The sequence below is a fragment of the Aythya ferina genome (assembly GCF_964211825.1).
Source record: "Aythya ferina genome assembly, chromosome: 1".
Classification (NCBI taxonomy): Eukaryota; Metazoa; Chordata; class Aves; order Anseriformes; family Anatidae; genus Aythya; species Aythya ferina.
In genome coordinates, this window is record NC_140296.1 from 359,917 (window position 1) to 429,742 (window position 69,826).

At 50.1% G+C, this 69,826-nt stretch overlaps 3 protein-coding genes and 2 pseudogenes across 8 annotated transcripts; 3 read left to right on the top strand and 2 right to left on the bottom strand.

The window, feature by feature from the left end:
* Positions 1–11,387: 11,387 nt before the first annotated feature.
* On the top strand, positions 11,388–22,007 carry LOC311426571 (olfactory receptor 52B2-like; the record flags this gene model as incomplete). Its single annotated transcript, XM_084503009.1, has 3 exons — positions 11,388–12,348; positions 19,235–19,911; positions 21,876–22,007. The coding sequence occupies 3 exons, from the start codon at positions 11,388–11,390 to the stop codon at positions 22,005–22,007; spliced, it is 1,770 nt and encodes a 589-aa protein (XP_084359135.1).
* Positions 22,008–24,695: 2,688 nt separating this feature from the next.
* LOC311426578 (ubiquilin-1 pseudogene) lies at positions 24,696–26,456 on the top strand (annotated as a pseudogene). The gene has a single exon. The product of its transcript is annotated as a ubiquilin-1 pseudogene (transcript).
* Positions 26,457–28,479: 2,023 nt separating this feature from the next.
* Positions 28,480–34,328, top strand: LOC311421512 (olfactory receptor 52B2-like). Of its 4 annotated transcripts, none has more exons than XM_084493452.1 (4): positions 28,480–28,832; positions 32,180–32,289; positions 32,759–32,847; positions 33,149–34,328. In XM_084493452.1, the coding sequence occupies exons 3-4, from the start codon at positions 32,803–32,805 to the stop codon at positions 34,115–34,117; spliced, it is 1,014 nt and encodes a 337-aa protein (XP_084349578.1). In that variant the 5' UTR covers positions 28,480–28,832; positions 32,180–32,289; positions 32,759–32,802; the 3' UTR covers positions 34,118–34,328. The 4 variants fall into 4 exon arrangements, with proteins under 4 accessions (XP_084349578.1, XP_084349577.1, XP_084349580.1 ...); XM_084493451.1 differs by having other exon boundaries at positions 32,180–32,270; XM_084493454.1 differs by lacking the exons at positions 28,480–28,832; positions 32,180–32,289; positions 32,759–32,847 and adding an exon at positions 32,869–32,974.
* A 14,133-nt stretch (positions 34,329–48,461) lies between these two features.
* On the bottom strand, positions 48,462–49,169 carry LOC311426580 (olfactory receptor 51Q1-like; annotated as a pseudogene). The gene has a single exon. The product of its transcript is annotated as an olfactory receptor 51Q1-like (transcript).
* A 6,466-nt stretch (positions 49,170–55,635) lies between these two features.
* LOC311421525 (olfactory receptor 52B2-like) lies at positions 55,636–60,359 on the bottom strand. Its single transcript, XM_084493495.1, has 3 exons — positions 60,263–60,359; positions 58,300–58,420; positions 55,636–57,425 (listed from the first exon to the last, which is right to left on the bottom strand). Exons 2-3 carry the CDS (start codon positions 58,333–58,335, stop codon positions 56,457–56,459), a joined length of 1,005 nt encoding a protein of 334 aa, XP_084349621.1. The 5' UTR covers positions 58,336–58,420; positions 60,263–60,359; the 3' UTR covers positions 55,636–56,456.
* Between the last annotated feature and the right edge of the window lie 9,467 nt (positions 60,360–69,826).

Consider the following 69,826-nt stretch of genomic DNA (forward strand, 5'->3'; position numbering starts at 1 on the left):
CTAAGCATCCTCCAGGGATAGGCAGGAAGGGATGGCAGCCATGCTCAGGTCTAAGACATTGCTGCTGCAGAGCCCCCAGCATCACCTGCAGCAGCTCCTCCTTCCCCTCCTGGGTTTATGTCACCTTGCTGAGGCCTCAGCTGTGGAGCTGCCCCGTTTGTCCCAGCACAAGGGCTCTGAGCCCTGAGCATCCCAGCGTGACGCAGACGCTGTGGTGCAGGACGGGCGCTGGGCTCTGGTGGAGGAGGCCGGGCTGGGAGCTCACGCTGTGTTCTGGCAGCAGGAAGGTGCAGACGTGTTTTAGGTGGGTCCCAGCCCCTGCGGTGGATGTGACATGGTCTGCATCCACCTGGCTAACTGCAGGTCTCAGGGGGTGGGCATGCGGCCAAGAGGGACCTGGAGCCTGATGAAATGTCCCCATCCGTATAGTGGCCCCATGGCTCGCTCACAGCCTGCCCCGTGGCGAGCTGCAATTTGAGCATCCCTGTGTCTCTCCTGTATTTCTCCTCTTTTTTCTCTCCTCTTTCCTCTGCCCAGGCTTGACCAGACCTGGCTCAAGTTCTCTCTGCTCCCTGCCCCATCTGGCCTTGGTCCTTTGGTGCCCTGGGACCTGGGGGTGGGTGCTGGCCCCTGCAGCCTGGTCCTTCCCCACTGCACTTATCCTGGCATTAATCCACTTGGTCAAACAGGAAGCCCGACCCTCAGATTTTTTGTCTTCTCCCACCAGTGACCTGGAATGGATCTGGCAGCTTTCAGCCTCCTTTGCCCTCCTCCATATGGGGACCGTGGGGCAGCAAATCTGTTGTATGGAGTCAGCCCAGGGTCCAGCCAGCTCTGCACAGGCTCTCTTGACATTTACATCATGCTGGGTTTCTGCTGTGAATGCTAAAAATCAAGTTCAGCGGAGACAGGGACTCACCCCAGCGAGTGCTAAGTCCTGCTGGGATCTGTTGTTTCTCTTATGCTGTGCTTTATTTTCTTAGGTGTTTTAAAACAGAAGATCAAAGACCCCCGTGGCAGCTGCCAGTCACACAGGCTCCAGACCAGGGATGCTCGTCCTTGTTGGAGTCCCAGGCATGGAGCCGTCTCATCTCTATTTCTGTCCCTTTTGGCTGCAGGTGTATCATTGCACTTCCTGGTAACCTGTTATTTGTCATGCCTTCATACCCTTAGCCTCCCCACTCCAGTGAGCACCTCTTCCCTCCTGTGCCTGCTCTCAGGGTCCCCCAGTCCCCTGGGTGCCCATCTCCAGGTAATTTTCTCCTCTTTCACCCAGTGCTTTGCTGGGCACAGCATTCACACATGTTCTTCTGGCCATTGCCCATGTAGTTTTTTCCCCTGTGCTCTTACAGAGTTAAAAACACACAGATTGGTCAAACAGTGATGTGTACACCCTGCACAACACGCAACCTATGACCCTTGTATGTGGGCTGACTGTTTGGGTAACATTTGGGTGATGCAGGAGCTGGAAGTGACTGCACCAACAGCCCTGGCTGGAGGTGCAGTGTTCCAGAGCCTTGGTCACACTGAGGGACCTGACCAAAGCTGTGACCACATCCAAGCTGCAAGGCTGAGCCTGCGTGGGTGCTGCATGGCACGGGCAAGGCTCTAGCCTAGAGAGTGAGTGGGGCATGCACCCAGCATCAGGGGGGCTCCAGAACATCATTGCTGAGGGATGTTTGTGCTGTTGTGCTGGAATCAGCTCAGGCAATGACAATGGAAAATGGGTTGCTAAAATTAACTGTGTGGCAGGGACATTTTTTTCCCTAACAAAGGACTCAAACCACTGTACTACCAGATAAGATGACAACGAGTGAGAGACAGAGACAAAGCCATGAACCACAGCCAGAGATTTCAGCTGCTGATGTCATGGAGGCAAGTAAATTCCCGCTGCTTCTGAAGATGTCAGTGCCTGTGTGCTTTTACTGAGTTTCAGCGCTGCTGTGGGATAGATCAGCAGTGATAAAGATGCTGCTAAAAATAATGGCTTCCTAACCTGGGATACATATTTGGTCGTTATTAAGTTTGTATCATTTGGTGAGAAAATAAAACCTTAATATTATAATGTGGGAGCTACTCATGATGGAATGCACCACAAACCAGGACATGGGAAGCCTCTCCCAGACCCTTGCTTCTGCAGAGACCTGCTGTGCTGCCGTCCTGGTGTCACACCGACTGCCTTCCTGTGGTGCTGGGGCCAGGGCTGTGCTGGTGGCTTTGGGAAGGGGAATTCATGCATCAGGACTGCCAGCCTGGGCATGGCCACCCCCTGCCTCCTGCTGCTCTGCAGGGCCCTGTGTCTGCTGGAAGGTCCTGGTGCTCGCCTTGACTCCACAGCTTCGCTGTGACTCAGGGCAAGGTTGATCCTACTGCTCCTGTGCAAAGCTCCCGGCTTGATGCAACACAAACCCTTCCACCAAGGCTATCAGGGCCCTTGCAGCACCTTTCCCCTTTGTGCCCTGTCTCTGCTGGTGCCCTCCTGAGGACCTTGGGCTTGATGGTTTTACTCTGGGGGATATTGCTGGCAGTGGTTTGGGTAGTGGAAGCCAGGGTTGGTGAGTAGTGCCCTCTCTGCTCCTGCAGCATGCCAGGTGTCTGTGCCGCAGCTGATACCCAGTGGCTTTGGTGCTGCCACCACTGAATGGCAAGGTCCGTTCAGGTCCCGGGAGCCGCCCATCCGCCTTTGGGCTTGTGCTGCTTTGTGCTGAGCTGCTTGCAGCCCGAGATGTCCTCTGTCAGGTTTGTGCTTCAGCAAGTGGCCTGGCTGCTTGTCACCACGGCAGGCACCGTGTAGCACCACTCCCAGTGCAGCGCTGCTTTCCAGCTGGGTCCTCCTCAGCTTCTTGTGTCCCTGACAGTGGAAATGCCTTGAAGTGGAACAGGATCAGCAAGCAGATGATTTCCGATGCCCATCTTCTTTCCAGTATTTCCTACCCAAGCAGCCATCTGGGCTGTGTTATCTGAGCATCATTAGTTATTGCTCAGGTCTGAGATACAATCAGGTTTGTCCTGCGTGAGGGTGATCCATTAGGAGCCTTTCTTGGTAGTGTTCAGAAATGATTCCCAGGCCGTGTTTACCCTGCTTGTTTCATGCAACACTGGACAAACATTGGCACTGTGAACACAGCATGCTGCTTGCAGTGCTCCGGAAGGCAGTTTCTCCCTCCTCTGTGCTTTTGTCCCCATCCAGTCACTGGAGGGGAAAGGAATCATCCAGGTGGCTTGGGACGTGTACCCAGTGCCCTCCAGTCTCAGTGTGATGCAAGCTGTCACCATTCACCTGGAGCTACCTGGGTTACCTGTGTCCTCGTGGCACATTATGAATGGCCACCACCGCACCCTGGCTCTGCAGGCACAGCTATGCTGCTGTAGCCTGTGGTGGAACACCGGTGTGTGGGATGGCACAGGGACACAGCAACACTGACGTACATGGCAACAGCATGCCCCAGCACGACTCTTACTGTGACACCCCATTTTCAGTGCTGTGACTTTCCTTGTGGGGCATGGGAGTGCTGGGGTCTGATTCCCAGGCTCAAGAGCCCCGTGGGATGATGTCTGTGGTAACAGCCCTGTCCTCTACGTGTCCACTGACAGAAAGAAACCACCAAGGAGGCAAGCAAGGGAATGCAGCAGGTTGGGATGGGCTTGGATGGGAAAGGAACAGGCTGAGCACTGCTTGCCTTTCATGTATGTGAAGAAAAAGCTGTGACTGTGCCTGCCGGGGACTTGGAGGCTGGACAGGAGCCCAGCAGGGCCCTGAGGTGTGGGAGGGCCTGGAGCACCTCTGCCGTGAGGAGAGGCTGCGAGAGCTGGGGCTGCTCGGCCTGCAGGGGAGGAGGCTCCGGGGGAGGCTCTCGCCAGGGGTGCCCAGGGCCAGGAGCAGAGGCCCCGGGCCCAGCCTGGAGCCCGGGAGGTGCCCTCTGGGCCCCAGGCAGCACTGCTGTGCCGGGCGGGTGCCCAGAGAGGGGCTGGGGGCTCCTCCGCGGGGGCTCCAGCAGCCGCCGGGATGTGGGGCTGGGCGAGCGGCTCCATGGGGCCCTGCTGGGGCAGGGAGCGAGCGGCAGCACCCAGGGGTGCCTCCAAGCACTCTGGGATCCTCTGGGGCTGCTCCTGGGACAATGCTCCCTGTCCCAGAATCCAGCACTGTGGGGACAGGGGATGGGGCAAGGGCAAGGGCAAGGGCCCAGGATTAGGGTGAGTGAGGGGTTTCTGCAGGCTGTCCTCCAGCTCCATGCCCAGCCTTGTCATTGCTAACAAACCACGCTTCTGCAACGCGCTGAGCTTGGGGAGCTCACGGTGCCGAGCCCCTGCGGGCATGAGCATGGGTGTGCTCCCCTTCTGCTGGCCCCAGGCTGGGGTTTGGGCAGGGCTGCAGCTCTGACAGCCGCAGGGCAGTTTGGTGCCTGCCACCACAGGGGACCCCTGCAGAGCTGTTCTGCTCTGATCCCCTGCCCGGGGGCTGCTCGCACAGTGGCTGCCAGTAAAGCCTGCAGGAGGCAAGCCTTGGAGCTGCCTGGGGACGGGGTCCAGCAGCTCAGCCTTGCCCCCGGCTCTCTGTGGCTCCTGGCTGGGTTGAGCCCCGCTGGGAGGAGGACAGAGTTATCTGCAGGCATGGGCAAGAGTGAGACTAATGGCAGGAGGAGAGGAAGAGGCAGATGCAGCCATGGCCACAGCACCCATGCAGGTGAGGGACGGTGCCGCTGCGCGATGCTTTGCTGGTGCTGCATGAATAAAAGCTCCATGTCATCAGCTGGCTGCTTTCGATAGTGCACAACTGCTGTTTTGTACCTTTGCAGCTCGTGGTAAGGGTGGTGATAAATGTGCCATGGCAGTTTGTGAGTGCCGAGGTCAGAACAGACTGAACTTCTGCCGGTTACAGCCCTGCCCTCCAACCCAGCATCCACTCGCTCTCGCTGCGTGCTCTCCACCTCGTGCAGGCAAAGCTCTCATCGGGAAGATGATCCTGAAAGCAAAAATAGCATCTCTGGAGCACCGGTGCTGTTGTTTCTCTGCATCTTTGTTCTCTTGACCTCAAGGATGTGCAGTGTTTGCTGCTGAGCTATTATGAGCTGTGAGCATCATGTTCTGCCTCCCCTTGCTTACTGTGCTCTTCTTCCATGGAGAAAACACTTAAAGGTTAAATACATACTAGTGGTCACTCAGGGAGTTTCTGTAGCTGAAAAGACAAACATAAAACAAACACCGTGCGTTTGGGCAAGCACTGAGTGAGGATTTCAGTGTTGCTCCCCAGAGCAGTAAAGCCCAGCTTTGGTGTTGGAGCAGGAGACAGGGCTCCTCCTGAGCATCTTTTCTGGTGTGAATGGTTCCCCTCCCTATAGAGAAAATGTGTAAAAGAAACATCAAAAGCACCAGCATCAGCCCAGTGGGGTTCTCCTTAGCTGGGTCTGTGCCACAGCAGAGGGACCAAGTCTCATCCAGGGCAGTGTCGTGGTTTCTGTGCTCCTGGCGCACCGTGGAGTGGGAAGGAAAGCGTCACACGCCTGCTGTCCCTGCCTTGTGAGCTGCAGGTGCTGGGATGAAAAAAGACTGTGCAGTAAATAGTAATAATTAAAAATCCTTCCAAACAATGGGCTGTGTTAGTGTAGCTGGTGGGAACCAGCTGAGCCCTGCCTGGGAAAGTGAGCAGGTGAGGCTGCTGAGCGCGGGCAGGGAACATGGACTGTGCCGAGCCTGTCTGTCCTCCTCATCCTCCTTCCTCTCAAGCTGCCAGACTTGCTCCTGTCCCCACAGCCCAGCTGCGGGGCAAAGCTGCACTGAAGGTGGGGGGATGTGAAGTGGGGGGCTTGGAGCAGTAGACCGGGGCCTCCTGGTAGGTGCTGTGCCCCTGGGCTGTCCACGGTCCAGGGTGCAGCCCGGGGGGCTGCAGAGATGCTCTGGTGCATCACAGGCAGCCCCCAGGTGAGGTCTGAACCCTCTGGGGACCAAGCCACGTGCAGATCTTCACTGGTCAACGTGCCTGTGTGTGAGGTTGTGCCATGCCATCGGGGAGCAGGATAGAGCAGCCAGGCTGGAAGCCGAGGAGCTGTGGCAGTGCTCGCAGGCTGCTTCCCGAGTCTGACGGGTCAGAGCTCGCTGCAACGTGTTCTGCACACCGGAGGTACCCCAGAGAGCAGTACGAGGGTCCAAGCAGGGGCTGCGCCAGGATGCATGTGCCTTGGAAACCCATCATGTCCTGGGGGCTGGTGTCCCCAAGTCATGGCAGGCTGTGGAGCCCCCTCACCCCCATTTCTTGTCCCCCACCTCAGCACTGCATCGTGGCTGGAGCCTCCGCTGCCACGGTCCCACTGCAGCAGGGTCTGTCCCTGAGCGTGGGCCTTGGGTCTCCATGGGCTGCTGCCTCTGCAGCATTTCTTACCTCGCAGAGACCTCTAGAGTCCACTCTCCTGAGCACTCAGCGTTTCTCCAGACTCGTACACACGGTGCTGGCTCCAGAGGCTGCAGCACTCACAGAGCAGCTCTTCAGCCCCGCTCTCGGCCAAGCCCCTTGTGGCCCAGACCCAGGGGGCCCCACAGATGTCCCTGTGCATGATCCATGCAGGGACAGCAGGGGACACGGAACCTCCCCTGTGTGCTCACCCTCAGGGCTCCAGGGCCCTGACCCTGTTCCTGGGCCCTTGCCCCATCCCCTGTCCCCACAGTGCTGGATTCTGGGACAGGGAACATTGTCCCAGGAGCAGCCCCAGAGGATCCCAGACTGCTTGGAGGCACCCCTGGGTGCTGCCGCTTGCCCCCTGCCCCAGCAGGGCCCCGTGGAGCTGCTCGCCCAGCCCCACGTCCCGGCGGCTGCTGGAGCCCCCGCGGAGGAGCCCCCAGCCCCTCTCTGGGCAGCCTGTGCCAGGGCTCCGGCACCCGCCCGGCACAGCAGTGCTGCCTGGGGCCCAGAGGGCACCTCCCGGGCTCCAGGCTGGGCCCGGGGCCCCCTGTCCTGGTGCTGGGCACGTTTCCAGTGCCCACAAGGGAGTGGGATGCATCGCGGCTGGGCAGGTGGGGGCTGTTCCAGGGCTCCTGGCCACTTGCTCTGCTGCAGCTGCTGGCACTGAGCATGGGGAAGCAGCATCGGCAGAGCAAGTAGCTGGTGAATGGACGTGTCTGGGGGCAGGAGAGGCAGAGCTTGCCTGTTCATGGTGCAGCAACAGCACGTCTCTCTGACTGTGGCACCCTGGTGCTCGCTCTCCACTGGGAAACAGCAGCTCAGGAAGGGCAGCCGTTGTTCCTGGCTGTAGAAGAGACTGATACCCACCCTGGAGGAAACCCAACTTGTGGCATGGTTAGCTTGGCGTAATGCAGATTCCTTCCTAAAATGAGGAGTGAGGGGAATCTGAGTGATGCATGTTGAAATGCACAGTGCATACGAAGAGAGACAAAAGCATTTTTTCTCATTCTGGGCATGTCTCCCTTTGAAAATTTCCATGAGTACTGTGTTTGTTGTGACCTGCTACTGCCCTCCCAGGAGCCCAGGGCCTCCCCTCCACCCCAAAGCCATAGGGAGGCATTACCTGGCTGGGGAGGAGAGGTGCCTGGAGGGGGCAAAGGGTCCTGAAGGGATGGGGTGGGTCAATGTCTGTGCAGGGATCTGCTCAAGTGTTGTCTTCTCTGGCAATAAAGCCTTTCAGACGAAGTGTGATAAGCAGGATATATTCATTTCCTGCTCTGGAAGATCCCACCAAAGATAAAGGGCTTTTAAGGTGAAACTTACTTTGTGATGACAAGGTCTTGGGAAGGAAGCTGGGCACACAGCCCTGCTCTGCTCAGCCCTGGCAAGGCTGGAAGGGCGTTGACTCCCCCAGCATGATGCCAGCTGATGGCCTCTGCAAAGCTCTGTGCACCAGAGGAGCTGCAGAGGCTCCGATGTTACCTCCATCCCCACGTCTGCAAGCTCTGCAGGGTTTCAGGCTGCCCAGGCTCCATCCGCAGGGAAGCGGTAAGCAGGGACATTGCCTGGACCCGGGCACGGGAGGGATGAGGGGAAATCCCAGACTGGCACATCCCAGAGAGGCAGCAGCATCACCTGTGCTCTGTGTAGCATTGTCCCTAGACCGTGCACCTCACCAGCTGCTTGTTGCTCCTTGGTAAGATGAACCTGCCACGTGTGCTCGGAAGACCTCCTGCACGTGCAGGTGCCAAGGTGCAAAGCATGGTCTGATGGGAGAGTGATCAGCGTTACCAGGGCAGCCAGCGGGAATGGGCACATTGCTGGCACAAGCCCTCCCGGACACTGAGCTGTTCAGGAGCCTTGGAGCATTCTGCAGAAATGGGGTCTCCTTGGGGCATCCTCAGGCACTGCACTCTGTGGTCCTACACAGAGCAGGGCAGCAGCTGGGACGTGGCAGGAGGTGCTCGGTGCCCCCGTCCCTACACCCAGGGGCCAGCAGAAGCCGGCGGCAGCACAGCCCTGCCTGGCGGGGCCGATCCCTCCTAGCCCTGGTGGTCCTGGAAGCCCCTGCCCAAACTGGGAATTGCTGCAATGCTCCAGGAGCAGACCCCTCTTCCTGAGCAAACGCCAGCAGCAACTCGGCAGGACTGAGCGTGGCGTTACTGACGGCGTGCACAGCGCTCAGAGCTTGCCGGGTGTTCTCCGGGCGGATGAGGCACGCAGCTCCTGCCCAGTTACCTTTTGTTCTGAGCCTGAGACACCACAGCAGTGAAACGGAGCAAGACACCGCTAAATGATGGATGCTCCACTGCAGGCCAAGAATTCACACTCCTTGGTCTCATCCAAAAAAATACAATTACTCTGAATCATTTTGCTTTGGTTCTAGGTGGAAAGAAATAATCAATTCATAGAGTCCTATGAGTTCAGGCCCATTTTTCTGCAGCATTGATGGATCTTGGACATGTTGGTTGCTTGCAATATCTGACTTTCAAATAATATTTTATTATTATTATTATTTTGCATCCTTTGAACAGAACTGTTGTTCCAGCTCCTTCTTTGCAACCATCACGTACTTAAAAATGACTTTGCAGTAACAGTGCATTATAAATGATGCAGTCCTGGTGTTTCTGGGTTTCCAGCTGGTGCCAGTTCAGTCCAGCAGTTCAAGCTGGGCAGAAAGCTCTGCATCCTTTGCTGTTTTGCAATGCAATCAAGCCAGCTTGGTGCTTGCGGCCACTCTCAGGCTTTGTAGATCATTGACCAAGGGCTGCAGCCTGAGGGAGGAACCCCTCCCACAGAGGCACGGGGCATGGGAAGCAGAGCTCAGAGCCTATTTTGGGAGGTTTCACCAGCACAACAAGACGGTGGCTGCTCCATGGGGGACACAACGTGACCTGGGCACCAGCACCCTGGCTGCAGGCACGCGGCTGGCTCTGCTGTCAGCCTGCAACGCAGCCTATGCCTGAGCAGGGAGAGCACGGAAACACTCGCAATGCAAATGATGGAGAAGCAGGAAATGTCTTGACTCACCTCAAGAGCGTTACCTGTGGTTAATCTTTAATGCACTTGCAGTTTAAATGCCCACAAGCTGCCAGGCTGATGCTTCTGCTGCGGCTCAGGATGGGGAAGGTCCCTGCTGCCCCGTGCCTGTCAGGGCTGAGCTCCCCAGTTGTGCTGGGGCTGCTGGGGTGAGTCGCTTTGTGCTCACATTGGCACGTGGGGCACCGCATCCCTGTTTGGCAAGAACCAGAGGCAGTAAATTGGCAGGTGAGAGAAATCTGTTTCCATACCACTGAAAGGGGAGGCGTAAGGGCTTGATGAACTGCTTTGACCATATGCATTCGTGCACCAGCAGGCTTTGGTGCCCAGGAATGTTCCCAGGCTCATTTAATTTACTATTCTAGATCTATCCTACCTTTATCTGTCTCTGTTGAGTTATTATTGTGTTCAGTTCTGGGGCCCACTGCATTAGAAGGACATAGATGTATTAGAACGAGTCCAGAGGAGGCCACAAAGATGATCAAGGGGCTGGAGCACTTCTCCTACAAGGATAGGCTGAGGGAGTTGGGGTTGTTCTGCCTGGAGAAGAGAAGGCTCCAGGGAGACCTTTTAACAACTTTCTAACACCTAAAGGGAGCTACCGGAAAGCTGGGGTGGGACTTTTTGTCAGGGAGCGTAGTGATAAGACAAGGGGGGTTAGTTTAAACTAAACTAAAAAAGGGTAGGTTTAGATTAGACTTAAGGAAGAAACTCTTTGCCGTGAGACTGGTGAGGCACTGGAGCAGGTTGCCCAGAGAAGCTGTGGATGCCTCATCCCTAGAAGTGCTCAAGGCCAGGTTGGATGAGGATTTGAGCAACCTGATCTAGTGGGAAGTGTCCCTGTCCATGGCAGGGGGTTGGAATTAGATGATCTTTAAGATCCTTTCCAATCCAAACCATTATATGATTCTATGATTCTACATGACTTTAGTAATGGAAGAAGTATTTGTCTAAATATTCATGATGTGTTGGAGGTCTCTACTGACTGATGTTTTCATTGGACTTCTGGCTCAGAGGACAACTTCCCTTCTTCATGAAAATGCTGAGAAACACCAACATGTCATGCACTCAGATACCCACAGTTGGAATAAAAACAAAGCCCTCTGCAAGTGTGTCTGAAGATGGAAGGTTTAGCTTTGGTCCAAATCAAATTAGTTTTCATAGAATCACAGCATGGTTTGGGTTGGAAGGGACCTTAACAATCATCTAGTTCCAACCTGCCTGCCATGGGCAGGGATGCTATTCTTTAGATCAGGTTGCCCAGGGCCTCATCTGCAGTTTTTGGCTCTGTAATTCCTGTGGGATGAACAGAAGGTACCCTTGTTAAAAACAAAGCACTTTGCATCATTTGCAAATAGACAAACGTGCTTCTATGTTGGAAATTCAGGAAGAAACAAGTCCAGCAGAAGTTTGAGAGGTGATAGCTGTATGTCAGTCACACCCAAGACACGTAACCATGTTGGAGCGAGCACGGTTTTTATTCCAGTTTTAACATTTTCTACAAGGAGTTCTCAGAAATGAACTAGTCACTGATCTGAACATATCAAGGCACTATTATTTTGTCTGCCTGAAGGAACACACACTACAACAAATCTGAGCATAGCCCACAGGCTGTGACTGGGCAAATAACAGCAACTTTACAAGTCTTTTTGTAATAGTGCATAAAACAGAGATAGATAGGACCTGGCCTGTTGCACAGTGCAAGAGGAGGGACAGAGATGTTTTTCTTGCAGACACAGTTCATGAGGTTGATGGGGAAGAATGAATAGATCCCTCCATACAGCAAAATGCACCAAGCGAGGCCCTGGCCTCATGAACAGCTCAGTTGCAATTAGGACATTGCATGCAGTTTTTAACATGTCTGGAGGTGGGCATGTGCTGGCTTGCCAGGCATTTATCCTGTTGTCTTTCTTGTAGATAGCAGAATCATACTGACAGTGGGCACAGCAGCACCATGTATGAGCTCAACGAAAGCAGCTTTGATCCCATCACCTTCGTCCTGACAGGCATCCCAGGCATGGAGGAGTCCCACATCTGGATCTCTGTCCCCTTCTGTCTGATGTACATCACTGCAGTGTTCAGCAACTCCGTCCTCCTCTTCGTCATCATCACGGAGAGGAGCCTCCACGAGCCCATGTACCTATTCCTCGCGATGCTGGCTGTTTCTGACCTCATGCTTTCGACCACAACAGTGCCCAAGATGCTGGCAATCTTCTGGTTCAGTGCCAGAGAAATTTCGTTCGATGCCTGCATTACTCAGATGTTCTTCACCCACTTCAGCTTCATTGTGGAGTCGTCTGTCCTGCTGGCTATGGCATTCGACCGCTACGTTGCTGTCTGCGACCCCCTGCGGTACTCGTCCACGTTAACGCCCTCAGTGATTGGGAAGATAGCGGTGACTGCCGTGGTCCGGGGCTTCTGCATCATGTTCCCACCCATCTTCCTGCTGAAGCGGCTGCCCTACTGCGGGCACAACATCATGCCCCACACCTACTGCGAGCACATGGGCATCGCCCGCCTGGCCTGCGCCGACATAAGAGCCAACGTCTGGTACGGGCTGACGACGGCGCTTCTCTCCTCCGGCCTGGATGTCGTGCTCATCGCTGTCTCGTACGTGCTCATCCTCAGGGCTATTTTCCGTCTACCATCCCCAGAGGCCCGTCTCAAAACCCTGAGCACCTGCGGCTCCCACCTCTGCGTGATCCTCATGTTCTACATGCCCGCCTTCTTCTCCTTCCTCACGCACCGCTTCGGCCACCACATCCCGGGTCACGTCCACATCCTCCTGGCCAACCTCTACGTGGTGGTCCCACCGATGCTCAACCCCATCGTGTATGGGGTGAGGACGCGGCCGATCCGGGAGCGTGTTGTCCGCCTCCTGTGCCCCGCTGGGCAGTGCCCCTGCCCCTGCCCCAGCCGGGGGGGCCTCTGCTGAGCATGGCAGAGGGAAGGGGGGTGCAGGATGGGGCCTGGACTGCAGGGCCAGGAGCGGCTGCTCTTCTCACCCTGGAGGAACAGACTTGCCTAAGAGGTTCTGGAGAAGCGGAGGGTGATGGGGATTCTGGAAACACGAGCTTGGCTCATCAGGCTGTTCATTGCTATTGGTTTCTCCTAAAGAAGCTGTCCCTGAGTGCTTCATCTGGCAGAGACTGGGGCAAACAGATCAGGCAAGGAGCATCAAGACTTGTGCTTGCTCATTTACTGTTGCCTTATTTTGTTTGCTGTCCTACAGATTCATTTCTGTTTGCTCCTTCACTTGTTAGTGCCTAGACCGTGAGCACCTCGCTGCTCATCAGAGCAGAGCCTGGGAAGCCACCCAGCACAGGGTGGTCACAGTGCTGCTTGCCGTGGCAGGTAACGATCTGCCCTCCTGTCCTCACAGGCACAGCTTGCATTGCAGAGGGACCCCAGGACCTCCCACTGCTGAACGTGTTTACATGCTGAGAGCCCTGAGAGGTCTGGATGGGCTCTATTGCCCTGTGTTTAAAGGAAACATCCATTAAACCACAATGTCCAAAACTGAATTCAAGGCTCTAGTATGGACTGCAGAGAGACAGTGGTCTCCCACACCCCACACATCCCATAGGAGCATTTCTCTCTTTACAAAAACATTGCACTGCTGCAGAGCCCAGTGTGAGGTACAGCACACTTTGAGATCCTTTCCTGCCCATCCTGCAGTCTGATGACCCACCACGTTGTTGCTGTACGTTCAATTTATCCTTGAACACCAAAAGAGCTTTGCTGAACTTTTTGTTCCTCACATTGGTGTATGTACCAGTTGTATCAATAATGCCTTGTTACCCAAGGTCTACCTAAGGCTGTCAGTAATACCTTGTTTTACCTGAAGCCAGTGGCGATCTGCCTTGATGCAAAGACACAGAGTGAGCACCAGATATTGCTGGAGGAGCAGCAGGGCAGTTCTGTACACGTCTACAATCAGAGTGTAGTTTCATTATCAATCTGATCAGCAAGGAGAGCCCTTTTCCCTACCTCTTCCTTCCTCAGCAAAGACAATGCAGGCTTTCAGGGTAATCTCATCCGCTACTTCCCCTGCGGTGAATCTAATGTGGCAGCATCAGAGGAGAAGCTCTCGTCCCGGTGCAGTGAGCATGGGCACTGCTGAAGGTCCCATGGGCAGAAGGGAGCGGAGGCAGCACAGCAGACCTCGGGGGGAAGCTTGCTGGAATTTCAGATCTCCTGCTGAAAGGTCAGCGTGCTCTGCACCACTTTCAGGGTGGGCTTTTGTCGTGTTGTGATGAAGTGCAGGACCATGGTGACTCCGACAGCAGCACCATAACGGCTCAGCCGTTAAATGCCAAAACTGCTGTAACACATTAGCATCGCTGGGGTGAGAAGGAGGAGGAGGAGATGCACCAGAGCTTGGAGACCTTTCCTTCATGCTTTCCTTTGTGTTTTACCGGGTGGGAAGTTGAGATAAACACTTGGTTCTCCTTTCCACATTGCACCTATCTTCTACTCCATGTCTCATACACATCACTCAGAGGCAGTGGAGTCTGGGCACTTTTTAGTGCTGTTGTTGAGCTCAGGGGCTTCCTGAGTCTGGCCAGGGACAGCCTTCCCCTGCTGGGAAGCTGCCAAAGTCTTTTAAATGCAGTAATTGGGTAATTCGGTAATGTCTGAAGGCTCACACTCTGCAGTCCGGCTCCCACAGCAGTGCCAGGATCCAGCATGCTCTGGCCCTGTGTCAGCTGTAGGACCTGAAGAATTGTCTGGTGTACTCGTGTCAGTGGACCAGACCATCCCATGTTTCTGCAGAACATCCTTTTATCCCTGACCAAAAGGGCAGTGGGCACATCCCAAGCCCACAGCCTGACCGTGCTGCAAAGCCACTCCAGACCTGGGGAAGCTGCCCCGAAGGTGGATGCATGCCTGGACGCTGGAGGCATCTCTCTTGGAGAGCTCACCTTGTCTATGTGCCCCACAAAATCTTGTGCCCCACACAAGGGGCCAGGAGCCAGTGGCTGGGGCTGGCCTGGCACAAGCCAGCACCCAGGGCTGAGAGCAGGAGCAAGAAAGCTCTGCAGGACCTGGCTGGCTCATGGCTGAAGGATGTAGGAGATGGCAGGGCTGCAGCCACCCAAACCCTGCTCTGCTCTGGGCATCCCAGTAGCACTACTGGAGCTCCAAAAGAGAGGGAAAGAATCAAAATTTCAGAGTTTAAAACGAAAAAAAAAGGTGTTTTACTCTGTCAGCATTATTTTTTTTGGGTATTCTCTGATTTCATCAAATTGGGGAACCCTCTGACAGGCAAAATTGATTTAATCAAACTGGGGAACCCTGTGACAGGCACAATGGAAATGAAAGCGTTCACTAAGAGCTGTTTGCTCTCAGTGATGATAACGGAGCTGGTTAAACAGCTGCTTGTATTGCTGGGCTTCTTTAATGTCCTCAAAATACGTCTGTGCCTCTCTCAGCAAAAAGAAAGAATATTTGCACAGAGCAGCCCACATGATTTCTAATAGGAGACAGGGCTGTCTCAAAGGCAATGTGTCAGGAGAGCAAACTGGTATAGGCAGAACATGAATATATTTGGGCTGAAATGAGATGCTTTAGGGTCTTTGGGGCAGTCACAAGGGTTACAGCAGACTGGAGGCTGTGGTGAACTGCTGGAAAGCTCATGACAGCAAGAGATGTGTTTGCTGAATCAGGGGTTTCCTCCAGCTCTGCTTTCCTACCTGGAAACAAGAACTGGTTGACAAAGCAACCCTCTGCTGCAGTTTTCTCCTGAAACCTTTCTAAGCAGCTCAAGTAGCAGTTGATCTGCCACCCAAATTTGTCAATATTAAAAGACAATTCTGTACCTTGGTGTCTTGGTTATGTGGTTCAACTCATGTGGTTATTTCTGCTGCCTTCTTCACTGCTTCCCTTTTCTTGCCTTCCATCATTGAGGAACTTAAGCACACGCTAAGCACAACAAATGTACATGCTAAGCACAACAAGCGTGCATGCTCAGAGCATACCAGGCAGTGGTGCTGTGAAGGACCCCTTTATAAATGCCCAGGAGGAGCCTCATTTCACAGATTTCATAGATTTCACAGAATTTCTAGGTTGGAAGAGACCTCAAGATCATCGAGTATCAAGATCATGCCATCACCAACAGCCTGGAGTTAGGGAGGAGGTGGCACTGCCTTGGGCAGGTGCTGCACAGGTGAGACGCAAAGCGATAGACCTGCTTCAAAGAGCTTCCAAACCAAGTATGACTAACAGAAAATGCATAGGGATCCACAGCAATGGGTGACTGCTGGCCCACATGCTGGGTCTCGGCACCCCAGTGACCAGAACATCACCGATTTCAGGACCTGTTGACACTTGGACCGCTCCAGTACGTGGTCCTGCAGCGCTCAGGGGAACCTCTCAGGGCAGGCATTCCTGCAGGTACCTGCATTTTCACCTGGATTTACTAGTCAGCTAGGTAGAGGTGGGCTTTGTGTGTACCAGGCGAGTTCACTCCTTGTACCCTTCTGCTTCTCTGGCTTTCCAGGAACAGCTTAATGTGAGTGAGGACCCAGTTTGGAGCTCCCAGCCCTGGCACTGCTCTGCGCCCTGGATGGATGTGGTGGCTGGGTCAGGGAGCAGCCTGCATGGGAAAATGTCCCTGAGTCAATGAATCACCAGCTCAGCAATTAATGTCCAAAGGGCATGCATAATGGGATATTAGCCCGTTGATCAGGAAGATTTATATTCCTAACATGGTTAAAATGTTAGCTTAATAACTCACAGGAACTGTGAAGCCAGAACTTCTGCACTTTGAATTTAATTTCTCTCGACAGACCTATTTTGTTGTTGTTTTGGTTTGTTTTGTTATTTAGCTCAGTTGATGTGGGCTGTTTGTAGGCATGTTGGGACTGCAAGGACCCTTTCCTGGGGAGGAGATTTTGGAGGGATTTTGGCTGAAGTTGTTCGTAGTTGTAGCACATGTACAATGTAAATGGAATCTCAAAAACTTCGGGACATCAGGGGAAGTCAACGGAGAGACTCAGTCCGCAGTGAGTGTGTGGGCAGGCTTACCACGCTTCCATGCTCGGGGGAATCAAGCACAGCCCGAAGTGGGACCAGGCTTCAGGTCTGTGCTGAGTCAAGCCCTAAGCATACGCTTTTATGGCGAATGCTCTTCAGCTGCATTTGAGTGCTTCACCAAACTGAGGCCGAGATGAGCACGGCATTCAGCGCGAACAAAGCCTTAAGTGTTCTCTGTTTAAGTACTGCATTTCCATTCCTTTTGCTGCCTCCTACAATGGTGCTTTATTAATTGTTCTTCATCTGCAGACTGCTGTGGGTAATAAATTATGGTGGCAAAGCTTAACGGTTTTACTGCACCTCTCCTCCATCATCATAATGTTAATTAATAAAAATCCCCAGAACACTTCATAACTGGCAGGCAATACATGGCACATCCTTGTAAGCTGTCCTGCCTTCACTGGCTTGCTCTGATGTATGGGAAGCCCCTGCTGGTCCCCAGGGGTCCTGGGCAGCGTGAGGCGGCTGTTCCTCTGACCCCAGTGCCCAGTCTGCTCAGGGTCTCTCTGCAGGTTTCTGGAGCAGAAACATCAGTCCAGTAAGCCCATTGCTCTTCTTGGAAGTGAGGAAACACTGGAAATGAGGACAAAATCAGATAAAAAAGTTTGCAGCAGCAATGTTTGCTGATCTCCACCTCTGAGGTCCCAAATTCTCCATTCTGTCCCACAAAAAGCTGAAACAGGACCTGCTCACCAAGCACTTTCAGTCCAGGTGTGGCGATGACTTCCAAACTCACACCTGATGGACAGGGCCTGGTTTGCCCCTGCTGGCACCTCCGTGGCCAGTGAGGTCTCAGCCTGTCCTCGCTGCCGGGGAGGGTGATGGAACAGGTCATCTTGGGTGGAATCGCACAGCATGCACAAAGAGGAGAAGAGGAGGCTCAGGGCAGAGCTTATTGCTCTCTGCAACTGCCTGAAAGGAAGGGGTGGGGAGCTGGGGGGCGGCCTCTGCTCACAGGGAACCAGGGCCAGGAGCAGAGGGAACGGCCTCGAGTTGTGCCAGGGGAGGCTCAGGTTGTCAATGAGGAGACATTTCTGCTCAGCAAGAGCGGTCAGGCCTTGGGACGGGTTGCCCAGGGAGGTGGGGGAGTCCCCGTCCCTGGGGGTGTTCAAGGAGAGGTTGGACATGGTGCTTGGGGACAGGGTTTAGTGGGTGATACGGGTGCTTGGGGGACAGTTGGACCAATCATAATGATTCTATGTTTCTGTGATCCTATGGCCCTGGGAAGCCTTCAGGAGCTAGGAGCAGGCAGTGATTTTGCACAAGCTGCCATGGTTGGGGGGGGGGGGGGAGGGCAGTGATGCTTCATCTGATTCACCAAGGCTGCTTTGGGGATAATCCAGAGGTCTGCAGGGCTTGTGCAGTCCCCATACAATTAGCACTACTTGGGGATAACGAGTTGGTGACAACCCCAGTGCTTTTGGGATGGAGCTAGGAGCACAACTTCCATTGCAGGACGCAGTATAACCACTGCAGGACTGCGTGGGGTCTGACTGGTGACCACCTAACACCTGAAGAGCACTGGCTTGGAGCTACTGCAGAAGTTCACCTGTAAATTTTCCATAGCCTCTAAAATAGCAGTCCCCAGTGCCAGGTGGTTCATCACTCTTTGTTCATGGTGCTGGCTCAACAGCACCCTGCAAACCAACAGCCACTCAGAGCCCTGGTTTGTGCTCTGTGGGCATAAGACAAGATGTAGAAGCCCCTGACACACAGCTCCGTACTCCTCGTGATGCTGTAAAATCCTTTCAAACCCTGGGCACTTTGATAATGCCCTGCTGCTGGTGGCTTTTAATTGCATCTCTGTTTATTGGATGAGGATTTCTCCAGATACCTGGCTGAGCAGGCACTGCAGTCTGGGGCTCTCCCATAAAGCAGAGAATTTGGGATGGAAAGGGGTCTCCCCTGCCTTTCATGTGCCTTGCATGCAGAGGATGCATTACAGACAGCTTTTGTACAGGCAGCCAAGGACAGGACTGATCCAGGTTCCTTGTGTCTCAATTTCATCCGTAGGTTCCAAGCTGCTCTGACTCCCTGAAGCTGGGTGCTCTTCAACCAGGATCCCTGAGCAGGATGGACACTGCACATGCCTTGTTTGTGGCAGTCATAGGAGAGTAGGGAATTCTCCTAAAAATATTTCCAACCCTGAAGATTTTTCAGTTACAACATAAATTATGGTCATATCCAAAAATGTCTCCCAGAGAGGCATCCCTGTGACTGATGACTCAGGAACAGATCTTCTGCTTATTTTGCTCTAGTTCCCAGCAGCTGCAGGCAGTTGGAGGCAGAAGACTCCTAACTTCAAAGGCTCAAAGAGCAGAAATGAGGCTGCCAAGCTCCAGTGAGGGGACTTGGACAATGGAGGGAAACCCTGGTGGACCAAACTGCCCAGCATTTAGCACTTCTAGACAAAATATGGTTCAGAAGGTAAGTGTCTGAGCCCTGAGCAGTGATAATCACGAGCTCTGCTCCTGTTTGTATCCTGGGCACTGCTTAGCTGCTCTCAGAGCCTTTACTCCTATAATTACACAGCAATGACAGGCAGTGAAGCATTGCACTGAGTCATGCTGGTGACGAACCTGTCAGGGTCCCACCCTGCATGCTTCATCTGGGGATACCCGGGATGGAGAAGTCTCACACCTGGATCTCCATCCTGGTCTGCTGGATGTACACCGCTGCCCTCCTGGGAACATCGTCCTGCTCATCACCATTGTGAAGGAGCACGGCCGCCACCAGTCCATGTACATGTTCCTGTGCATGCAGCGTGCGACCTGCTGCTGTCCCCTGCCACTGTACCCAAAACCCTCGGTGTCCTCTGGTCTCTCTCCACCTGTATCTCCTTCAATGGCTGCCTGGCACAGATGTTCTCCATCTATTTTGTTTTTGTGACAGAGTTGGCCGTCTTGCCGGTGATGGCCTTTGATCGCTACATCACCATCTGCGACCCACCGAGGTACCTGGCCATCCTGACACGCTCTGTGGTGGTGAAGGTCAGTGTGGCGGCCTTGGCCAGGAGCTTCTGCATCATGTCCCCTGCCGTCTTCCTCCTCAAGCGGCTGCCCTACTGCGGGCACAGCATCACACCGCACACCTACTGTGAGCACATCGGCGTGGCCCACCTGGCCTCCACCAACATCTCCGTCAACGTCTGGTACGGGGAGGCCGCCAGCTTCCTCTCGGCCAGCTTGGGTGCCGTCTCCATCGCCGCATCCTACACACTGATCCTCAGGGCACTCTGGGGGCCGCCTGCCCCATGTGCCTCCCCCAAGGCCCCGCACACCTGCGGCTCCCACCTCTGTGTCATCACCAGGTTTTACATGCCGGCCTTCTTCTCCTTCCTAGTGCACCGTTTCGGCCACCAGGTCCCCCGACACGTCCTCATCCTGCTGGCCAACCTCTACGTGGTGGTGCTGCCCATACTCAGTCCCATCGTGTATGGGGTGAGGACATGGTCGATCCAGGAGCGCGTGGCTCACCTCCTCAGCCTGGGGGTCTCATGCAGGGGGGGCGCAGCTGTTCACTGGCATCGCCAGCAACACCTCCACAGCTCCTCACGGTGCACTTTGCAAGGCAGGCTCTGCCTGTCACTATTTTAATTTTCAGCTGCACTCATCCTGTCCATGGCCTTTGGAAGCTGGGGTCAGGTCCAGGCAACATGTGGGCAGGCAGTCCAGAGGGGCTGGTGGAGGAGCCACCAGGCCTGCAAGGCTTCCTTGGCTGATGCCAGGCTCAGAAAAACAGAAGAAAAGCAACTCCTTCTGCCATGTTCCAGTACTAAAAAGGAGAAAAGGGATGATCGGAGGAATTTGACACTGCTCAGTTTGACATCAGCTCCAAATAAAGTAATGGAAAAGTGAATATGAGATTTGATCAATAAAGTGCAAAAAGGCAAGAATGCAATCAGTGGCAATCAGTACTTATTTCTTGTGCTTAGTTTCCATAGAATCATGTCATTTCATTTTCCAATGACTTCCGTATTTGGGTGATAAAGTTACCTCAGGGCTAAATAACACTGTATTTTTTTTCCCCACAACATTCAGATAAATAACTCATTATAACAAACAGATAGTCAAAGAAACAAATGATATGCCTACTTATAAATAAAGAAGTTGTTAATGGAGTTTGGCTAACTGCAAGGTCTTGATGCAGTGATAGTTCCTCACTGAGAGCTTGTTTTCCATATATTTCTGGGGAGATTCAGCAGGGATTTGACACCAGGTCTGATACTAGGTATGATTTTATCAGTTGTGTGGAAACAAGTATAAAATCATTGCTAATGAGGTTTTTAGATGATGCAAAGACCAACATAGCCATACTGATGACAAAGGAGAGGCTGTTACACAGCCAAGTCAATCGAGGTGGATGCAAAGTCATGCTCGGGAGGAGCCAGGTGCAGAGCAGGGGCTGCAGCCCCTTCCCCTCTGGGGAACCGCGGGGGGCTGAGGGAATGAGCGCTTTGGTGGGGGCTCTTTGGGTGATGCTTGGCCGACAGACTGAGTCCCAAGGTGCTCCCACAGCCATGTAGGGGTGATGGTGGCGATGAAGGCCCCTGTTCCTCTCAGCCTGTTCTCACGTCCTTCCGCCAGTTCCCAGCAGCTCGTTTATGAAACCAGTTGGGAGGCTGGGAAGGGCCGTGCATGCGTGCTGCAGCCCCCTCCTCGTGGTGGGGAGGGAACAGGGAGGCTGGGGCTGTGGGGGCATCCCAGAGGGACCCACTCCTTCCCAGCACACCCAGCACTGCCCAGTCCCCGTGCAACAGCTGCAGAGGAGCTCTGCGATAAAGATGGGGACAAAATGAGGCGGGGACCACTGGGAGAAAACAGCACTTTGAGCAGCTTTGCTCTGCAGCAGTAAAGTCTGAGAGTTGGTTCAGTGTCCCCTAAGGAGTATGAAAGCAGGGCATCTCACAGGGCTGTGTTGAGAAAGACAAGGTGGGGTGACCCCAGTGGAGTTACAGGCTGTGAGAAATAAACCTTCAGCCCTAGGAACTGCTGGGTGTCACAGCCAACTCATCTGAGCCCGCTGAGCAGACCCACGTGTGCCCACCTGTGCTAGCTGTGTAGGTGCTCAGTGCAGGCAAACCTGTGGGGAGACATTTGATCCCAAAACCCACAGGAGCCAAACTGCTGCCTGACCAATGCAGGAGAGCAGCCTCAGTGATGATCAGAGGCACAGCACTGATGGGGTGCAGAGCAGGGCAAGGGCTGGACCCAGAGCTCTGCTCTGATGGCTGGGGCGCTGCAGGGATGCTGCCTGCACAGCACAAGCTCAGGGAACAAAGCACTTCTGACTAGTGACAAGTTTACATGAATTTCCCCCCAAATCCCCATTGCTGGGCTTGGTGGAGGACAAGCAGGTGAATTCTAGCCTGGTTCACCTGCCTGTGGCTCACACGAACCCACAGGTTGCTTCAGCCTTGAATTGGCTGCCCGGGGAGGAGCAGGTGAAGGTGGGCTGCGCACTCAGTGAGGGGCTGGAGTGGTTTGTGGTGCGAGTGGTGCTGTGGTCCTGCCTGCTGCTGTGGGGTCACGACTAGAAAGACAGCAGAGATGTATGGAGGGCAGGGGGGCAAGCCAGGCATGTTGTGTGAGTGCTGGAGAAAATACTTGATCTGTAATGGGAGCAAAACATTAATTCCTGAAGAGATGTAGAGGCATCTTCATTGCAGAATGGCAGCCCCAGGAGAAAACATCTGATGCTGAGGATCACTGTAATGCCCTTGAGAATGATGAATTTGAATGAGTGGAAAATGAAGCCAGACATATTCTGATTAAAAGTAAGAGCATTATTTTGAATAGTGAGAATTATTAACTGCTGTGAGAAGCTCCTGAGAACAACAGTAGTCTTTCCAACAGTGACTATCCCAACCCAGATAATATGCCCATGTGGAGAACAGAAGTTATTTGGTACAAAGCTGCACTCCCCTGAGCCCCACCAGCCCCTGCACCAGCAGCAGCACCGTGGGCCCTGACGGAGGTGCCTGCAGCAGCACCGCTCACCCGCTGGGGCCAGGCTGCTGCTCAAGCACTGCCCTGGGCAGGAGCAGAGACGGCCGTGGCAGGAGGTTTCTGGAGTGTGTCCCACCAGGTCATGGTGTCCCCCCATGGCTACTCATCCTCACAAGGAGGGTGATGCCCTTGCTGCTGGGGGGGTCCCAGCAGGCGGCACCATCTGTGCTCTCAACCGAGGACGCACAGCAGCAAAAAATCACACAGAGGATGACATTTTTTTTTCTTTTTTCTTTTTTTTTTTTTTCCAGCAAACCTAGAACTCGGAAGGGCTGGCAACAGTCTCTAATGCAAAGACCTCTCAGGCTTGGTCACAGATAAACAAGGTCTGCAGCTCCCTATGGTGGAAGCAGCAGTCAGTTCCATGGTTCGTGCTGTCTGTGGGCCCTGGGGGGCACCAGAAGCTCTGCACAAGCTGCAAGCACCAATTCTGGGTCAAGAAAATACCCCCTCTTCTCCCCCCCACCCCCCATGAACAATGTCTGAGGAGGAGCAACAGCTTCTAACATGCTGTAAAACCACAGGCAGTTCCTGGGACAGCCTCCAAGCCCAGCAAGCTCCAGAAATCAAATTCCAGGAAGAACCAAAGCTGCTTAGGTTAATGGCCCTCCTTGATGGGGAAGGAAGTGCAAGAGTGGCTGGGAAAGTCCTTCCTTCTAAGTTCCATCCCAGATTTACTTATCTCCTGATTTATTAGCGGAGAGGCACTACGTAGGCACATTATTGGCATTTAGGATAAATCTGGGATGCGGGTAGGGAGGAATATCCCAGCTGTGAGACTGCCAGGCTGCTCCCGGGGGTGCAGCAGGGGTGGGCTGTGGGAGCCTTTCAGCACGGAGCTGCGCTGGTGGCAAACAGGAGGAAAAGGGTGCCATGGAGTGATAGAGCTGGTGCCAGCACAGTCTGGTCAAACAAATAACTGCAGAGGAGCTCTTTGTTACTGCAAGCAAGTGAGCTGGGGCTCTGGGCGTGCTCTTCACCTGGCACTCTGTCCAGAAGCAGAAACCACACCGCATCCTTCAGGGAGTTACCAGGTGACATGGTCAGTGTCCTTCAGGTGTGAAACAAGCTCTACAAATGGATGACTTTCAAATTTTTTATTTTTTGGTCAAAATAATACTTTTATAATTTATAAAATTGATAGCAACATCTAATAACATAAAGGCTACGAAAAAAAGACTGAACAAGTGAAGCTGTAGTTCTGATATGCACCTGGAGTTTTATATTGGCACCATGAAGTTTAGTCACTGAAGTTTGCTGATGAAGAAACTGAGCGGCAGCCTGGGAACAGTGAGAAGTTTTTCCAAGCACCACATAAGCAGGAAATAAAGAATGGGATGAAAGGAGAAATTTACCTCCTTTTGGCTTTGTTTTGAAGCAAGCATTGGCTTTCACAGCTGAGTGAAATGCACTTGGTGGTGGTGGCATTTCCTGGCTGAAGAGGGGAGGATGCCTTGGGCTTGGGCTGAGGAAAGGGGATGTGCCCTGCTCAGACAGCTGTACTCAGAGGGGTGGCTGGCACAGAGGTGGCACTACCAGGAGTCTGTGGGGGGACAGTGCTGGCCTGGGTGTGCATGCAGGGCTGGCAGCAAAGCCTCAAGGGGACCCAAAGGTTTGCAGGCACCAGTGTGTCCCTGGAGCAAAGCTGGTGGGAGGGGTGCTCAGCAGTCCTGGCAGCATCACAGCAGGGCTGGTGGGGTCAGCCTGCACCTGGCCGGTGCACTGAAGTGGTGGAACTGGTCCTGGAGTCCCCTCAGCCCAGATTTTCCCGTGTTGCAGTCTCCCTGTGTCGCTGAGACCTGGTTGTCTGTGCATGGCAGAGCCGAGGGTGCCCAAGCTCGTCTCCAGGGGAGGTGCCCCCTGCCCGTGCCCTGCTGGTCTCTCTGACACCAGCGTGATGTCACAACACGGGGCTGGCAGCGTGGCCGGGCTGCGTGGCCGAGGGGACGGGACAAGGAAGATGGGGCGACCCCTGGGGCACTGAGCAGGGGGAGCAGCTGTGCAACATCTGGCTGGTATGTGCACTCTGGGCGCACGGTGGGGAGAGGTGGTCCTTGTCCCCGTGTCACTGATCCCCCCTGGCAGCTGTCACCATAGCAGGCACCACTGCCACCCCTTGTTTCAGCTGGCAGCCATTGCCCCCCGTTGCTTCCCACCTTCTGCCAGTGCCTCTGCTTTCTGACAGACTGAAGCACAGCCCCGATCTCAAAGCCACCATGTCTGAAAGCAAAGGGGATAGTCAGCCTCTTGTCACCACGGATTACTCAGATATCATCAAAGTGACTGTAAAAACCCTCAAACAGAAGGAGCAGTTTGAGGTTGCTCAGAGCAGCACCATCCAGGAGTTTAAGGAAGACATTGGCCAGCGTTTTAAAACTCCCCCTGATCTCCTGGTGCTGATATTCGCTGGAAAAGTCCTCAAAGATCAAGATACTCTGAGCCAGTACGGAGTCCACAATGGGGTCAGCATCCACCTTGTCATCAGGTCCCAAAAGAGACCACAGGAGGGCCTGCCAGATCAAGGAGCTGCAACCACCCTGATGCAGCCTCCCAGCCGCAGTAATTCCAATTTGTTCTTCTTGGAAAACATAGTTGATCTGCAAAACCCAGGCCTGAGCTATCAGGATTTGTCTGAGCTGTTGATGTCTGGCCAGGAAATAGTGGTGCAGACCATGAAAGAACTCATGGCTAGGATCCTCAGTTCAGAGCTGGATATGAACACCATCAACCACAACACGTTTTTGCAGGGGTTCCTCCTTGGGGTGACAGGTGTAAATATCCTAGGCCTGGACTCAACAGATGTGTCGGACTTGGTGAGCAGCATTGAAGGACAAGATGTGTTTGTGAATGGCTTGATAAGCGAGGTGGCGCAGAGCACCTTTGTGCAGAACACCCTTCTCAATGCCAGCCTTGTCAGGGACATCATCATGTCCAACCCTCAGGTGCAGCAGCTGGCTGAGCAAAATCCCGAGATTGGTCACATTCTCACCAACCCACACACGATAAGGGAAATATTAGAGGCCCACAGCAGCCCTGCTGTAATGCAAGAGATGGTAAGGAACCACGATTTGGCCATGAACAACCTTGAAAGCATCCCTGGTGGGTACAATGCTCTGGAGCAGCTCTACAGGGAAGTTGAGGAGCCCATCCTGGATGCTGTGCAGGCACAGATAGGCAACAACTTGTTTGCTCCACCAGACAGTAACCTGTCCCTGAACGGAGCCCAGCTACCAGCCCGGACTGAAAACCGGAGGCCATTACCCAACCCATGGGCTCCGCAGTCCAACAGAGCCAGTGTATGTGACTGCAATGAACAACTGGCAAACGGCACAGACGAGAGTCTCATTGTGCTGAGTTTGGATCCTGCAGCAGGCGTGGTGGTCTCCAACTCAGGGGAGGCTGAGAGCATGGTGCAGCAGATAACAGGAAATGCAGAACTCATGCAAAACCTGGAGGATGCGTTAACAAACCCCAGCGGTCCAGCACAAATGCTGCTGAATAGCGATCATACATCAAGGGATGAAAACTCTCCACCTCAAGATCAAAGTGCACAGCAGCTACCGCCAGAGATGGAGAATGCTGAGATTTCGTCCTTGCTGAGAAACCCCAGGGCGCTGCAGGCATTGCTGCAGATCCAGCTGGGATTACAGATCCTCACCACAGAGGCACCAGATTTCATGTTGAGTTTGGGGGACTCACATGTGGAGCTGGATCTGGAAAGCATGGACGAGTCGACACAAAGCAATGAGTCTGAGAATGATGTAAGTTTGGTGTCAGAGCAGGGTGAAGAAGAAGACCAGATAGAGATGGACGAGCAAGCACCACAGATCAGATATGAGAGACAAATGCAGCAGCTCCATGCCATGGGCTTCCAGGACCAACGTGCAAACTTGCAGGCTCTGATGGATGCAGAAGGTGAGATCAATGCAGCAGCTGAGATACTGGCAAAAGCACCGTCATCAAACAAGATACCATAACTGCTTCGTCCAAATGATGAACCTTGTTTGTTGATGATTGTGTTTCAGTCTCATTGTACACTAAAGGTAGCAAGGTGCATAATAAGAAGTTGTGTGCTGTAGCATTCTTCAGTCTATGAGAATTAATTCCCTCTTAGCTGCAAGGATATCCTGCATTCAGAAATGAGGGGTTCTGTGCTGTGACACAGTGAAGACCCTGCCTGAATGTGGTGCTACCCATTTGCAGATAGAGTCCAGATGTATACGCAGATGAAAAACATGCCAGCAAAAGACACCAGGGAAAATATACATTTTTTACATGCTAGGAACTGAGCTCTGGGGATCATAGCATCGTAGAATCATTCAGGTTGGAAAAGACCTCTAAGACCATCAAGTCCAACCGTTAACCTAGCACTGCCAGGTTAACCACTAAACCATGTCCCTAAGCACCACATCTACGTGTCTTTCGAAGACCTCCAGGGATGGTGACTCAAACACTTCCCTGGGCAGCCTCTTCCACAACCCATGCAGTGAATATTTTTTTCCTAATATCCAGCCTAAAGGTCCCCTGGTGCAACTAGAGGCCATTTCCTCTTATCCTATTGCTTGCTGCTTGGGAGAAGAGACTGATCCCCACTCCACTACAACCTCCTTTGAGGTAGTTGTAGAGATTGATAAGGTCTCCCCTGAGCCTCCTTTTCTCTAGATGAAATAACCCCACTTCCCTCAGCCATTCCTCATAAGACTTGTTCTCTAGACCTTCCACCAGCTTTGTTGCACTAATGCTGAAGACCAGATGATAAATAAGCATGGATCTCATATGGACTCCAAAAGAAATGGTGGCACTTTGAAAGCTGTTTGTTTGTTTGTTCTTTTGCAAAGGCCCTAAAGGAGAGAGGCAGGGAGTATCTGAGCCACCCAGCCTCATTCCTGCCACTGTAGGCATCAGCTTTTCCTCTTCTGAGCAAACTGTTTTGAAAGTCAATCTGTCATTTCTGCCACTGCTTCTCCTCTGGGAGTGAAGTCCAAGGGTTATGGTGAGGGTTATGGCAACTATCCATGCTGGTTATAACCTGGCTTTTCATCCCGAATATGTTCACAGCTGGTTTCTACCCACCTATCATTGTAGTTTTTAGTTTCATGCACTAGATAAGAGTTGCTCTGATTAACAAATCCCAAACGCTTTGTGCTTTCCCCAGCGTCACCCACGGCACCAGGGATTAAGATATCTTCTGCAAACCATTCCTTGGGATCAGGGCTGTCTCTTTGTAAGTCTTGTCCCTTTTGCTTTGCTGTGTGTGAGCCTGAGGCAGCGCACAGGGCGGTGCCATATGCAGCCATAATGCTTGTTAAAGCCTTGTCTTTATAACACAAACCATGATAACTGATTGGGAGGTTTGAGGTTTGATGCTGCAGACCTGCCTATAATGACTCAGAACTGTGGTGTTAGGAGATGGAGCTGCTGGGGCTGTGCTCTTCTGGAGCTTCTTCCCTTCTCCCAGCCCTGTCTTGGGTGAGTAGGGTCAGGATCAGCCCAGACCCTGCCCTTCAGCACCTCTGCCCAGTTCTGCTCCAGTCCCATCCCTTCCCTACCCTCCTGCCCCTCCCTTCTCTGCCCTTACATCCAAGCACTTAGTCTTCTTCCTCTGGCTCCAGGTTTCCCACTCATTTCTTTTGCAAATGTTTCTCTCCCAGCACCCTTCCTTTACAAAATGTCCCATGAGGGGTTTTCTACCCGTTTCTTTTTCCTCCTCCTCCCCCTCCATGGCTCTGCAGCCAGTAACAAACTTAGACTTTGTGTTTTATCCCTGCTTGCTATTTTGCATCTTGTTACCCCTTTCTCCTCTCTTCACCTTTCTGGGGGTGGTTGGAAGATCGGTCTGGGGAGATGGGCTGGGTGCTTGATCAGCTGTGGCTGGAAAATGACCTCCCTGTGGCAGACCCCATGCTGATGGTGCCGGTGCCAGCAGCTGTGCCTCGTCTGACCTACCCTGATAAAGCCAATCCCCTGCAGCAGCAGCTGCCTCTGGTGGTGGCTGGCAGGCTGTGTGTCTGCTGGGCTTCAGCTCTTCCCTCCCTCAAGAAGCCAGTCTCAGCTTTGGCCACAGGGGTGTGATTGATGCCAGGGGCTGGTGGCCACTGGCTTGCTGGGGTCCCCGTGCAGCAGCTGTGGCCTGAGGTGTGCTGCTTAAAGAGGTCAAGAATCTGCAGATTTCCTTGGTGGTAAATGCTGCTGCTGCTGCTTTGGGACTGTGCTGCTGGGAAATGTCTCTGATTTGGGCCATGCTCATGGAGTCAGGTGGAACATCTGCTAAGGTCTTGTGAAGCTGAACACATACACACAGAGCTTGTGTGGCCTGTCCTGGGCTGTTCATCCATGGCCGATGATGGAGTGAGGTAGGTGCAGGTGGGGGAAATTGAAATGTGAAAGTTTGATGTGAAGTGTGCATCCAGCCTCCTCCTGCAGCCTGTAGAGATGTTGGCACAGCTCCGTGTTCAACTGGAGGAGCCCAACACCACCTGAGATGCCCTTGGGCATCTGAGACATGCACATGGGGCTGGTAGCTGTGACATGGGAATCACAAGACACCTGTGTGCCTCTGGATGAGTGATGGGAGATGAGGCAGGACAGAACAGAGCATCTCAGAAGGTGAATTAAGGATGGATAAACACTTATACACAAAAGGCTGTTGGAACAAGCATTTCATGAAAATGCTCATGTTTCAAATGCAAGCATTTTTAGGGTTTCAGTTACAATAAAGTGCTAATTTACAATTTCAAACACATTTTTTCTTTGTTTTCTTATAACTATTTTGGTAAACCTGGAAGGAACTCATGGCACATGAAGATGTCACCAAATGCAATGTTGTTTTTTGTTTTGTTTTCCCCAACAAAAATGTCCCCCTGGCTTTGCTCAGCTTCTGAGTGGGATGTCTGGTGTGAGCTGGGAGGTGCTGGAGGAGTGTGATCCCTTGTAGTCTGCGTGGCAGGGAGCATAGGAACCATCTGTGCTTGCAGGACAGCAAGGACTCCACCATTGCTTCTGCATCTCTCCTTGTTCTCAGAGGCAGCCAGGCTGATAAACATCAGCTCTCTGCCTTGTTAGCAAGCGGGTCCTCATCCCGAGACCTGGGTTTCTTTAAAGGAGCCTGGGCACCAGAAGATACGGGCGGTAGGGTTTGTGACACGAGGTGGCACCAGCACTGAAGGGGCTTCTGCAGCCCACTCCCAGATCTGCTCCTGTCCCCCCTGCAGTGATCGTGCTCTGGTTGCTGGCCCCTCTGGAGCCCTCGGGGTGCAGCAGTCCCAGTGCCTGCCTCCTGACCAAGCCTGAGCGCTGAGCACTTGTGTCTGGTGGGCTACGCACCTGGAATGCTGCACTCCACCGTTGCTCCTGTGGAATTATTATTACTTTTTTTACAATCAAAATCTAACTCCAGGTGTGGGTGTGCTGCTGGGTCTGTGACATTCACAGCTGCCCCTGCCTGTAGGCTACTTTGTACTGAAATGATTCATCCTGCAGAAAACAGTTCCTACAGACTAATGCAGTGCTCACTGTGTGTGTGGTGAAGTTCCTGAGGGTCTGCACTGACCTAGGAGATGGGGCAGAGTCCAGTCACTCGTGCAAGCCCACAGGAGTGCAGCCCACAACTGTCTCTCATTGCTTTATGGAACTTCTCCAAATTCCTTCATTGCCGTAACCAATGAGGGCATTACGTATCGTGCCCAATAAGCTATTCAAAAAGCAGGATGCTATTTATAAATAGATGTTGAACTATTTGCAGAAGCAACTGCCCCCACTTTGTATGTCTGGCTGCTTTGGAGAAGTTACAGCACTCTTTTGGAACTCCTCGTGCCTGCTTTTCCACAGACTGCGCCTTGCTGCTGCCTGCAGTGACATTGTGAGTCCAGCCAGGGCCCTGGGGACAGGCTGTGCAAATGGCACAGGTATAATTGTGCAGGTGCCGGTCTGGGCGCTGGGGACCTGTCTGCACTGAGCGATGTGCTCGTAATGCGCGTGGTGCATGAGGGACCTGGGGAAGATCCCTGTGCTGCTGGTGGCTGCAGTGCACCTTTGGCGTGACGCAGTGGGTGCAGTGCCTCCACCCGGGCCCCGTGCAGCTGGTACAAGGGCTCCACGCTGCAGCCCTGCCTGGCCGCTGCCACGGACCCGCGCTGCTGTGGGGTCGAGGATCTGGTGAGCTGCTTGCGCTGCATGCTTGGGGCCGGGGGATCGCTAGGACAGAGGAGCCACATCCCCAGTTTGCAGTAAGCTGGTGAAGCACCTTCCAGCATTTGGCCAGACAGATCGGCTGCTCTTCAGCTGAGATAACACGATTTTGGGAGCAAGACTGAGGTGGCAGGGCAGGAGCAAGCCCCATGCAGGGTGATGTCCGTGGGGCACCACAGTGTGCTCTGACCTGGGGCAGCACTGAGCGTCTCCCTGCCGCAGGAGAGCTGTGGATGTGCTCAGGCCATGAGGGAAAACACTTGTGTTATCTTCATTCTCTCACCTGGGGACAGCAAGTCACTAGCAGACTGTTTTCCCCTGCCCAGTTCTGTGTCCCCGGCTCCCTTCCAAAGGCTGTCGTATTGTGAAGGCTGCCCCTGGGGTGGGGGCTCCATCCACTGCCCCTCTGCAGCTCTGTGAAGCTGCTGCTGTGGTGTAACTGGGCAGGCAGCTCATCACCTTGTAGCTGTCTGCTCTCCTCTGCAGTGGCTGGGGGAGGGACTCAAAAAACGGTAAAAGTGCGAGAACTCGTGGGTTGAGTTATGAACAGTTTAATAAGAAGGAGAAGGAAATAATACAAAGCCAAGAATAAGCAAAGCACGCGATGCACAATGCAATTGCTCAGCACCCACTGAACCACGACCAGTGGCTGCCCCCCACCTCGGCCAACCCCACAGTTTTATATTGCCCTGTGATGCCACGTGGCATGGGATATCCCTTTGGCCAGCTGGGGTCAGCTTTCCTAGTTCTGTCCTCTTCCAGCTCCCTGTGCACCGCCAGCCCCCTCACTGGCAGGGCAGTGTGAGAAGCACAGAAGTGCTTGGCTCTGCTTAAGCACTGCTCAGCAACAACTGAAGCATTGGTGTGTTATCAGCACTGTTCTCATCCTAAATCCAAAACACAGTACGAACAGTGACTCTGAAGAAAATTAACTCTAGCCCAGATGAAACTAGGACAGCTGTGTCCTTGATCAGAGCCCTTGCTTCTGCCACAATGACAAGAGATCAGACCTCTTTGTAATCCTCAGGCAGCTCTGTGGGAATGTCAATCTTTCAAGTTACTGCATTTAGTTAAGCTAAAAAGATTTTTAGGAATAAAAGGTTCCAAGGAACTGCCTGGAGGTAGTTGTAGAAGACACATCCTTTGTGCTGTACTTGTGTTAGTGCAGCTTCACGGCGGTGACTAGGCTAGGAAGGGTCTGCTGCTGAGAGGTCCCTCTGGCACAGAGCTGCTGGCTGCGCTGTGATCCCAACCTGCAGATGCAACGGGCCCTTGTTTGTGTGCAGTTCAAGATCCGGAGCTTGGCAAGAGGTGACTAGCTTTTAGTATAACAGCACAGAGTATACATGCTATTTGCGTTCGTAGTGTTTTCCATCTATTAACATGCCACATCTATTTTTATTTCATACAATATTTACAATGAATTGCTTTACTTTGTTTACAGCATTAGATAGTTTTTTATCTTCACTATTTTTTAAAGACTGTCCACTGTTATGTTGTTTCTATGGTACAGGTTCCTTGGACATGAAACTGTGTGCCTCTCTGAGAACCAAGTCCATCTTTAAAAATGCAATTGCTTTCTCATACATGGAGTCAGTATTTCGGTACGCAGTAACCTCACAGGTATGGTTTGAAGTACTTGCAATACTTGTTCATCTCAGTTGTGCTATGGGTGATTCCTATTTTGAGTCTTGGTATTTAAGAGCTGACTGACTATTGCAGAAGCTGCTGAAAAACAGAGGCATCTCAGTCTAACTTGTGCGAGTCTGGGGGTGACCCAGCCTCCTTCGGACCCTCTGCAGGGCAGTGGTGCAGCCCAGTCCTTGGCTGCTGGGGGAACTCCAGCTCAGGGTCTTCCCCTGACAAAAGAGTCTTTCCCAGTGCCCGGTTAGATTTTATTTCCACTCAACTTGCACTGACAGTGAGGTGCAGAGTGAGCCAAACCAGAAGCTTTTCAGTCCTAAAGCCAAAGGGAGACAGAAATCTGGAGATGAGGATGGAGAACGAGCAGCCAACTTCAATCGTAGAGCTAATTTTGTCCTAAACTCATGTGAGTCCATGTACCTGAAACTCCCAATTATCCCCTCTGCAGGTCCCGATGCCCCCTGCAAGCACTTAACCTTCCTCTTGTGTTGCATGACTTACTCCCTCTACTCCAGACTGATAGTCCATCGGTTTAAGGTATTTGTGCAGCATGGGTTGATTCTGTCTCCATTCAGCCTAGTCTACTTGGAAGAAAAATACACTTGTATCATCTTAAAATCAAGAGAAGAGAAAACATAGACACTGCCACTTACACATAGTAGGAGTACGTAAGTATGTGCTGCAATACGTTGCAGACCACAGGTCTTCATAATTGGGGTTGATACCTGCAGCTGTGGCTGTTAGCTGATCAGCAGAGGTGATGCTGGCATTTGATAGGGGTGAAAGAGCTTGAGCATGTGAAATAACATTCTGCAGTGCTTTCTGTCTTTGCACTCAGGTGCAGCTTATGCCACCATTCAACCTTACCAGCTCGACTCCAGCAACTTTCATCTTGGCTGGCATCCCGGGCATGGAGAAGTCACACATCTGGATCTCGATCCCCTTCTGCTCTATGTATCTGGCTGCCCTGCTGGGAAACGGTGCCCTGCTCTTTGTTGTGAGCACAGAACGAAGCCTCCACCAGCCCATGTACCTCCTCTTGTCCATGCTGGCTGTCACTGACCTCATGCTGTCAACCACGACTGTGCCCAAGATGCTGGCTCTGTTCTGGTTCAGTGCAGGGGAGATCTCCTTCGGCGCCTGCCTGACACAGGTGTTCTTCCTGCACTTCACTACCTCGGCGGAGTCTATGATCCTGATGGCCATGGCCTTTGACCGGTTTGTGGCCATCTGCTACCCCCTGCGCTACGTGGCTGTGCTGACACAGTCAGCTATTGTCAAAACAGGGCTGGTGGTTCTGTTGAGAAGTTTTTGCATCATTTTCCCATGTGTATTCCTGCTGAAGCGGCTGCCCTTCTGCGGGCACAACGTCATCCCGCACACCTACTGCGAGCACATGGGCATCGCCCGGCTGGCCTGCGCCGACATCTCCGTCAATATTGTGTATGGCCTTGCAGTGCCTTTTGCAGCAGGAGTGCTAGACGTTGTGCTTATTGCTGTCTCCTACGTCTTAATTCTTCAGGCATTATTCAGACTCCCTTCCAGAACTGCCCGCTGCAAGGCTTTCAATACCTGTGTCTCTCATGTTTGTGTTATATTTCTTTTCTATATTCCTGCTTTTTTCACTATTTTAACACACCGCTTTGGTCAGAAAATCCCACACCATGTCCACATTCTGCTGGCCAACCTGTACGTGCTCTTCCCTCCCCTGCTGAACCCCATCGTGTATGGGGTGCGGATGCGACAGATAAAAGAGAAGTTCATGAAAATGTTTCTCTGCTCCTCAGTTCATTTTCTGCAAGAATAACAGCGAGATGTCACTATGAGAAAGTAATGAATACCTCAGTGGGACTTGAAGCCCACCCAAATCCTCCCTCTTGGCAACCACAAATGTCGAGCACAATGCATCCCCGCACTGCTTTGCCCATCAGTTTATAGAAAACGCAAGAAAAAAGACAAAAGACAGGCTCTCTAACTGGCTGCAGAGAGAGAAGGAACAAAGAAGGGAGAACCCACCCCAGAAATGTCACTTGTGGGGAATCCTCAACAAGCTGAAGACAGGCAGCTTTTGCTGTAGGTGTGATGGTGAGATCCTTATCTCAGCTGTCTGCTCTGGAGTCAAGGGACAAGGTGTGTAATAAATTGTTCTAATCACAACTGTCTAATGGTCTTCATTACAGGAATTGTTTTGTTATTAGAATTCACAGAAATGGAAGTCTCCCAAAGGGAAAACACTGAAATAAATGCAAGTACTGCAGGTTAGCATAGAGCTGCACTTGCAGCCTAGAGAGCCAACAGTATCCTGGCCATATCAAAAGAAGCATGGCAGCAGAGTGAGGGAGGTGATTCTCCCGCTCTGCTCTGCTCTCGTCAGACCCCACCTGCAGTACTGTGTTCAGCTCAGGGGCTCCCAGCACAAGAAAGACATGGACGTATTACAGCAAGTCCAGAGGAGGGCCACAAAGATGATCAAGGTGCTGGAGCACCTTTCCTACAAAGACAGGGTGAGGGAGTTGGAGTTGTTCGGCCTGGAGAAGGGATGGCTCCAGGGAGACCTTAAAGTGACCTTCCAATACCTAAAGGGGGCTGCAGGAAAGCTGGGGAGGGACTCTTTGTCAGCGAGTGTGGTCTTTTCCAACCTTAATGATGCTATGAATCTATGTGCTGATTGAAATTGGTGAGCAGTAGTATCCAAGCTGCTTTAGGGAGGGTACAGGAGGAGTGCAGGTTCTGGAGAGAGACAGCGCTGAACTACATCTCCCCAGAGCTGAACCGAAGCCCCCATTAGCTGCTTGGCACGCATCAGACCTTGTCCCCGGTTTAGAGTTGTTGCAGATGGTCTACACACAGTGTCTGCAAACCCCAGCTTCAGCCCGAGTATTTACTAGGTTTGTAGATCACACATTGAGCGTTTTCCTCCATTGCTCTTGCAAATGCCTTCTTTTATGATCAGTTTCTGCTAATATTGGGTTCCTATTAATAAAGGTATGGCATTTATTGCTTTTATGTAATAAGCCTTTTCTTTTATTTGAGAACACTTTTTTTTTTTTTTTTTTTTTTTTTTTTTTTTCCCAGCACCTGTGGCACATAAGCTATTGTTTTCTATTACACCAATACAAGGACTGCTCTGGACAATTCAGTTTGGCTTCACCCTCAGGGTGCCTGTCGGAGACTTCATAGCATGAGTCCCAGCAGTGTGGTGTGTCCAGATCAAGCTGTTTGCAGAGCTCTTAGTAAACCTGCTTAGCCCTAGCCCTGCAGGCAGTGGGGTTTGACACTGCCTGGACGTTTGGGTAGGTGTTGGCCATGAGGGTGAACGTGAGGAGAATGGTGTCTACCAGATCCATGTAGCACAGACAAACTGACCACCAGGATGAGTTGGGAAAAGCCATGATATAGTCTGGTTTCCTGTGCTTGTTTGCTACTTTTCTCCTTACAGCTTGGACTCCAGTTAGTGTGTGCACAACCCTTACCACTCCAGGGATCTGGTCTTGGTTGGGATCAGGAAAACCAGTGACAGAGGATCCGACCCCTCTGCTCTGCTCCGCGCTGGGGAGGCCGCCCCTGGGGTGCTCCCGGGGCCAGAGAGGCCTGGAGCTGGTGGCGAGAGCCCAGCAGGGCCCCGAGGTGCGGGAGGGCCTGGAGCACCTCTGCCGTGAGGAGAGGCTGCGAGAGCTGGGGCTGGCTCCGGGGGAGGCTCTCGCCAGGGGTGCCCAGGGCCAGGAGCAGAGGCCCCGGGCCCAGCCCGGAGCCCGGGAGGTGCCCTCTGGGCCCCAGGCAGCACTGCTGTGCCGGGCGGGTGCCCAGAGAGGGGCTGGGGGCTCCTCCGCGGGGGCTCCAGCAGCCACCGGGACGTGGGGCTGGGCGAGCAGCTCTGTGGGGCCCTGCTGGGGCAGGGGGCAAGCGGCAGCACCCAGGGGTGCCCCCAGCCTCAGCCACGCTGTGATCTTGTGATGTATTTGTCTGTGACACCCGCAGAATGCATCAGGGAAGTGAGATTCAAAGGCCACATACAAAATATAAAACACAAGAAACACAGCTGATACAGATTGACTTAGGTCCTCAAAAGAAGCCTTTAAACTGCACCTGTTCTGTTGCCCAGTTCCTGCTTCACTACACAGAAATTCTCTTTTTTTTTTTTTTTTTTTTTTAATAATAAAAATCTGAAAGCTTTTACAGAATCAGGAACAGTCAGTGTAAACAAGCCCTTGAGAAACCATCTAAGTCCAGCAGCTGCTGTGCCTTAAGCCTGATCTCTTATAATGAAAACTGCCCCCAAACTTTTGTTTTAGCACTTGATACCTCTCTTTCTGATTCGTGCAGATACTGACATTCTTTGGTGTACTGTGTTTCCTAGATTTCAACAAACAATAATAATAAAAAACAAACAAACAAACAAAAACAAAAAAAAACCTGTCTCAGTTTCAAATCTGATCAAGTCTCACTTGTCTCCTTCCAGACCTGCCATAAGGATGATCTAGCACAGGTACAGAAGCTGCCAAGGAAAAGGGAACTGGTGCTACAGCACTCAGCAAACTACATTTTTACAGTGTTGTCACTGATTCCCTGATAAAACAGAGATGTTGCCTTTCTTTTTGCCAGAAATGAGTGATTCCATATAGTGTTGATATAAGAAAACTAGTCTAAGTTTGGCTTTGGTTTCCAGTGTTTAATTTGCATTAGGTCAAACCACTAATTTGGGCACTGAAAATTCGGCATGTCTCTCGTCTTTATGCAAAGCACAAAAATCTCCTTGCGTGGGTCAAATCTGGGCTAATATTTCTCAGTAGGTTTATTTTAAGAATGTGCATGGCGCCCTGAACATGGCTTCTGTAGAAATGATAAAGGAGCGATTCTACTGGCCAGCTGCAGAAGTGAATAAGCAGCACCTTGCTGATCAATAAAGCCCTTTGCATTCAGGTGGTAGACCTGCGGCACTGACACAGCTGTGCCACTGGCCAAGCAGCAAAGAAATTGTAGGGAAACTGTTCACCTCCTGAACATTTCTTTGTTCAGGAGGAATCGTCCCCTGCACTTTCAGCATGAGCAAAAGGACCTTCATGGCCTGGCAGGATCCTAGCAGTGGGACCCCACTGAGCCCATGTCACCAGGGACTTTGCATTGCTTCAGCACAACAACGCAAACCCTTTTCCATCAATACTGTTCTATCAGTTTGAATTAATAGAGGTCAAAACTCAAGTGAAATCAAGCACTGGGCCTTAATTTGCAACTCTATCAACACCTCCAGAAATGCCAGTGAGTTGCATGGGTGAGCAATCTTGCCTGCTCAGACACCTGCTAAATTGGAACAGGTCCTGAGCCAGCACTAACATACATTAAGCCTTATTTCTCCTCAGTTTGTAATCACTTTCTATAGTAGTTACCAAACTGTAGACGTGTTTCAATTTACATCTGTCACACTGCGTCCAGATACAGCCAGATCTGAATCTGCCTGCCTGGGCTGTGGGAATTGCACAGGCTGAGCTGGCAGTGCCTGCCTCTGGTCTAGCTCATGGTCCAGGGCAGACATGAGGCAGGCAACGTTAACACAAGGCTGCTCTGAGAACAATGCTGCAAATGGAAGTGCTTATAAGGTGAAGAGTATGATTTTGTTTTATCTCCGTTAGTTTCATCTTAGAGCTGAAAGACTCAGGCTACACCAATCCTAAAGATGCATTGCCAGAGGTGGTGAGCAGCTCAGGTGCAGTGCTGTCAGTGTCACAGTCCCACCAAATCACACCACATTCTGCTGGACCTTCCTACTGCACTGGAAAGCCAACGTCTCTCTTCTCTGGGCACAGCCTGGGAAGGACCACAACACACCACAGCCTGCTCCCATTGCGTTCTCCTTGCCCACCCCAGGTCACCACAAGACTTACCATGGACATTTGGTCTAGGACAGAGAGAATCGTGACCTTGCACACATACCACCTGCACTCTGCAGACAGAAATGGACCTGCCACTGTGGGACGAACTTAGAATTTTATGAGGAAAAGCTGAGAGACACAGGAAGAGGACAGAAAGCCCAGGGCTCAGCCTAGGGGTGCTGTCCAAAGGCAGTGGACGTGCCTGCGTGTGGCACTTGTGCCATGCCTTGGGGATACGCATTGCACCAGGCAGCACTTGTGCATGAGCCTTGAGCAAGCCTTCCCCTGAGAGAGTTGCCCCCTTGTAGGTTGTCTTGCAGAAATCAGCCTTAGTCATCGTTGTGCCAGGTGGGAATCCCTCTCGGCTGATGGTGATGGGACTGGGGATAACAAGACCTGAACCACAAGGATTCAAGTGTTTGCATCAAAAGGCTACACAGGGTGGTGTAAGCCAGCAGACAGTGCATGCTGAAACCTGGAGAAGGAGATGGGAGCATTGGAAACATTGAAGACTGCAGTAGTGCCAGTACTCAGAGGAGGGGAGGGAGCAGAGTGCTTCACTGTGAAGCCACTGGGGCTTGGGTCACAAGAAAGCACAAAGCCTCTGGGTGGGGAGGGGAGGACTGGGATCTCTGGCACAGGGAACATGGGTAGATAGGCTCACTGAAATCAGAAAGTGAGAAAACCTCACAGGAACCAGGTAGAGACCGTGCGGGTCTGCAAACCACTGCTGATGCCTCCAGAACACCCAGAAGAGAGCATCTTTCACCACTGATCAGATATCTGAGTCTAGCTCCTGGGGTTCACAGCCCCTCCAGAGGGGCTGCAGCTGATTGAGGCTGGTCAGGGACAAGCCCAGATGTTGTTTTGGGGTATTATCCTGATGATTTCCTTATGAATTTCCATGATTTTATTGGTGTAAATGATGGGTTTGGCAACAGAAGGACAAAAAGGTCAGTATACAAGGTAACATGAATGGAGGGAGCAAGGGCAAGCACAAAATACAAGGGCTCAGGACCCTGTGGTGCCATGCAAAAGGCTGCAAGGCTTAAACTGAAGTGGCTAAAAAAAAAAAAAGCTTGCTTGCAAGAGACATACTGACAGGTCTGGAGAGGGAAGTCCCTTTTGTCCATGTGCACAAACCTACCTGCAGATGGGAGATGTTGCCTGGTACATGAATGAATTAACCTATTGCAAATTAAGCTTTCCTCATTTTAGGGGGACTAAATGCTCAATACAATTTCTATCAGCAATCTTAGCCTGCCTCAATGTCACTTAGCTTGCCATGGGTGGAAATGTCTGCTTTTCAATGAGTTGCCTGCTGCTTTGTATGCAAGTAAGAGAATAATTTGATTCATGTGCATGCTTCTGGGTCCGCTTCTTTACCTCTCTATTCACAATCTCAGCTGCGCAATATCAAATATAACCTTGAGGCCGACCAGTTTACCATGTGCTAAAGGACACTGAAAAGGTCAGACTGTCTCCTGATGTGCCATATGGAATAGGAATTCTGTGCATGCAATTGATTGGAAAAAATATTGCAGTTTTCAGAACCTGATGCCAGGTATAGAGCCATTTAGTCCTTAGGTTACCCAGCTCTTGACTCAAAGACTGTTGGAGAAATTAATTGCAAGCAAGACCATGGTATATTGTTTGATTACTAAGAGCTGGCAGGGAAAGTGCAATGGACTTGGCTGTCCGCATTTGGCTGCAGTTGGAACAGTGGCACCTGTCACTGTACAACTTAGAAGCTCGTTATTTAGACACAGGTGAAACATGGTGGAGCAGCAGTGGGGAGGCACAGTGCCCCCTGGGATCACTGCTGAGTGTTGGTGCAGTGCTCTGTGTGTGTTTGGTACAGGCATCACAGTGAATGTGAACAGTGATAGGACCAGAGGGAACGGCCTCGAGTTGTGCCAGGGGAGGCTCAGGTTGGCAATGAGGAGACATTTCTGCTCAGCAAGAGCGGTCAGGCCTTGGGACGGGTTGCCCAGGGAGGTGGGGGAGTCCCCGTCCCTGGGGGTGTTCAAGGAGAGGTTGGACATGGTGCTTAGGGATATGGTTTAGTGGGTGACATTGGTGGTAGGGGGATGGCTGGAACAGGTGATCTTCAAGGTTTTTTCCAACCTTAATGATTCTATGTTTCTATGATCTACCACGGAAAGCTGATTGCCAATGCATTGAAACAGCTGAAGAGCAAGGTTCAGCAGCTCAGACACCAGGGAGATGACATTTTGTTAGCGCACGTGCAAGCCGGCTGGCTTGGCACTGCAGGTAGGTGGTCCAGGCTGAGCAGCCTTCCTTGGTGCCTGGCTCCTGCAGCACTTCATTGCACAAGAAGGCTGATTTAGGCCTTTGCTATCATAAGCTGTTAGACTCTGTATCTCTAGCAGACTGAAGCTGACTTAATGAACAAGCAAATAAATAAATAAATAAATAAATAAAATTGTTTATTTATAAAAACCGTTCATGAGTTGCAACAGCTACCTTTGGTCCTGTGCTTTTGGAGGAGCCAGGCACCTGCAGCGTGCAGGCTGGCTCAGCAGCATCAACGTTTGACTTTCCTCTCACAGTGGTATCCTGCAGATTTTGAATATATCCTCACAAACATAAAAGGATGTTTTTCTTTCTCTGGATTGCTGATGGACCACAGACTTTGCTTATCTTTCTATGCACCATGGTTAATTAATATAAGCTGATGCCAGGGTGTAAGTGAGTCTGAGGTGTGCAGGGACCGTTTCCCTGCTGTTCAGGAAGGCGGGACATTGTGCATGCCAAATGCAAAAGCAAGAACCACCTCACTCAGTGTGAAGACTGGATGAGAGACCATAGGTCACAGTCGTAAGCCCCAAACCATTCACAAAAGATGCTTATATAGAGCGTGTTTGTGTGCACTGTGCTGCAGTTCACCTCTTTGCAGCCTCTATTGAGCTATCAAGGAAAAAAGGCTGAAATCACCTGCCTTTGTAGGAGATGATGTTCTTTTGTCTACATTATGTATGATGCTGCAGTTTCTTATCATTGCAAGTGAAATCAAATATTTTAGGTTACTTTAAACTCTGTTTTTAGGCTGCTTGTTTTCAGAAGAAGAAATCAAAAAAAGTATTGGTTCAAAAATATTTTAATTTATATTTTGACAAGTGATTAAATTCTGAACTGTGAAATGAAAAGCCAATTTTTCCTTCAGATCTATGACCTAACAGGCAACATAACAATACTTTTAACTTTTTCTTCTTTTCTCTTTTTAAACACATTTTATTTCCACTGTGTAAAGGTAAGACATAAAAGTTGGCATCACAGAGTCATGTGAGCCAGCATCTTGGGCAACAAAATGGGAAATTCATTCCACTGGGCAGGAGAAAATGGTGTGTAACGGATATCAATTTCATGGGTAGTACGCCGCTCTGAATTTTTAAGTGCAGCCTCTCAGGTAATGTAATAAAAATAAATAAAGAAATAGGTTTTGCCTCCAAACATCATACAGGAAATATTGTTTAATAATGTACTAACATTCATCTTCTCTTGCCATATTCTCATCGTGTTTACATTGATTTGATGTACAAGGCAGCTGTAGTATTTCACATCTGCCAGAATTCAAGCGTATAAAGTAGTGGTAAAATGCACATTAAAACCAAATGATCCCTGCAATATAGAAAGAAACATGGATAATTGTCTAATGGCTGAGTCCAAGACCAAGAGATATTTGCAGGCTGCTCAGACACTGGGGTTTACTGGAAGCCCACTTAGAGATCTGATGCCAAACCACGGAGCAGTGAGGTCCCCCATGTGCCCCGGGGTGGGCTGACTTCAGCCGAAGCTGACTTCTCAGGAGCCAAACTGAAGGTGCTGAGCCCCGTAGGCAGTGTGGAGAGTGAGACTCCAAGGCTGTTGAAGGAAAAATGGAGCAGAGAGGTTGATGGAGATGTAGGTCTTTTATGATGCAGAAAGGTGCAGTTCTCCGCAGTGGAAGTGGGAATGGTGAAGAGGGGGCAGCAGAGGAGGTGACCCCAGAGGTGGACAGCCTCCACACTGTCACTGGTAAGGAAACACAGCAGTCATTAAGTCTTGGAGTCAGTGTGTGCTCTGGTTTTACACAAAATGAAGGAAAATGCCTTTGCTCTCAGGAGTGTGGGCTGAGAGCCTGGCTCCCCAGGAATGCAGTGGCAGCAGTCTTTTGCGCCTGTGGGAGGTTCAGCCACGCATCCTTGGGGATGGAGCATGCCCCAGGTTTCAGCAGGGATAGTGAGGAAATCACATGTGTGCGTGATGTGAACACCGCTGAGCTGGCTGGGACACGCTCCTCACTGCTCTGACACCCCAGTGAGCTCACTCAGCTCCATCAGCAGCGGCAGCATCAGCCCCATCTCCCCTGGCAGAGCACTTGCACCCTCTAAATACCCAAGCAGGACCATAGTCACTGCCTATCCCCCAGTTAGGACACGAGCCCGTGACTTACCTAGCTTCCTGCTGCCCCTACACACCAGGACCCCGGCTCTCTGCTCCCAACCCCTGCGCACCCACACCCCTGCCCTTCTCCTGCAGAGCCTGGCCTGGCTCCTTTCTGGCACCCTGCGGTCTGCGGAGCCGTGGTGCTGTCTGAGCAGCTCGTTTCTCTCAGTACAGCAGGGACATTAACCCTCCCTGCTCCCAGGCACAGTACTACAGCCTGGGAAGGACCCACTTACTATCATTGCTCATCATCCTCTGGTCCGGCAGCCATTCAGCCTGAAAGAAAAATGCAGGAACGATCAATTTTTGTCTTGTACCTTCCTCATCCTGATAGAGCGTCGTGGCCCTGAAGACAGCCCAGCAGCATAGCTGTTGTGAGCAGGGAGGGGGAAAGACAGTGGAGTGTGACCTTAATTGTAATGGCTTGGGAGAGAAAGTCTTGTACTGGGCAGTCTGTGCCCCCTCTACACATCAGTCTGTTTTCTCTGCCTAGGGGGACTGCAGAGGCCAGTTGGCTCTTCCAGGCTGCATTGCATTTCCCCAGGCCAGTTCACCTGGCAGACGCTGAGGACCTGAGGAGGGGGGAAGAGAGGTAGATTCAAACAAACCCTCCCTGAGAAATGATGGTGAGGCACCCCCTTCAGTTTGGCCTGTGAAAAAGTATTCCTGATGAAAGGTAAGCCCATCCTATTTTTATTTTTTTTTTTAATGTCCTAATTATAAGCTTTAGAAACAAAGCAAAAACACCTCACAGCTGGAGTGCTCCTAACTCCCGCTGAAAGCTAGATTTAAAAGTGCCAGAAAATTAAGCTCCCTGTCTCAAGGGTGGTTTGACTGTTACAGTCAGCATGCAAGAGAGGAATCCTGGCCCTCAGATGCCTGTTGTGTGTTCATACCACATCCTTGCAACAACACCCTGGGCGCTGGAGTTGGATGGGGGCTCCAGGAGAGCTCAAGTTTCCACGTGTAAAACCCACACTCTGACTTTGGTCCCAGAGCACATCTTAACCTTTCAGCATCCTTGTACCATAGGCTTACCCTATAGACAGTGCAGTGACTGCAGGATGTATACAACTTTGTCTCCATATAGCCTCCACAGCTCACCGGCAATGCAGGAACAAAGCATAGGCACCAAAGCCAGCTGTGCCTGCACGGCTCTCCGTGCTGGGTTGTGTACAGGAGCAGCACTGGGCAGCACCCTGGCATTGCAGGGGAACGCAGCGCTCCTGGGAATGAGCCCGCACACCTCGCTGCAGAAAGAAGGGACACCTGGGACAGGACACACCACGTCCAAGGAGTTGTCTTCTCCAGGCTACAAGAGCAGGCTCCTGGTTTCAGCGACAAGGATGAGGGCTAGCCCCAGTGCAGAGCAGCTTCTGCCCTGGTTAGGCAAGGAAATGAGACCTGTGGTTTTGGTTTACCACCCTCCTGGGCTCAGGGAAGCCTATAGCCATACCTCCTGGTCCTAATGGGGACACCAGTGCGGTGGGAGGTGGTTCTGCTCTGCAAGGTGGCAGAAATCCCACCGGTGCTACTTTAACGAGAATGAAACGGCAAGCTGCTGACTCATCACTTGTATTAAATATTTTAAAACAATTGACTGTGTGAGCTAATCCTGCTATATTACATGTGGGAAAACTGAAGGTATGTGAGCATACAGCAGCTACGCATTTGAACTTAACAGCCCCTGCAGGCAAAGAACAGAATGTACAGAGTTCATCTCCTGAAGCCCTAGAGTTTGTTATTATTTATGGGTTTTAATGTTCTCTGTGGTCATATAATGGCCTAAATGTTCAAAAGTGACTAGAAATGTTTGAAGTCCCATCGCTTCAGTACTCATCGTGAAAATTCTTCATATGGGCTGGTTTTCAAAAAAGCACTGAGGTGTGTCTTCAGCATTGGATCAAAGAGGAATGCTTCAGTCTGAGTACCATAATGTTAATTCACCCTAAAACACCAGTAATGCCTGCACTTTTAATTTGTAGTTCATCTGTTCATGAACCCAGGTATGTATAAAAGAAGGCACTATCCAAATTCACTGCTGTGAATTCACTGCACACTGCTCCACCCTGAGACATGCAACACGGCAGGCTGGGAGACGTTGATGCTGAGGGCTGCCATGATAAGCAGGAGCTGGATAAGCTGCTCTCTGAAAACAAAACACAGACACAAGTCAACCTGCCATTTGAAAAGGGGGAAGATGGGTAAAATCCTGGGAAACAGATTTAAATGGAATTGATCCATCTCCAGCCTCTTATTCAGGCTATGAGCTCAGGTCTCTGGGTTTGTTTCCAAAGGAGATTCCCAGCAAAAGGATGGGTATGGTGAGTGTAGATCACAAGCCTTTATATATACTGATGTTTTTTTCCTTTCCTTTCCTTTCCTTTCCTTTCCTTTCCTTTCCTTTCCTTTCCTTTCCTTTCCTTTCCTTTCCTTTCCTTTCCTTTCCTTTCCTTTCCTTTCCTTTCCTTTCCTTTCCTTTCCTTTCCTTTCCTTTCCTTTCCTTTCCTTTCCTTTCCTTTCCTTTCCTTTCCTTTCCTTTCCTTTCCTTTCCTTTCCTTTCCTTTCCTTCTTTTTTTTTTCTTCTTCTTAAATCATGACCATGCAAGAGGACTGCAGCTTTGCTTGTAAAAGGGAAGGAGACAGACAGCTTTTATTAATTTCAACACCAGCTTAGCTGAAATGGATGCAAGAACTAGAGAAAGGCTTGAAGTATTCTTTGAGAGGTTTCCCCTTTGAGGATGAAGCTTAACAATTAGCAGGGTTGTGGCTTTCACATTTTAGGCAGAGATTTTCAGGGGTATTTAATGGACTTTAGGAGCCAAGCCTTTCAATCTCCTGGATACTAGGCAAAAGAACTCATTTAACCTCCCCTGTCCAGGTACAAGTAAGAGAGCAAATACACGCTGGAATAGCGCCTGTTGCAGTCCTCTTAGGCAACATAAAGACAGCAATAAATAAAAGTCCTATGCTAATGAATCATTTCTTCCAGAATTAAGATTTGCTCACTTCTGATTCTGTATCAAGTATGAGTCATCATGACTAAGGCATATATGCTTGTCTGTGTGCCTGAAATAACACTCCTTAGAGAGGAGCTGCTGGAGTCACAGCCCGTCTCAGCATCTCCCCGCCCTGGGGCACACTGAGCCTTGCAGGATTTGATGTTGCTGCAGTTCAGAGTTCATTACCTGGACATGTGAAGTGCAGAAAGAGACATGAGCTGGGCAGATAGTCTGACGTGCCTAGGCACACACCAGCCTCTGGTGGGGGCATTCAACCTCAGGTCTGAGCTCTTACCACTTTGCAGGGTTGGTCACTGTCAACACAGTGAGAAAGCTCACCTGGAAATGCTCATGAGGGTACAGAATCACAGAATGGCTGAGGTTCAACAAAAAATGCAAATTCCTGCACATGGGACAGAACAGCCCTTACCTCAGTACTGTCTGGGACTGAATGGCTGGAGAGCAATTTTTCAGGAAGAGTCTGGTGGACAGCACGCAGGTGGGACGTGAGCCCTCAGTGTGCCCTTGCAGCAAGTTAGACAATTACATATTGGGCAGCATTCCTGAAAGTGCAACCACCATGTCAAGGGAAGAGATTTTTCCCTTTAATCAGCAAGTGGGTGACTGCACCTGGAGTACTTTGGCCAGTTACGGATCCTTCTATAAAAGCAAAAGTAACATTGCTGAACTGGAGCAAATCCAGGTGAGACTACTTGGACGGTCAGGTGGCTGGAGCTCATGACATACAAAGAAAGGCTGAAGCAACTGGGTTTGTGTAGCCAGGAGAAGAGAAGGCAAAAGCAGTTTCTAATTATGTCTTCTAATACTTGGAAGAGATTACAGAAAAAATAGAGCCAGTTTCATCAGAGATGAAAACAGAAGAAACTGTGGATGAAAGTTGGAGAAAATTCACTTGGACAATAAAGGAAAAATTCTTCCTCATGGAGGGCAGAACATAAGTCACTGGAAATTTTAAAAACTTCATGGGACAAGGGCCTGAGAATCTTGACCTAAGCAGACATTAAGATTTTGAGCCAGTTCACTGGAGTGTATAAATTTGTTTGCGCAGGCACATTTAACATATTGGGGAAGAAGAAATAAAGGAAAACAGTTCTCAACAAAATGTGTGTGGAGCCAACCCCTCATTCAGAACCTCACAAATATGACCCCTCATACTGCCACTGACCTGCAGGGAATCTGCTTCAGGGACCCGTGGCACCATCATCCCAATTCCCACATGTACTAATGAGTAGGCACAGCTTTCCAAAAGAAGCTCTTTATTAGGTTTCAAGTGTAAGGTAAATTTGGGCTGTTGCATACTTTGACTATAGTATGCTGGATATACCCAGTGCTTGTTCATCAGACTGGAAGCATGTTTACTCTTAAGGATATTATAGGTTTAAATTATAAAAAAAAATGTTTTCCGTTTTAACTTTTTATTCTGAACAATCAAGATCAATAACTGCTTCAATACAACACTTCTCATGTACCCACCACTGCTGATGAGTTCTCAGAGGCTCTTAATCTCTCAAATGACTTATTTCCTTGCATAAAGTAACCAAAGGTATTAGATAGGTCATTAAAATAATTTATAACACCATGGGCCTTATAAATTTTACTAGATAGGACATTCTTTTCAGAACCAGCTACTCAAAGTCCACTGCACAATATTCCTTCCTGCTGAAGTGCATGTGAAACACGGAGACAGGAGGGTAGGGAGAGTGAGTGCACATCTGTATGGCTTTGTAACAGTCATCACAGCTTCATGATTTGAGATTATGAGTGGTGTACCATTAAAGCAAGCCATTTAGCAGCCACTCTGTTAGGAAGTGTTGGGTAGATGCTGATGGGGTGGTACCAGGCTGCCCTGAGCCATTCACCAGGCTTTATCCATTAGCTGGGGAAATCTGCCTCTCTCCCCAAGGCTGCCTGAGCACAGGAACAGCTGTGACTCTTGTGGAATGTTTTTTGTTCTTTGGTTCTTCTCCAGATCCAGGGATCAAGTGCAGGATTGTCCAGTGGTTACCCTGGACAGCCCCAGACACATCATTTGCATGTGTGTTTCTCTCTTTTACTATTTTTGACCCTCCTCTTCATGACCTTTGACTCTACCTTTCTCCACTCCAGTCTTCTCTCAGATAAACAACCTGCCTCTAATTACTTTTTCTCTATTGGCTTCATTTCTGCTACATCGCTATCCAAATTTGATATTTCTGATAACATTATGTAAGTCATCCTGACCTTATATGGTATTACTGATGAGGTTACCTAGGAGCTGCTTGGCAGGTAAGACTATACTCCCCAAGGTAGACTTGAGTGTCCATGAAAGAAGAGTGGGCAAATATCCATGCACGACTTGCTGTCACCCACATTTAGGTAGGGTACAGAAGCATTTAAGACTTGTGCTTTGCTTGGTTCCCAAAGGCTCCATAACTGGTACTTAGGTTTAACCAGATGTTGAATTATTTCCTAGACTAGGGTTTAATTCTTGATTACAGTACTCATTAGAAACACTTGAGTAAGTTATGTTACCACCTCTGTGTCCAAGAGAAAAAAAAAAAAAAAAGTCTTTCATATTTATGTTTTTCTAGAGCGTGAGCATCTTCAGTGTGCAGTGGAAATACAACACACCATGGAGTAGAGAGAATATAATGATAAATCATAGAATAAAAGATTATGGACTATGTTTTAAAGTTACATAGCTAATGAATTCAATACGATTATTAATTGCTTCTATCTTCACCTGGAAGTATACTGTCAAGGGGTAAAAATGGACTATGCAGCATAATTACTTCATCACACTAGTTTATGGGGAGCAGTTAGTGAAGGCACTTTATGTGCTGTGATGGAGAAACTCTTTCTTGACATGAAGACCTTGATGACCTTGATGTATCTGTTTAGTTTTTAGGCTGTAGATGATGGGGCTTATCAAAGGGGGGACCAGAAGGTAGATATTGGCCATGAGGACACGAACAAGAGGAGAAGCGTGTTAGCCAAAACGGTGAACCATGGACAAGCCAACCATGGAGATGTGCAAGATCAGGACAGCCAGGATATGGGACAATCAATTGTTCAAAGCCTTGAGATGCTCTCTCTGGGATGCGATGCTCAAAATTTTCTTACAAATCATAATATGTGATGAAACAATAAGCAATGGATCTAGTACAATTTTGAGGATTACCACGGCTAACCTATAAATGCTATTGAATGTGATGTCTGCACACACCAGCTTGATCAGGTCCTGATGCAGACAGTAGGCATGGGAGCACACATGGGATTGGCAGGACAACCTTCTCAGCACGAAGATTGATGACAGCACTCCTAACAGACACCTGCAGAGGGCAGCCAGCCCAACCCTGCCGATCCTGGCAATGGTGAGGATTGAGGAGTATCTCAATGGGTAGCAGATGCCCACTCGGTGATCAAAGGCTATGGCCAGGAGCAGTGAGGACTCTAAGAATGAGAAGGAATGAATGAAGTAACCCTGAACAAAATAAGCATCCAAACTGGTTTTCCTGTAGTTGACCCAGAAAATACTCATGACAGGAAGCAGAGACAAACCCAAGTCAGAGATGACCAGTATGGCCAGGAAACAGTACCGGGGCTTGTGGAGGCTCGGATCAGTGCTGATGACAGAGGATGGTGCAGTTCCCCACAAGGGATGTGACGTAAAGGCAAGTGAAGGGGATGGAGAGCCAGACACGAACAGCCTCCAGAAGTGGGATGTCTGTCAGGATTAATGCAGAACAGCACGTGTTGGAGCTGCTGGATGACCACATGATGGACCTGGGAGCATCTGCACTGAAATAAGAAACCCTCAAAAAAACCTTTGGGTTGGAAGGGACCTTAAAGATCATCTAATCCCAACCTCCCCACCACCTACCACTAGACCACCTTGCTCAGGGTGTACTGCCCACTGACCAGAAAACACACATACCTGTATTAATACATGTAAATGATGTAATTTCCTAAATCACCCATGTTCATAGCAGTGATTAATAAATGTACTGCTGATTATTTTTTCCCTTTTCTTTTATGGCTATGGAATAAAATATCAATAAAAGAGAGATAAATTTACACCAAAGCATCAAGCAATTTGGAAATTTATCATCCATCTCAATATGTTAGAAGTTCCCAACATTATTTTTATTTTCTATTATTTATTTATTTATTTATTTATTTAACTATGGCTGATTTAAAGTCATAAATATTGAATAAATCACACCTGTTCATCCAACAGTGAGCTAGACTTTCCTACCTGCTGTAACTCAGATTTTGTCTTGGGAGGTGAATTACAGTATCCAGGATGTTTGATTTTTTTTTTTCTTTCCAACTGGAAATATGACTAGTTATCCAACAAAGCTTGTAATTGTTCATCTAACAAATAAGGAATTAATAATGACTTCAGAAAATTTAAAATATAAATTCAATACCAATTTTACCTGAGGTATCAGCCCAGAAAAGGAGCTTTCAGAGAAAGAGATGAGCAGGAATAAACCTTGTGCCTGTGCAGAGTGCCCCAGATTATGAATATGGGAATAGCCTGGACAGGGCAGCCGGTGCTTGTGTGCAAGGCAGGGAACCAGAGATGCAATGTGTGCTGCTGAATGTCTTCTGAACAGAAACCCTTGAGTCCCTGCGTAAAAAGTCGCTACTGCAAATGAGAGATCTTTCTAGGGACTTTGAGGCCCTGAAACTTCAGGAATAGCACTGACATGAAACAAACCTTGCACAGCTATATTAAAAAAAAAAAAAAAAAGAGTGTTTTTTTCTTATTCTCTGGTGAAACAAATCTTTCACTGAAGGAATTATTTAGTTTAGAATATGTGATGGGTAAAAGAAAAGCTGAATTAATCTAAAAATTGCCCACCAGTCTGTGCATGGTCAACAGAGATGACTCTTCAATATAACCCACAAGCACAACATGACCTGGAAACTGGAAACTGAAGTTACACAGAAATTGGACTGAAATGAGATAATGCTAGTTAGCAAAATCTGAAAATAAAAATGGACATCGATGAATCCTTCATCTTTTGGAATCGTAAAGCTAGGAACAGAAAATCTTCTGAGATGCATGCTTAATCTGAAGCCCACATGATGGGCTTGATGAGTAAATTTGGTATGAAATTCTTCTGTGAGGCGATGCAGTATGACAGAAGAAAGCACCACTGTGAACCTTTCTGATCTAATATTTTCTAACTCTTCTGTAACTATGGGAAAAAAGCCCACATGAATTAACATATTAATTAGAACAAAGAAAAGAGATTAAACACTATTTCCTAACTTTACCCTTGAGTACCATGCAGCTACACCTCTAAGCATCACAGCCAGGCTCTGTAAGTGCCATTTGAGCAGATGTGAAACCTCATGGCAATGCTCCTGCCCTTCATATTTCAGAAACTCACCCAGGTCTGCTGCTGAGGCTCAGTTTTGACAGCAGCGAGGAAGCCTGAGCCAGGCTCAGCCTACAAAGAGCTGCTTATGAGGTCTCTGAACTACCCCCAGGGACATCAAATGAAAGTACTTGGGGGAACAGACAGAAACAATAGGGAATCAGAGCCAAACCTGCCTTCAGTTCTAGCTGAATCAAATTCAGCCTGGCAGCAACGTCCACAAGGATTAGGGATCAAGTGCCCCCTGTGCAAGGAGCTGTGCAGACTCTCATCAGAAACCTCCTTCTCTGGGTTGTTTTCTTGCAACCCAAGGCAGTGTTCAGTGTAAATAAGCCCCCAAGTCCTGGCTTTGCCTCTGCATGTATGGAAAGATTGCTGCTGTCTGCTGGGTGATGCCAAGTAGCAGGTCCAGGACCTGCTAGAACCACTGTGCGGGAGTGGGGTGGGCAATCTGGGGTGGGCAGAGCCAGGACCAGTCCCACCAGCTCCTAGATTTCCATGGCATTAAAGCTCATTCATGTGCTGTGGCCAGCTGAGACTGATGTGTTTATCTGTTCCAGTCACCTGCAAGCCAGCTGTGCACCAGCTGCAAGAGTGGTACAGGTGCATACAAACGCTTTATGTGTCTCCTCTTTGCTTCTGTGTGTCCTGGGGCTCCACAGTCCCCAGGGCTTTCCTCACATTTTCTTTCTGCTGCATCGAGGCCTCCTTGCTGAAGCTCTGTATTTGGGAATGTATTTTCCTGTAACAACTGTGAAGTCCAAAATGGGGTAACCCTTCCTCAGAAGGGATCTGCATGGTGTGCTGCGGGCTTGATGCTGCTCCACTCTCAGGACTCCCAGCACCAGAAGGGATGTTAGATCATGTATAGGGTCATCTCCTTACTGCGATGGCTCTGATAAATGGCATTCTAAATGACATTTCACAGAGTCTGAGCACCTTTCTCACTGGGGCCACCACAGACCAGCTGGGAGGATGTAGCGGCTGGGAGCCTGCTTCGCCCACCCCAGGCCGCCCACCTTTCAAGCTCCACAGATCCCCCCAGCCTGGTGTCCTGTCTCCTTGTCACATGCTTGGTGGTCCTCCACGGGGCTGGACCCCCCTGTAAGCTCTGGGCTCTTGCTGTCCTTGGCTGGGGTGGGAGGCCAGTTGTCTGCAGGGGGTGAAGAAGATCTGGGGGAGCTCAATGCTCCTTTGGGGAGCTCGGCGGTGCGGCTGATGTTGTGACCTGGGCAGTGTTTGGGGCAGGACCAGCACATGGCAAGCACAGGGTGGGGAGGGTGGGTGTAGGGGGAAGCATTGCTCTGTGAACATCCATCAGTCTGAGACTTTAGCACATCCTGAACTGAGAGCAGCATTTTGTGTTGAGTATCCCTTAATGGATTTTTTTTTTTTTTTTATTGTGACTTTGCCTTATTGCTCAGTTGAGCCCCTGCAGAGTTTTGGAGTTTGCAGTTCACTCTGACAAAATGTTCCAAAGCTTAATCCTGTTGAGTGAAAAACACCTCCTGTAATTGGTTTTAAATTTGCCACCTGCTATTTTATTTAATGCTTCTTAGCTCTTGTATTGAAATAGTCAGCAAACAATTAGACCCAAATGTCCTCTTCAAGATGCTCCTGATTCTACAGAGCCCTTCCCCAAAACTCCAGTCACCTCCCTTCCAGACTGGAGAGCCCTCTCTTGCACCATTCTTCCTTGCATGGTTATTTTTACCTTGACCTTGGTTTGTTTATTCATTGTTTATTTTGATTATTTTAACCTTGCTTTTGTTTATTTTGTTGGCTCTTCCCAAAGTCCCTCTAGTGCCCATAAGAGTATGTGGAAGGTGACAGCATCTGTGGCTGAAGGCTGTCAGATCAAGACCTTTTCAGCTCAGAGGGAATAGTAAGTAACAGGGAAAGGAGAAAACAAAAACAAAACAAAACAAAACAAAAAAAGACAGAAACAAACCTGACAGGTAATGGGGACGAGCAAAGGCAAACTTCAGTCGCTAACTGATTAAAACCTCCAAGCACAACGTTGGAGAGGACCAGACTGACCTTTGTAGCTAGTAAGAGGAAGGAAGTGGTGGACATAAGGATTTGGGACACCTGGGGGTCCTACAGGACAATGCAAAACAGACTGAGGGGAAGCGGCAAGGGTGGGCAAAGGGGAGGGTGGAGACCGAGGAGAGGGGACACAGAAGGGGCTGACTTGCAGCCACACACCAGCTGTGCACCAGAGCCGGCGGCAGGATCCAGGCCAGAGCGCTGGCAGCAGCCCCACAGCAGCAGCCGGGGTGTGAGCTCCAGGCTGAAGGCTGTGCCAGGGTGTGCAATGGGAGCTGAGGGTCGCAGCGAGAGAGCTGCCACTCCAGTGCTTTCGGTCCCTGCACCACTGTGCATGTTGTCCCCATCAGTGTTGCACAGCACCTGCACTGACAGAAATAATTTCTGGGATGAAAAATAGTCAGATATGGGAGAAATTTCTGAAAAGACTTAATATATGTTCCTGAAATATTTCCTTGAGCGTTTCCTTCATGGCTCAAAGCCAGCTGTATGATCTCTGCCCTCATGAAGAGCTCTTTCAGAATTGTGCTTTAGTGAACTCTGGCTTACAGGCATACAGGGAAACAGGCAGAAACAACATTTTGCGTATGCTAGAATCCTTTCTAGACTGATCATTCACTCATATGCTCTCTGACAGCTAACGTGGCCTGTATTGAACCCAACGGCTTGTTTTTCTCCAAAGCATCTTCCAAAAAGTCATTCAGTCAAATTCTATGCAACTCAAAAGCTGGAGAATGCAGCATGTTCCTCATGTTTTCACCAGCTTCTTCCAGCGGTTACCCATCACTGCTGCTTTCTGGCGTCTGCCCTGAAATCTGCCACTGTGCTGGAGGCAGGCAGGAAGCAAACACACCTGGAGAAATCCCTGCTGGTAGGGCTGGCCTTGGTCTCAGAAGTGTAGGTGGTGAGCTGCCGTCCTGATCTCAACAGCATGGGTATAAATATAAAACAAAATTAAGGGGCTGCTGCAGTTCCGGAGTAGCATGATGTGAGCGAGCGGTGTATTTGGGTTAAGCCTGTCTTTTTGATGACCTGCATGAAGAAAACAACTTGCCCATTATGAAGAGAATAAGGGAAATTTATGACTGAGACTAGATGAAAAAAAAAACAACAAACACAATATTTCTTTTCCCCTGAGCCCTCTCATCCTTGCTTCACATCGTTCTGCCTGAAAGCAACTTCTGCATAGACACCCCTGACTCGGGAAGCACCAGACAGCTCGGGCACTGCTGCATGTCCAGCCCTGACACAGCACCACTCACAGGTGCCAGATGCCCATGTGCTCCTAGCATCTCAGGAGGCACCCTCTGCCTGCAGTGAGCCGCGTGCCATCACAAAGTGCCAAATGCCAGCTGTAAGGTTGTTCTGCTGTGTCCGCACTGAGCTGCAGCTACAGCAACAGCCTCTCCATGAAGCACATGTGCCCTGTGCTGCCTGTCCTGTATGCATGCTGGCGTGGCACCTGTGGCACTGCGCAGAGCTCGTATCTGCTTGCACAGTGCCCTGCAGTGGCTGCCCTGGGGACCTTACCTGTGCTTCCCCAGGCTGCCCCGGGGACTGGGCTGGCAGCAGGGGCTGCAGACTGGCTGGCTCTGAAAGTGCTGAGCCTCCGCGGTGCCTGTCACTGAGAGTAAGATTGACCAGAGTGTGCAGAAACAGTGTGCAGAACCACAGCGTGGCTGAGGCTGGGGGCACCCCTAGGTGCTGCCCCAGCAGGGCCCCACAGAGCCGCTCGCCCAGCCCCAGGTCCCGGCGGCTGCTGGAGCCCCCGCGGAGGAGCCCCCAGCCCCTCTCTGGGCACCCGCCCGGCACAGCAGTGCTGCCTGGGGCCCAGAGGGCACCTCCCGGGCTCCAGGCTCTGGGCACCCCTGGCGAGAGCCTCCCCCGTAGCCAGCCCCAGCTCTCGCAGCCTCTCCTCACGGCAGAGGTGCTCCAGGTCCTCCCGCACCTCGGGGCCCTGCTGGGCTCTCGCCACCAGCTCCAGGCCTCTCTGGCCCCGGGAGCACCTCAGGGGCGGCCTCCCCAGTGCAGAGCAGAGCAGAGGGGTCGGATCCTCTGTCACTGGTTTTCCTGATCCCAACCAAGACCAGATCCCTGAAGTGGTAAGGGTTGTGCACACACTAACTGGAGTCCAAGCTGTAAGGAGACAAGTAGGAAACAAGCACAAGAAACCAGACTATGTTATGGCATTTCCCAACTCATCCTGGTGGTCAGTTTGTCTGTGCTACATGGATCTGGTAGACACCATTCTCCTCACGTTCACCCTCATGGCCAACACCTACCCAAACGTCCAGGCAGTGTCAAACCCCACTGCCTGCAGGGCTAGGGCTAAGCAGGTTTACTAAGAGCTCTGCAAACAGCTTGATCTGGACACACCACACTGCTGGGACTCATGCTATGAAGACTCCGACAGGCACCCTGAGGGTGAAGCCAAACTGAATTGTCCAGAGCAGTCCTTGTATTGGTGTAATAGAAAACAATAGCTTATGTGCCACAGGTGCTGGGAAAAAAAAAAAAAAAAAAAAAAAAAAAAGTGTTCTCAAATAAAAGAGAAGGCTTATTACATAAAAGCAATAAATGCCATGCCTTTATTAATAGGAACCCAATATTAGCAGAAACTGATCATAAAAGAAGGCATTTGCAAGAGCAATGGAGGAAAACGCTCAATGTGTGATCTACAAACCTAGTAAATACTCGGGCTGAAGCTGGTGTTTGCAGACACTGTGTCTAGACCATCTGCAACAACTCTAAATATGGGACAAGGTCTGATGCGTGCCAAGCAGCTAATGGGGGCTTCAGTTCAGCTCTGGGGAGATGTAGTTCAGCGCTGTCTCTCTCCAGAAGAGAGAGACACTTCCTCACTCTGCTGCCATGCTTCTTTTGATATGGCCAGGATACTGTTGGCTCTCTGGGCTGCAAGTGCAGCTCCATGCTAACCTGCAGTACTTGCATTTATTTCAGTGTTTTCCCTTTGGGAGACTTCCATTTCTGTGAATTCTAATAAGAAAGCAATTCCTGTAATGAAGTCCATTAGGCAGTTGTGATTAGAACAAGTTTATTACACACCTTGTCCCTTGACTCCAGAGCAGACAGCTGAGATAAGGATCTCACCATCACTACAGCAAAAGCTGCCTGCCTTCAGCTTGTTGAGGATTCCCCACAAGTGACATTTCTGGGGTGGGTTCTCCCTTCTTTGTTCCTTCTCTCTCTGCAGCCAGTTAGAGAGCCTGTCTTTTGTCTTTTTTCTTGCGTTTTCGATAAACTGATGGGGAAAGCGATGCGCGGATGCATTGTGCTCGACATTTGTGGTTGCCAAGGGGGAGGATTTGGGTGGGCTTCAAGTCCCACTGAGGTATTCGTTAGTTTCTCATAGTGACATCTCACTGTTATTCTTTCAGAAAATGAACTGAGGAGCAGAGAAACACTTTCATGAACTTCTCTTTTATCTGTCGCATCCGCACCCCATACACGATGGGGTTCAGCAGGGGAGGGAAGAGCACGTACAGGTTGGCCAGCAGAATGTGGACATGGTGCGGGATTTTCTGACCAAAGCGGTGCGTTAAAATAGTGAAAAAAGCAGGAATATAGAAAAGAAATATGACACAAACATGAGAGACACAGGTATTGAAAGCCTTGCAGCGGGCAGTTCTGGAAGGGAGTCTGAATAATGCCTGAAGAATTAGGACGTAGGAGACAGCAATAAGCACAACGTCTAGCACTATTGCTGCGAAAGGCACTGCAAGGCCATACACAATATTGACAGAGATGTCGGCGCAGGCCAGCCGGGCGATGCCCATGTGCTCGCAGTAGGTGTGCGGGATGACGTTGTGCCCGCAGAAGGGCAGCCGCTTCAGCAGGAATACACATGGGAAAATGATGCAAAAACTTCTCAACAGAGCCACCAGCCCTGTTTTGACAATAGCTGACTGTGTCAGCACAGCCGCGTAGCGCAGGGGGTAGCAGATGGCCACAAACCGGTCAAAGGCCATGGCCAGCAGGATCATAGACTCCGCCGAGAAGCTGAAGTGCAGGAAGAACATCTGGGTCAGGCAGGCGCCGAAGGAGATCTCCCCCGCACTGAACCAGAACAGAGCCAGCATCTTGGGCACAGTCGTGGTTGACAGCATGAGGTCAGTGACAGCCAGCATGGACAAGAGGAGGTACATGGGCTGGTGGAGGCTTCGTTCTGTGCTCACAACAAAGAGCAGGGCACCGTTTCCCAGCAGGGCAGCCAGATACATAGAGCAGAAGGGGATCGAGATCCAGATGTGTGACTTCTCCATGCCCGGGATGCCAGCCAAGATGAAAGTTGCTGGAGTCGAGCTGGTAAGGTTGAATGGTGGCATAAGCCGCACCTGAGTGCAAAGACAGAAAGCACTGCAAAATGTTATTTCACATGCTCAAGCTCTTTCACCCCTATCAAATGCCAGCATCACCTCTGCTGATCAGCTAACAGCCACAGCTGCAGGTATCAACCCCAATTATGAAGACCTGTGGTCTGCAACGTATTGCAGCACGTACTTATACTCAGGTACCCCTACTATGTGTAAGTGGCAGTGTCCAGATATTCTCTGTACTTGATTTTAAGATGATATAAGTGTATTTTTCTTCCAAGTAGACTAGGCTGAATGGAGACAGAATCAACCCATGCTGCACAAATACCTTAAACCGATGGACTATCAGTCTGGAGTAGAGGGAGTAAGTCATGCAACACAAGAGGAAGGTTAAGTGCTTGCAGGGATGCATGAGATATTCTGGGGCATCAGGACCTGCAGAGGGAATAATCAGGTACATGGACTCACATGAGTTTAGGACAAAATTAGCTCTAGGATTGAAGTTGGCTGCTCGTTCTCCATCCTCATTTCCAGATTTCTGTCTCCCTTTGCCTTTAGGACTGAAAAGCTTCTGGTTTGGCTCACTCTGCACCTCACTGTCAGTGCAAGTCGAGTGGAAATAAAATCTAACCGGGCACTGGGAAAGACTCTTTTGTCAGGGGAAGACCCTGAGCTGGAGTTCCCCCAGCAGCCAAGGACTGGGCTGCACCACTGCCCTGCAGAGGGTCTGAAGGAGGCTGGGTCACCCCCAGACTCGCACAAGTTAGACTGAGATGCCTCTGTTTTTCAGCAGCTTCTGCAATAGTCAGTCAGCTCTTAAATACCAAGACTCAAAATGGGAATCACCCGTAGCGCAACTGAGATGAACAAGTATTGCAAGTACTTCAAACCATACCTGTGAGGTTACTGCGTACCGAAATACTGACTCCATGTATGAGAAAGCAAGTGCATTTTTAAAGATGGAGTTGGTTCCCAGCTTATGCTCAGAGAGGCACAGAGTTTCATGTCCAAGGAACCTGCTCCATAGAAACAACATAACAGTGGACAGTCTTTAAAAAATAGTGAAGATAAAAAACTATCTAATGCTGTAAACAAAGTAAAGCAATTCATTGTAAATATTGTATGAAATAAAAATAGATGTGGCATGTTAACAGATGGAAAACACTACTCATGCAAATAGCATGTATACTCTGTGCTGTTATACTAAAAGCGAGTCACCTCTTGCCAAGCTCCGGATCTTGAACTGCAGACAAACAAGGGCCCGTTGCATCTGCAGGCTGGGATGACAGCGCAGCCAGCAGCTCTGTGCCAGAGGGACCTCTCAGCAGCAGACCCTTCCTAGCCTAGTCACCGCCGTGAAGCTGCACTAACACAAGTACAGCACAAAGGATGTGTCTTCTACAACTACCTCCAGGCAGTTCCTTGGAACCTTTTATTCCTAAAAATCTTTTTAGCTTAACTAAACGCAGTTCCTTGAAATATTGACATTCCCACAGAGCTGCCTGAGGATTACAAAGAGGTCTGATCTCTTGTCATTGTGGCAGAAGCAAGGGCTCTGATCAAGGACACAGCTGTCCTAGTTTCATCTGGGCTAGAGTTAATTTTCTTCAGAGTCACTGTTCGTACTGTGTTTTGGATTTAGGATGAGAACAGTGCTGATAACACACCAATGCTTCAGTTGTTGCTGAGCAGTGCTTAAGCAGAGCCAAGCACTTCTGTGCTTCTCACACTGCCCTGCCAGTGAGGGGGCTGGCGGTGCACAGGGAGCTGGAAGAGGACAGAACTAGGAAAGCTGACCCCAGCTGGCCAAAGGGATATCCCATGCCATGTGGCATTACATAGAAATATAAAGCTGTGGGGCTGGCTGAGGTGGGGGGCAGCCACTGGTCGTGGTTCAGTGGGTGCTGAGCAATTGCATTGTGCATCGCGTGCTTTGCTTATTCTTGGCTTTGTATTATTGCCTTCTCCTTCTTATTAAACTGTTCATAACTCAACCCACGAGTTCTCACACTTTTACCGTTTTTTGAGTCCCTCCCCCAGGCACTGCAGAGGAGAGCAGACAGCTACAAGGTGATGAGCTGCCTGCCCAGTTACACCACAGCAGCAGCTTCACAGAGCTGCAGAGGGGCAGTGGATGGAGCCCCCACCCCAGGGGCAGCCTTCACAATACGACAGCCTTTGGAAGGGAGCCGGGGACACAGAACTGGGCAGGGGAAAACAGTCTGCTAGTGACTTGCTGTCCCCAGGTGAGAGAATGAAGATAACACCAGTGTTTTCCCTCATGGCCTGAGCACATCCACAGCTCTCCCATGGCAGGGAGACGCTCAGTGCTGCCCCAGGTCAGAGCACACTGTGGTGCCCCACGGACATCACCCTGCATGGGGCTTGCTCCTGCCCTGCCACCTCAGTCTTGCTCCCAAAATCGTGTTATCTCAGCTGGAGAGCAGCCGATCTGTCTGGCCAAATGCTGGAAGGTGCTTCACCAGCTTATTGCACACTGCGGATGTGGCTCCTCTGTCCTAGCGCTCCCCCGGCCCCAAGCATGCAGCGCAAGCAGCTCACCAGATCCTCGACCCCACAGCAGCGCGGGTCCGTGGCAGCGGCCAGGCAGGGCTGCAGCGTGGAGCCCTTGTACCGGCTGCACGGGGCCCGGGTGGAGGCACTGCACCCACTGCGTCACGCCAAAGGTGCACTGCAGCCACCAGCAGCACAGGGATCTTCCCCAGGTCCCTCATGCACCACGCGCGTTACGAGCACATCGCTCAGTGCAGACAGGTCCCCAGCGCCCAGACCGGCACCTGCACAATTATACCTGTGCCATTTGCACAGCCTGTCCCCAGGGCCCTGGCTGGCCTCACAATGTCACTGCAGGCAGCAGCAAGGCGCAGTCTGTGGAAAAGCAGGCACGAGGAGTTCCAAAAGAGTGCTGTAACTTCTCCAAAGCAGCCAGACATACAAAGTGGGGGCAGTTGCTTCTGCAAATAGTTTAACATCTATTTATAAATAGCATCCTGCTTTTTGAATAGATTATTGGGCACGATACGTAATGCCCTCAGTGGTTATGGCAATAAAGGAATTTGGAGAAGTTCCATAAAGAGACAGTCGTGGGCTGCACTCCTGTCTGGGATGAGGGAGGACAAGCTGGGGAGCGTTGCTTGCACGAGTGACTGGACTCTGCCCCACCTCCTAGGTCAGTGCAGCCCCTCAGGAACTTCACCACACACAGGGTGAGCAGTGCATTAGTCTGTAGGAACTGTTTTCTGCAGGATGAATCATTTCAGTACATAGAAGCCAACAGGCAGGGGCAGCTGTGAATGTCACAGACCCAGCAGCACACCCACACCTGGAGTTAGATTTTGGCTCCAGAGGGGCCGGCAATCAGAGCACGGTCACTGCGGGGGGGGACAGGAGCAGATCTGGGAGTGGGCTGCAGAAGCCCCTTCAGTGCTGGTGCCACCTCGTGTCACAAACCCTACCGCCCGTATCTTCTGGTGCCCAGGCACCTTTAAAGAAACCCGGGTCTCGGGATGAGGACCAGCTTGCTAACAAGGCAGAGAGCTGATGTTTATCAGCCTGGCTGCCTCTGAGAACAAGGAGAGATGCAGAAGCAACGGTGGAGTCCTTGCTGTCCTGCAAGCACAGATGGTTCCTATGCTCCCTGCCACGCAGACTACAAGGGATCACACTCCTCCAGCAACTCCCAGCTCACACCAGACATCCCACTCAGAAGCTGAGCAAAGCCAGGGGGACGTTTTTGTTGGGGAAAAAACAAACACAAAACAACATTGCATTTGGTGACATCTTCATGTGCCATGAGTTCCTTCCAGGTTTACCAAAATAGTTATAAGAAAACAAAGAAAAAATGTGTTTGAAATTGTAAATCAGCACTTTATTGTAACTGAAACCCTAAAAATGCTTGCATTTGAAACATGAGCATTTTAATGGAATGCTTGTTCCAACAGCCTTTTGTGTATAAGTGTTTATCCATCCTTAATTCACCTTCTGAGATGCTCTGTTCTGTCCTGCCTCATCTCCCATCACTCATCCAGAGGGACACAGGTGTCTTGTGATTCCCATGTCACAGCTACCAGCCCCACGTGCATGTCTCAGATGCCCAAGGGCATCTCAGGTGGTGTTGTGCTCCTCCAGTTGAACACGGAGCTGTGCCAACATCTCTACAGGCTGCAGGAGGAGGCTGGATGCACACTTCACATCAAACTTTCACATTTCAGTTTCCCCCACCTGCACCTACCTCACTCCATCATCGGCCATGGATGAACAGCCCAGGACAGGCCACACAAGCCCTGTGTGTGTGTGTTCAGCTTCACGAGACCTTAGCAGATGTTCCACCTGACTCCATGAGCATGGCCCAAAGCAGAGACATTTCCCAGCAGCACAGTCCCAAAGCAGCAGCAGCAGCATTTACCACCAAGGAAATTTGCAGATTCTTGACCTCTTTAAGCAGCACGCCTCAGGCCACAGCTGCTACACGGGGACCCCAGCAAGCCAGTGGCCACCAGCCCCTGGCATCAATCACACCCCTGTGGCCAAAGCTGAGACTGGCTTCTTGAGGGAGGGAAGAGCTGAAGGCCACCAGCTGACACACAGCCTGCCAGCCACCACCAGAGGCAGCTGCTGCTGCAGGGCACTGGCTTTATCAGGGCAGGTCAGACCAGGCACAGCTGCTGGCACCGGCACCATCAGCATGGGGTCTGCCCCAGGGAGGTCATTTTCCAGCCACAGCCGATCAAGCACCCAGCCCGTCTCCCCAGACCGATCCTCCAACCACGTCTGGAAAGGTGAAGCGAGGAGAAAGGAGAAACAAGATGCAAAATAGTAAGCAGGGATAAAACACAAAGTCTAAGTTTGTTACTGGCTGCAGAGCCATGGAGGGGGAGGAGGAGGAAAAAGTAATGGGTAGAAAACCCCTCATGGGACATTTTGTAAAGGAAGGATGTTAGGTTCCCTTTATTAATAGGAAACCAATATTAGCAGAAACTGATTGTTATAAATTCCGAATCAATTTTGCTTTATAAGATTTATTTATGGGGTCAATAAAAGAGAAGTAAACAGCGCTGGGTACATGGGGAGTCTTGGCTCCTCCAACACGCACACACGTTACATCAGGTGGCTGGTTTTTATGCTCCTAGGATAATACATATTCATTACTACTTCTAGAAAAGGCATGGTTATTATAATTAGTTTCTGGAATCCAAACCCTCTGGCACATGCGTATCAGTCTCCTGTGGTCCCTCTGGGGGTCTCTCATGCTGAAGGCTCGTAGTCTTCCTCCCAGGCTTTGTCCTTCTCCTTTGTCCATCTTGGCTGGATGTCAGAGACTTGCGCAGTGTCCCATGTAAGCTTTGTCTTTTAGTTGTCCTTCAGCTTTCCCTTTCTCCTTAATCTCTTGACCAGATATCAGAGACTTGCATAGTGTCCCATGCAATAGTCACAATAGTTAGCAGTTGTTCTGAACCCCCCTCAGATATCAGAGATTCAAGGTTTACCCTTCAAGCCCTCTATTGACACAAATTGCTGAAACATTCCTTACACGATAATAAAAGAAGGCATTTGCAAGAGCAATGGAAGAAAACGCTCAATGTGTGATCTACAAACCTAGTAAATACTTGGGCTGAAGCTGGTGTTTGCAGACACTGTGTCTAGACCATCTGCAACAACTCTAAATACGGGACAAGGTCTGATGCATGCCAAGCAGTTAATGGGGGCTTCAGTTCAGCTCTGGGGAGATGTAGTTCAGCGCTGTCTCTCTCCAGAACCTGCACTCCTCCTGTACCCTCCCTAACGCAGGCCTCTCTGGCCCCAGGGGCGGCCTCTGCAGCACGGAGCAAAGCAGAAGGATCACATCCTTCAACCTGCTGTTGACATACTTTGCCTAATGCCACCAAGAATACTGTTAGCCTTCTTAGCAGCAAAGGCACATCACTGGCCCATGTTCAACTTGATGTCTACTAGGAACCCAGGCCTAGTGGACAATTCTACTTCTGTAGAGTTGCTTCCCAGCTGAGAGGTTGGCAAGAAACCCAGCTGTGGTGCCTAGGAGTACACGGTGCCTGCGCTGAATCCAGCAGAGATCCACAGAGGTGGTGGTGCCCAGGCAGTAGCTCAGCCACTGGACACCAAGGATCTCAGGTGAGCCGAGGTTGTTTCCAGGCTGCACGGACAATCTAGTCTGGATCTGTGATCCAGACGGGCATGAACATGCAGACACCAGTGACAAACCCATCTTCAAGCTGATGGAGCAGAGGTAGATGGGGTGGCTTTGAGAATGGGATCAGTGGCCAGGATGGGGTCTCTGCTGGACACCCCACTGAACATCTGAAGCATGTCCAGCAGGTGCAGCTCCAGGTCGTGTCCTTGTGGCAGCCATCTCGCAGCAGAGATGGGGTGATTCAGGACGTGGGTGTATTGGTGCAGATTTTTTTTTTTTTTTTTTAACATATCCATCATATTTAGGAACTATTTCAAATTAAATTATTTTCTTCTGACCAAAGCAGGAAGGGCATTAACATCATATATGGGTTCTTTTGAATAAATGATGTCTCTCTATTAAAGACACAGCATCATGCACATCACTTTTTTGGCATGGGGGCTAGCTGCCTCCTTTCATAGTTATGGGGGAGAAATAGGCATCACCAAGGTGTTTTTTTTTGTCCCATCTTAACATCCATAGCATTGACCTGGTAAGCTCCTGACAGTGCCTGACTCTCCCCTGGGTAGAGTCATCCCAAGTCCAGTTCATAGGTGTTGGTGGATCTATCTACTACGGCCGTGTTTGTTCCTTTTTTCAGCTGTTTTTTCAAGCTGGTAAGTTTTAGGGCCTGCTGAAGGTGCATTCAGCTGCCACTGTGTAAGTTAGTCCCCACAGTAAACCAGAGGAAGAGACACTCTAGAAATCAGAAGCTGAGTACAGCTGGGTTGGACTCTCAGCATCCCAGGGCAAGGGAAACTTCCAGGGGAATATGAGATGGCACATGGTGCAAGAGAAAAAAAGTCTCAAAAAGAGAGCATATTTGCATTGTTCCTAGGTTTATCTTTCTAACCACATTCCCATTCTAAAAATTGAGACCTTCACTTTCACTGAGCTGGAATTAATGCATTTTGCCCTTCAAGATTGTTCTGTGACCCAAAGCGAACATGGCAGTTACAGACCGTATTGCTCCTCCTGGAGCAATGAAGCCCAATTGTTTTGCATATGGAATACTGAGATTTGGGTCATATGCAATAACCTGAGCACTCAGCATAATTGGCTGTGGCAGCCAGACTGTGGGCTGCCAATGCTGGTTGCCAGAACCAGGGGAAACTTTCCCTGCTAGGCATTACAGCCATCAAGAAACAAGCAGTACTGAAGCAAACCAATCTGATGAGAAAAATAGAAGGAACACTAGATAGTGAGATCACGTCTAAGATAGTGAGGTCAGTTTTCTGAAAAATTTCCTTGAGTACAGAAAACCTGCTTTTGACCATGTTTCAAATTGAATGCTTAAGTGTTTTTGCCTCTCTTTCCAGGCACAATATACAGCTGAAGGATGATCCATTTCTAAACGGTCAGCATGATGTTGGGTTTTATTATACAGCTTATCCCATAATTACCCAGGTTCTGGGAAGTAAACCCTTACAGGTCCCCACAGAAATTTATTGCTGACCTCCACAGTGCCCCTGACCCTGCAGTCACCAGATCAAGGTGACTCACGCATTAGAAAAAGATAGCTTCCACATCAGTAATTATTTCATCTTCATTCATCAGAAGGACACAGTTTTGCTATTGGGAGCAAAGTATTAAGTATTATAAAATGATCACTTATTTTTTGAAAAGCTAATCACTTTAATGCCAGGCCATTTTTACCTCCAGCAAACAACAACCATTAATGACGCATTTTCTGAAAAATGTGTTTTTATCAGATGTTAGCTTGCTGACCCTGCCTTTTATTTGAGAAGAGAGCTAATTTCTTTTATGAGCCCAAAGGATGTAGTTGGAGGACAAGCTTTCAGAAGAGCCTTCTTTCTATAAAATGTGCTGATTTAAATAACAGCCTCTGATCACACGTGACTACCACCCATTTCTGCCTTACCATTTGAGCTTCCAGGGGTCCTCATAGCTCCAGGGACCAGTAGAGACATGACCTTCACAGTAACATCCTCTGTGTGCATCCAAGCTCCAAGGAGGTGCACAGCAAGAACACTTCTGCTCACAGTCAGGGTGATCCTCAGACCTGAGCCTTCTAGGACCCAACACCTGGCTTCAAACCAGGATGTTCAAGAAAAATAAATATACCTTTATTTTTAGTACCTGAGAAATGCAGTCTACACTACAATTTTTTGATGAAAATACAGGAAGGCCAAGAATGATGGTAGGTCTTTGCCAAAATCCCAGTATTTATTATTACTAAAATAATACCAATGAGTTCAAACCTCATATTATTGGTTAGTAAAGATCATTACATCGCTAGACAAAAGACATTCTATTCACACATAAGGAATATCAAAATACATTTATAACAAATGAAATGTGCAGGACATTGATACAAAATATGTTTGATGTGAAAGTTTAGATAGAAACACAAGAAGTAGGAATGGAAGGAACCACAAGAAATTTTGTAGTCCACCTGCCACACTAAAAGACAGCAGCTTACCCAAACCATCCCAGAAGGATATTAAGTTAATCTGTTCTAACGCTGCTGGATGGCACCTCCATATCTCTCAGAAAGATCTTGTACATAAAAGGAGCCCTCACAGTTTATGTTCGGTGCCCTTTTGATTATTTTATGCTCTACTTTTACTAGCAGGTCTTCACAATTCCTTACATAAGGTGCCCCAAATGCACTTTTGGGGCTGAAAAGGGCTGGTTACTCTATGTGATCTGGGTGCAAAACTCGTATTCATTCTTTCTGGCATGGTGTTCACTTTGGATTTTGTTTTCATGTTTATTTTTAAAGCCCATGACATTGCTGACTAATGCTTACTTCCCAACCCTGATATTTCTTGTCATCTTTGGTATTTCCCAAAGTTTTATTGTAGATATACTACCTGCCCTATTTCTATTTAGAAATAAAATTAAAAAAAAAAAAAAGAAAAAGAAACACACTAAACTAAAATCTGTGGATTAAACCTCCCCTCACCAGGGGAGGTTTACGTTGGAAATTAGAAGACATTTTTTCTCAGAAAGAGTAGCCAGGTGTTAGAATGGGTCACCCAGGGAAGTGGTAGAGTCACCATCCCTGGGGGCATTCAAGAAAAACTTGACTTTGACTTTTTTCCCCCCCCCCAGAGTTCTTCCCTCATTTTGTAGTAGTTTCACTGAGATTATTCTCCTTTTTCTCATTGCTGAATATATTATGTGAAATGAGTCAAAAGCATAACTAAAGTCAAGGCAGATTTAATCACAGAATAGTCTAGGTTGGAAGAGACCTCCAAGATCACCAGTCCAACCTGTGACTAACTCAGTAACAAGTCCTCCACCAAACCATATCACTGAGCTTTACATCTAAATGTCTTTTAAAGACCTTCAGGGATGGTGACTCCACCACTTCCCTAGGCAGCCCGTTCCAATGCCTAACAACCCTTTCGGTAAAGAAGTTCTTCCTAATATCCAGATTTCTAGTAGCCAGATTGAGCTCCAGATGAGCTTTGGCCTTTCTAATTTTGTCCGTGCACAGCCTCGCAACATCCTTATAGTCCTCCTCAGTGGCCCGCCCTTTTTTCCAAAGATTATAAACCCTCTTTTTTCTCCTAAACTCAAGCTGCAACTCTCTGATGAACCAGGCCGGTCTTCTTCCATGCTGGCTCGTCTTTGGGCACGTGGGGACAGACAGCTCCTGAGCCATTAAGATTTCCCTCTTGAAGAGTGCCCAGCCTTCCTGGACTCCTCTGCCCTTCAGAACCGCCTCCCAAGGGACTCCACCAACCAGTGTCCTGAGCAGCACAAAGTCAGCCCTCCGGAAGTCCAATACAGTGGTTTTACTGGTCCCCTTCCTGGCCTCGCCAAGAATAGAGAACTCCACCATTTCATGGTCACTCTGCCCAAGACAGCTCCTGACAATCACATCCTCCACCAGTCCTTCTCTGTTTGTGAAGAGAAGGTCTAGCGGGGCACCACCCCTGGTAGGCTCACTAACCAGCTGCATCAGAAAGCTATCTTCCAGGCTCTCCAGAAACCTCCTAGACTGCTTTCTCTGGGCTGTGTTGTGCTTCCAGGATATGTCAGGGAAGCTGAAGTCCCCCACAAGGACAAGTGCTGACGATTTTGCAACTTCTGTCAGCTGCCTGTAGAACTCCTCATCCATCCCCTCATCCTGGTTCGGCGGTCTATAACAGACGCCAACCAGGACGCTAGCCTTGTTGGCCTTCCCGCTGATCCTAACCCATAGGGACTCAACCTTGTCATTCCCAGCCTCAAGTTCCACAACATCGAACGATTCTCTAATATATAGAGCCACACCACCACCCCTTCTGAAGAGCTTATAGCCAGGCATTGCAGCACTCCAGTCATGAGACTGGTCCCACCACGTCTCCGTGATGGCAACGAAGTCGTAGCCTGCCTGCTGCACGATGGCTTCCAGCTCCTCCTGTTTGTTACCCATGCTGCGTGCATTAGTGTAGATGCACTTCAGCTGGGCCGCTGCCTTATCCCCTGGCCTTGCCATTGCTCCCCCTGGCACAGCTCCAACAATCCTTGTTTCAGCCCCATCCCCCATCTTACCTAGTTTAAAGCCCTCTCAATGAGCCCTGCCAGCTCCTGGCCCAGGATCCATTTTCCCCTTAGAGATAGGAATCTGTCTACGGCCATCAGGCTGGGTGCCGAGTAAAGCGCCCCATGGTCAAAAAAAACAAGATTTCTGTGCTGGCACCAGCCTCTGAGCCATGTGTTTATCTGGTGGGCTTTTCGTGTCCTGTCTGTACCCCTCCCTCCCACCATAGGGATAGATGAAAACACCACCTGTACTCCCACTCCCTCCGCTAATTGCCACAGCCCCCTAAAGTCCCGTTTGATAGCCATGAGGCTTCTCTCTTCAATGTCATCACTGCCCGCCTGGACTATCAAAAGAGGATAATAGTCAGAGGGTCGAACCAGGTTGGGAAGCTTTCTGGCAATGTCCCTGACCCTGGTCCCATGGAGGCAGTAGATTTCCCTACGGGTAGGGTCAGGCCGACAAATAGGGCCCTCTGTTCCCCTGAGAAGAGAGTCTCCCACAACAATTACCCTTCTTTCTTTCTTGGTAGAGGCAGTCCTGAGGCGTGGAGCCAACTTCCTCGCCCTAGGCATCCTCCTGGGTAGACTTTCCACCTCTTCCTCAGCTACTGATCTCTCAAGCTCCAGGGCCTCAAACCTGTTGCATAAGGGCACCTGGGAAGGCAGGGCCAGAAGGGGAGGGCATCGACTGCAATGTCGAGCAGGGACCTGTTTCCCCGAGACCTCTGTCTGGGCAGCCACATTGGTAGCTGTGGCTGGAGAGGCTGCAAGGGACACAGAGGCCATGGCTTTCTCCTGGGTGGATACCATGGCTGGGCTCTTCACGAGCAAGTTACAATCACTGCTGGAAAACAGCAGTGAGAGCACCCTTTCTTCTCACCGTGCCTGTGTGAACAAGCTCCACTATACCTCATCAGCCTCCCCCGCGAGGGCTGCTGGGCCCTGGCAGCTCCCTTGGCTGCCTTGAGGCTGGAAAAAGAGCCCTGCCTGCCTTGATCCCCTGCTCCTTTGGCTCCAGGGCAGATATGTTCCACAATCACCTTATGAACGTCATGCATGTCTATATAATTAATCATTCAATTTGTTTCCCTAGTATTTGAATAACAAAGCAACTCTTAACGTTGATCTGTAACTAAATGCAAATTACTTTTTGCCTTTCTCTGCCTTTATGCTTTACATGCTCTTGCTAGGCCTTTCTATAAACCATTGCTAGTTAAAAAAAAAAAAAAGTGTATGAGTTTGCTCATTTTTAAACTAGGAATCACTACAAAGGTAGTGATTTAGATGGTGATTTTTAGTGTTCTTCTTGCTTATTCATTCTATCACTGGAGTTTGGAAAAACGTTCTTTATATTGCATCTCTAAGGAACAGCATATCTTCCTGAGAAATAGTCTCCTAGACATTTTCCACATTAACTATTGCTCTCAGTTTTGTCCAGTTCACCTTACTGAAATCTAGAAACTTCAACTAGAAAAACAGACAAACAAACAAGCAAAGAAAATAAAAAACTCCACAGAATAAGTATATTAAAAAAAAGTTATGGTCCCACAAAGTGTCACTGCTTCTTTTCCTCAAATAATTACCACTGATTCCATGGGAAATTTAATGTTTCTGTTCACACCTATAGAACTTTTGTTCAGGTAAAGCCATAAACCCTGGTCAAAAAGGCAAATAGTGCCAGGATGAGGAAGATATTTTGTGGGAGATCAAGTGG

Bases quoted from the DNA above. Each gene is read 5' to 3' on its own strand.
- LOC311421512 (XM_084493451.1), top strand. From the start codon at position 32,234: ATGCAATTGCTTTCTCATACATGGAGTCAGTATTTCG. The intron at 32,271-32,758 runs GTACGCAGTAAC...TCCCCTCTGCAG, and splicing joins TACATGGAGTCAGTATTTCG to GTCCCGATGCCCCCTGCAAG. The intron at 32,848-33,148 runs GTATTTGTGCAG...CTTTGCACTCAG, and splicing joins TGATAGTCCATCGGTTTAAG to GTGCAGCTTATGCCACCATT.
- LOC311421525 (XM_084493495.1), bottom strand. From the start codon at position 58,335: ATGGAGTCAGTATTTCGGTACGCAGTAACCTCACAG. The intron at 57,426-58,299 runs GTATGGTTTGAA...CTTTGCACTCAG, and splicing joins GGTACGCAGTAACCTCACAG to GTGCGGCTTATGCCACCATT.